This window comes from Onychostruthus taczanowskii, unplaced genomic scaffold, assembly GCF_017590055.1.
Source record: "Onychostruthus taczanowskii isolate IOZ18803 unplaced genomic scaffold, ASM1759005v1 scaffold65, whole genome shotgun sequence".
Classification (NCBI taxonomy): domain Eukaryota; kingdom Metazoa; phylum Chordata; class Aves; order Passeriformes; family Passeridae; genus Onychostruthus; species Onychostruthus taczanowskii.
In genome coordinates, this window is record NW_024504233.1 from 2,334,537 (window position 1) to 2,406,625 (window position 72,089).

General features: G+C 42.6%; 1 protein-coding gene across 1 annotated transcript; it reads right to left on the reverse strand.

Annotated features, from left to right (window-relative positions):
* Nucleotides 1-27,544: 27,544 nt before the first annotated feature.
* On the reverse strand, nucleotides 27,545-39,361 carry LHX9 (LIM homeobox 9). Its single transcript, XM_041420734.1, is given in 8 exon segments — nucleotides 27,545-28,374; nucleotides 29,526-29,728; nucleotides 34,823-35,178; nucleotides 35,936-36,138; nucleotides 37,832-37,950; nucleotides 38,046-38,079; nucleotides 38,081-38,115; nucleotides 39,133-39,361. Coding segments are annotated over 8 exon segments (1,437 nt in total). The 3' UTR covers nucleotides 27,545-28,116.
* Between the last annotated feature and the right edge of the window lie 32,728 nt (nucleotides 39,362-72,089).

Here is a 72,089-nt window from a genome sequence, read left to right on the forward strand (position 1 = left end):
GCTGTGGCCAACTGTGCCAGGGTCTGTACAGAACAGAAATGATCCTCGTTGTTCATTCAAAAAAGTTTTAAGAGAGGTGCACAGAGATGCTTGGGAGAAAAAATACAGATTTTGATACACAAGGTAGTATATGACATCACTATAAGAGCAGCCCCAAAACTGGCCTATTTATTGTAGACATTACAATGAAGGAGAAGTTTAATGAAGGATGGGGCCTAATACTGAAAAATTCTGTGTTGCGCCTGATAAAATTTATCAACAGTTGAGGGTTTCTACAATTCTGCAAAACTTTGTATCACTATGACCAAAAAAAAATCAAATAATTATTCTACCATACATTCTATAATTTGTACATTAGAGATTACATTGACTTTAGGTGTTGAAATGAAATGTGTTATTTTTGTACTAGAGCACTTGTCATTGCTTTCCTGAATTTAAATTTGAGTATAAAATATCTGTCATTAAATTTTTAAACATGCTTAGGTTATTAAATTTCAAAACAAAGCAAGAACTGAATTAACTGTTAAAAAAACCCCAAAGAACCCAAGCGTTAATTCAACCTGTCAGATCAGAATTGTCAAATGCATCACTCTAAGCAGCCTTTTTTTTTTTTTTTGCCATTTTCCTGTTTGTCTTTAATACCTTCTTTGAATAATGTTCAACTATATTTTTTGATTTATTTTATTTTCTAGGAGAGACAAACTCATCTTTTATCTTGAATTTATGGGTGCAAATCAAACAAATCTCATTGCTTAGGCATGGCATAGACAGAGAGGGGTTTTCAGCATCCCACTACTAAATTCAGCAAATGACAATGTGTTGCATGTCTCAAGCTGAAATCCTATCCATGTATTTGTTTCTTTATTTCCTGGTCCAATTCTACTGCTGTGTAGAGAGTAACCAAACTTCAATTTTTCTGAAGGTTGTATTAGAATAACCACTTTAATTTCCTGTGCAAATCAATGCTATTTTTAGTATCTGAGATCTTGAAGGTAAATGAGACTTGCACTGGAGATAAGATCTGTTTTCCAACAAATTTCTCAAGATTATCACATTTCTAAAGAAGCTCTTTTAATTTTTTGGGTGAAGATTAGGGGAGTTAATCACCCCCTGCTAGCAGGTAGTTAATTTTTATTTACAAAATCATTGGTTACACACAGAATGTGGTGGGATTTTATGTTGTTGAGTTGGATGAAGCTTTTTTCCAAATATACACATTTTGAGAACTGAAAGTACAAAAGTTTTATCTAGATTCTGCCTGTTGTCATGTTTGAGCAACTGTTCAGATGTGCCAGTCAGGCTTTTGGAGGAAAACTGGCCCCGTTCTCCCACAGTTGTCATGTATCTGTCACACTGACACCAGCTAGAAAAATCAAATTGGAGCCATTCTGTTCGGAGCTGTGAACAAACATCCTTTGCAGCAGTGTCATTTGCATCAGAACGGCTGCTATTGTTTGCAAATGTCAATATTCATTTGAAATGGAGCGAGAAAGGCAAAGCAGTCTTGTTGAAAGTTATCCAGTCATGAGTGCAGTGAGGAAAACACAGACTGAGGCACAAAGATCAGATGGGATTTAGATCCTTCAAGGGCTTCCATGTACCTTCCACCAAGACATTTTGGGTAGACAGAGCTCTCACCAACTGCCTTACACTCTCAAAACACTAGCTGGCTAAAAGGCATTAACAGACATCTACGATGAAGAATTAGAGTCCAGGAAAATTTCTATAGTCACTGATTTAATTTTTGAAGTGGCAAGTACAGCTAAAAGTCTTTCCAATGCTGGTCCTTTCAAAAACTCATCCTTCCAATCTGTGTTTAGAGAACAGACAATTCTGTAAGCTGTTCATTCTTCCAGCACTTAAGGAAGAGTTTTTTTCTCCTGATAAGGAAAAGGACATATTTTTAAAAAATTGAATAGATAACTTGACACACAGGAACAAGATAATAAGTAATTCTCTCAAACCAGAGAATACACTGAATCAGTTAAGAACTCTGCAGCAAAATTTGCTTCTTGGCAAACTGTTTAGGCATATTTCTATGACAGTGATTTGTCTGTATTCTTTCCACTGGCATTCCAAGATATGAGTGGTAGATTTCTAGCATTTTTTAGTGCCTGGTTGTAGTGTTTCTTTATCATCACAATATAGACACACAAAGAAGTGTGAAATACTTGCTTGCACTATTTCCCTTCAATTTCTTAAATTCAAACAGCTTTTCACTATAAGATATTCTAATAATATGTTCTCACACTTATTTTGTTATTGTCTCATGTATTGTAAACATTATTCTACCCATTCTGTTTGAAGTCCTCCCTTGCAGCAAAACGCCCAGGTTCCCTAACACGACTCTGAATAACAGAGATGTATGTTATTTATATGCAGTATCTGGTTGTATTTGACAAATAGGAATTGCTTTCATGATCTCATTTGAAACTGAGAACTACCTGAAGATTGAACAATGGCGGAACTTCAATGTTATGGAAGTAGGCAGCACGTGGTGTGAGGGAAAAATGAAGTTAGGTGGATTTAAGGATTTGAGTCATGCAAACAAAACAAGGATGAAAAACATTCAATAGCACATTGAGCAGACATAAACACGACAGAACTGAAAAGGATATTGGCACAATTGAATATTTTAATTATATGTTCTGGTTGTGTGAATAAATCAAAAAAGAGAAATCTCAATTAATTATGGAAAACACTGCAAGATTCTACTACATCACCTAAATCTGTAGATCACAAAGAAATGATGATAAAATAATTACTGCATAAGTGATGAAGTTTAATTTTGTTCACAGTTATTAAAAAGGAGGAAAAGAACAACATGATGAAAACACTAAGGGGTTTAGTCATCTTACACACGGAATAAAATCCGAATAACCATCAGATCGTGTCAGAAGAGCTAAAGCCGTGGTTTGCATGGAAGAAAATGGGTGTGAAGATGAAAGAGTGAGAAGATGGATCTGCATGTCATCTCCACAGCAGCAATTGTAAAAAGACAGATTCCCTGGTTTATGAAGAGAGCTTAGACAGCACAAAATCAAGGAGTCCAGAGAGGAAAAGATGTAAAGGAAAGACACCTGCCACTTTCAGGTGGTAATACCACCAGTCGTGGGATTTTGCTTGGATGAAGTAAAGACTTTGGCAAAGCTGTTTTCAATTATGGTTAAGGCATAAAGCATACTGGAGGAGGACTAGAATGAAATAAATGTGTTGTTCTTGTCTTTTCTAAAAAGAACAAACACTTCTGGGTATCTTTCTGCACAAAAACCTAATCATTCTCACTGTCTCTCAGGTTCCCTAATCCCAAAGCATTATATTGGAAGTTTGAAAATCCAATACTAATTTTTATTCAATCATATGATTTTGGAGTTCATTTATGATGAAAACCAAAGTTTGACTCTGAACTTGGCATTATTTCCAATGGGATCTGTGTATAGATGTGACAAAGTATACCCAAAGACTTTTACTGCAAATTTTAATTTCTAATACTATTCAAGTGCTCATTTGCAGGTCTAGACCTATAATGCTTAGTTAGCTTGAACAGCTGTGTTTTTATGGCTGGAGTAGGTTTGAATGAAAGTTTAAAAGCTTGTGTATACTTATTGTATATGTCCAATTAATCTTCACTCTGCAAAATTGAGGTTTTCCCTTCTTTTTTTGCTACATCGCAGTTCTTATGCTTGCTTTGGACTGCAATCCTGGCTCACACTTCAAGTTAACAAGGTTGTGGTACTGCCTAATAATCCCTAACATGTTTAAACAGATGTTTATAGCTGCTGGTGTACCTAAGCTCTTGTTTTAATTCGTGAGGTTGCCTGTTAAACCTGAGTATGACAGAAGGTTTCTGGTGATAAAGTGGGATTTTTGCTGTATTTGATGGATGATATATGAATGCCAACACCTGAAGCATCTCAAACTCTTCAAAATACATGACAAGTACAGAGATATGGGGTTTAAATCTCATAGAAACACAGCAGAATAATTTTATCTCAAAGTGGGAGAAAACATCTAAAAGGAACATAATCTGACCAAGATTGCCACTATGTAACAAGATAGTTTGTGATAAATTTTGAAGGAGGCATATTTAAAAATCCTGTTCTGGATTTATAAAATCCATACAAACTGACTTATTCCAAAGGGGCCAACAGAAGAGTTTTGTAACTCCTCGTTTAATTCATCAGATTGCTCTGCAGATGGCAGTAAAATTTATTTTCTATTTAAAGAGTGTCTCGCCTCATCATAATCAAGGAAATATACTTTCCAACTTAACCAAAAACTTGGCAAAGACAAAGTTCTCCACTGGCACCAAGTAATCCCATACAAAAAGCCTGTCTCCCATCTTACTTGTTTTGCTGCGCCAGAAATATTTTTAAAAGACCACAAAGTAGACCTTTCATATTCTGCTGTGAAATAGTCACACTCACTTTAAACACACACATGCTCTCAAGATCCCAGCAACTGGCTCAGCCTGGCCTGCACCACATGAAATAGGTGTTTCCCTTCCCCACAAAATGGTCTGTGGAAAGCCAGAGGATCTCCAGGCTGTCAGGACTGGGGCAGAGAAGCAGAGCTGGATAATTGCCTGCTCACACCTTGGGGTGTGAATGGGAAATGTTCTGAGAGGAAACCAAGGTCTTCCAGAGCAAATCCACACAATTTTCCCATACAGCTGTTGAGTCATTTTTCCATGAAGGAGAGCAAGAAAAGGGCTTTCTCAGGAGTCTGGAAAATCAGAGCTATCAGTATAGGTGTCAGAGAACCCAAGGCAAATGATGGGAAGATAACAGGGGAGGAAGACTACAGTTAGCTCCAAGATGAGCACAGAGCCACTAGGACAAAGCACCCCATTTCCAACAGCAAGTGACAGTGAACAGCAAACCTGAAACATTGCCATGGAGCACTGGGGCAGCAATAGGCTGCAGACAGGACAAAGTCTGCATAAATGGCATTATCAGAAAGGTAAGTTCTATATCTTACTGCACCTCCACACTAACGCTTGACTGCCTTTTCCTGGAAGTTCCTCTGGAGAAAATGGCCACAAGGATTATGCAGGAGATATATCAGGATTTATCAGGCTTGGAGAATTTGCTTCATAGCTGTGTTATCAGTGCCAAGTGGTTTGGAAAAGTGTACTTTTCCTTACTTGCACTTACAAGCTATTCCTGTGACAGTGAATCCAGGACATTCATCACTCAAATATTTGAGTAAAGCTGCAAGTCTACTCAGGACTTGTCATCACTTGGAGGGAGCTACCACCACTCTTATTTGTGCAGCTCTCACTTTGAAAAATATTTTCACAGTAAAAGTTAGTGACAACTTCATGTGCCTTCTTGAGATTGAAAATTAGGTAATAAGCTAAGAACCAAGATGTTGGAAGACTCTGAAGCATTTCTGGTGACTCTCCAAAAAAATACTTAACTCTGTTAATTCATCTGCTCAGCAGTTCAGCTACATATTTTCCTAATTAGGCGGTTCTTGGCTTTAAATGGATAAAAACTTCTTCATTAAATAATAGAAAGGATCTCAGAAGTAATTTTTCAAGTCATTATAAAAATGCAGCTATAGATAAGATAAATAATTATTCACCTCCAAAATTGTTTCAAAGGCATATTTACAACTGCAACATATACAGCAGGAAAATCTTCATAATATAGAGTTTTCTAGCTCCAAACCTGCTGCTTGGAGTGAAACTCAAGATAGAATCAAGGCAGATCTCTAGGGAGTTAATGATAGGAGTACATATTGAACTGCTGGGAGCATGAACATGCATAGCTCAGTGAAAGCAAATGACAATAGCCTATTGTATGCAGCTGAAATGGGTGTATACGTTTGTTTTTTCCTCAAAAAACTGAATTCACAAAAAACCCCAGCAACTAAATGCTTACAGCCCTTTATTTAAGTAGGTTTCATCTTGAACTTTAGCACTGAATGTATTTAGAGTTGAAGAATCTTGTCAGGTTTCATTACTGCAATATGGTAGCTTCTCCTATATTAATGGCAGGGAGATATTTACAAACAGAACATAAAAGTACATTTTAAATTACATTTACTAAGTTTTATCATGTAAGAGGAAGGAAGGAAGGAAGGAAGGAAGGAAGGAAGGAAGGAAGGAAGGAAGGAGAGGTTAACACCACAGACCATAAGCTACTTTGAAATTTAATTGCTAAATAATTTTATAATATTCAAAATGTTTACTTGACTTGAATGCCAAGTAATTATTTGCCAGTACCTGGCAGTTATTGGTACAGCTTCTCTTACTCAGTTCCTAAACAAAATGCAAAATGATAACCATTAAGACAAAACCAGGATTACGGATTAAACTACTCTTTTGTTAAAAGTCTGTATAATTTTAATTCTACTTGGTTTAAAACAACTTGAGAGATATAGATGCTTATGCCTGAGGCAGCAAAGAATCACAAACCTTGCGGTAAGGGTACTGCTGTAATACACCAGCCAGGCTTCAGTGGGACTGTTTATCATCAAATATACATGAAAGACCAGGACCCCTACTTGACTAGACATGACAATTTAACTTTGCCTGTTCCACTGCAGTGACATGATCATAAACATATTATCAAGTTCTGCAGTGTGATCAACAACAGATGTAAAATTAAGAGTTGACAAGTTTTAGCAGGTAGCTGAGCCTTATGTATTTTCTGCCTAATTTTAATTTCCAAAAATCTTCCAGGCAAGTAGTTTTTAAAGACTTCAGAAAGCACTCTTATTTTTCTCTTCTATTCTTGCAGTCAGTACCAGTGTTCTGAAAAGATAGGATTCAGTTGTGGTTTCTTTCAGGACAATTTGCCTTTCCTTTTTCGTTTGCCTTTTTTTTATTATTTTGTACAGAATATAAATCCAGGAAACAGATTACCTATATTTTTGTTCACAACCTGAATGACAACAAGCCTTGCTGTGGCAAGGAAAGCAAACAGGATGCTGGGTTGCATCAACAAGGGCATCACCATCAGAGATAAAGAAGGCATGATCCCACTCTACTTTGTGCTTGCCAGGCCACACCTGGGATGCTGTGTTCAGCTTTGCTCCCCACTATAAAGAAAGATGGGGATAGGCTGGGCAGCATCCAAAGAAGGGCAACAAAGATGATCCAAGGACTAAGAAGCCTCCCATAAGGAAAGGATGAGATGCCTGTGTTTATTCAGCCTTGAGGAAAGAAGGAGACATCTTGTGTGACCATGTTTCAGTATTTAAAGGACTACAAGACTTGACTACAAAAAGTTGAGATTCCCTTTTTACAAGGAGTCGCATGGAAAAGAGGAGGGATAATAGGTACAAGTTACTCCTGTGTCAATTCCAACTGGACACAAGAAGAATATTTGTCACAATAAGAGCAATCAGCCATTGGAATAATCTCCCCAGCGAAGTGGTGGACTCCCCAACAAAGATTTTGGCTGGGTCATCTTGTCTTGGCTTTTGCCAAAATTGTCTGGACCAGGTCCCTTCCAATTGGGTCTTCCATGGTTCTATGTTAATAAATTAACAATAAGCCATGGCAGGTAATTTACCTGTTATTTGAGAGTTAACTCCCTTGGCTTTGTAAAATGTAATGTACCAATGAATGTGTCCTTATTCCCTTTGGGTGCAATTATATTTCCAAAGTCATTTCCTGGAGTTGCTGGTATAGATTCTCTTGAGTGAAAAGTTTCTCTATCTTCCATAGATTACACTCATATTTTTCTGGAACTGTATACTGTGATTGGCAAGTGCTGACGTGAGGATTTACTTGTGCTATGTCAGGTTCAATGCCTAGTGCTCAACTTCATATGGCTTAACCATGAGAGCATTATATTGAAACATGAACATCGACGTTCTAAACCAAGCTTTAGTCCAAAGGCTAAGCAGCATTCATTCTAAAAGGCAAAAACTTAGAAACAGACCTTTCTGATCACTAATTCTTCTCTTGGGAGTTCACAGTTAAACCCATGCTAATAGGGTAGAAGCAATGGTGGTACAGCAATCACATCCATGAGATTTAGTGAAGGTCTTAAATCTACTCAATAGCGCTGTAAACTCTTTTTTTTCCAGTCTTAAAAAAAAAAAAAAAAAATTTAAAAAGCCAAATCAGAAGACAGTCATCTGCAGTATGGTGAAAATAAAGGAAAAGACCAAGGAGAAGGCTTACTGCCAAATGTTGAGAGCATTTCACCAAAAACATTATTAATACCTAAAACACAACAGAAAAGTGAAAGATGGACAACTATATGCCTGGATCATTTAAGTTAAATTGAATATTTACCTTAACAGATAACATAAGTATCTACTGTGGTTGTTTAGGATTTTGATGTAATTACATTGCCTCTCAGTTAGTTTGCTTGGGCTTTTTTAACTGGAATTCTTCATGTAAATATTTCCTGTCTTTGAAATTTCTACTTGCAACCTTGTATAAATTCCCCTGGTACATTTAAAGAAGTAAGTTTTAAACTTGAAAGTACCTTCTGTGCACTACAGTTAACTGAGTATTTGTTGAGTTGGGCCATAAATAGAGTTTAATGAATGTTTATGCCATTTAAATTTAAAATTTTCAGGAGTTTGAAAACAAACCTCAATTTTTTTTGTAAGGAAAAATAATTACTATTGTGTTATAAAATACAGGTAGTTAAGTACTAAAGCAGATCAAAAGGTTATGAAATCAACTGTTATAAAAAGGTAGTGATAACTACAGGCAACTAGGAGAGAATATTGGAATGAAAAGGTGATAATCCAGCTTAAAAAGCCTGGAACAAAAACTGAGAATTGCAATTAATGAATAAAACAGAACTGAGGGAAAGGGGGAAGGGATAGCCATAAAAATTCCATAAAATGAGTTTGTCATTTCCTCTAGTGAGTGATGGGGAATCAGACAAAAAATGTTAGGTTTGATCTGTTTTGCTATACTTTTTCTTCTGAAAAACAAAAACAGAAATCCTGCTGACAGATTCAGGGCACACTTTGCAGCACTTAAAAGTGGTGATTGCTCTACTAATATTCCTTCCCATTCTGTTCTATTCAGCTATGACTTCTATGACCTCTGTCTACACCTTCCAAGAAAGGATTCCAGGACACCTAACACAGAAAAGCAGTCCTAACCAAACCTTTTACATACAGTTATTAAATAGCAGAACCACTACAACTACCTCAAGATTACTTTTTCTTGTTTTTATATATTGTTAAGCTGTATCAGTTTGCTCCTTCTCACTTCTTTTTCCTAAATTAACCATTCCTATCTGTCACTGGTTTGTTATTTGCTTCACTCACTTCTAAAATCTGGCATGATACCTCAATCATTCACTTTGACATCAGTAGTCCACAGTGGAAAGCTGCCAGGAATACTCTTATTATTTTGAGGTATTTCACTTCTTATATCATAAATTAAATATTTTGGGCTTCTTCATTAATTTGGAAGATTCGATACAAGGGAAGTCTACCAACATCTTCATGATACTTTTCTTTCTCTAACCAGAGGCCTGAAAGTCCCTTCTCCCCCATGCCCCAAAATAGAAATCTTGTCTTCATTTCTATGGAACTATTTTGAAAAAATATATTTAATTTTTCCACCTTTATTTGCCAGATGTTGACTGCTTCAAAACTTTCAGTGTTACTTTAATGACAAATTTGTCTCAGTTCACATTTTCTCCAAAAGACAGAACTCAGATATGCCCATATTTGGTGTTACCAAATTGAATGAAACATAGATGAAAATAAAGTTACTATTTTATCCTTATTATATTTAGCTTTTCCCAGTTGTTAGTAGTTATGGAGAAGGTTATACTGATCCCAGACCTCACGATCTATCATGACTTTTTCTTTGTAATTCTCAAGCAAATGCAGCAAAAAGAAAGAGCACATGCTGTAGCTCATCTGCACATCAGGAGGTCCACAAGCTGAGTCAGGTTTGTGCAGAGATTATCTCTCAAGAAGCTTGCATGGAACTGGAAATTAAGGTGACAGAACACTGCTGTCCATGGCACGACAAACAGCATTAGTGAATGGCAACATTTCAACCACAGTGCCCTAACAAGGCATAATCTGTTTACAGCAGCAACTCAAAAACACTCAGAGAGCGTGGTTATACTTTATAAAACCCATTCAGCTCCAAATAATACAATAGGATACACAATATTTAATATTTCATTTCAATTAATTATGTTAGTATTTTCCTGCTGCATACCATTATGAACTTCAGTGACCTTAGTGCAGATACCTTAGAATTCCATATATTCTGTGACAATGGGCCTCATACACTAACATACATCATGTGTCAAAGCTAGTATGATTCATTCTTTTAGTCTTTAGTATTATAGAAATACTCTTCCTACCTATACTACAACACCTTACAACAAAATGAAGAATTTAGAGTTTTTCCCCCCACCCAAAGTGAGCAAAAAAATACAGAAGTAAAACTTGACAGTCTGCAATGGTTGCATTTTCAAGTCTGAGTTTATCTTGCTTAAGAGATGGTTCTCCAAAATGCTCCTTACATATACCCTACATACGTTTGAAGAAACTTACACTGTGGCTTAGCTGTGTGTTCAATATGAAGGAGGCACACGTTCATCATTAAGTGTATTTTTTCTAGAAATTTCAGTCAATAGCTTGATGTGGTTTTTTTAATTTAAAATAATACCTTCTCCACAAAAGCAGAGAAATGTGTCAGATTCATAGTATGAGGGTTTTCTCCAAGAAGTTTTCCTTCTGCTAAACTATCTTTTTTAAGTCTTTCTTCTGCCTCAGCTGGATGTGGCTGGGAAAAGGAAAAAAAAACGGAATAAGAACTAAAAAAAAATTAATTTGTTGGGCTTTAGTGTTGTACCAGAAAAAAACCCAAATACATAAAAATATATTTTAAAATTCCAGTTCATCATATATGAACATGATCCATATACAAACATGATCCATATACAAATTTGATCCATTCTCTTACCATCTATTTCCTCTGGCACTTCCATAAATCAAAGCCTGACTAAAAGTTTCAGATTAAGTTTATGTGACAGGCATGATCTTTGTGATGTTATAACAAGATCCAAAAACAAAGTAAAATCTAAGGTTTTGGCATTCCCCCCATTGTGCCTGTTTCGACTGATTGTGTTCTGCTGTCCCAGACACTATCTTTTGCTTACTGAGATTTCTCTCTCTCCTCTGATTCCTTAGACATTTCATAGCTGCTGGTTAGATGCTTTTACCATGTGACATATTCAACCTTTAAAACAAATAATTTACTGTGAAAGTTGAAAGCTCTTAGAATGATGAATTTGAATGTGTATCACAGAGTTCTTCAGGCCTAAAAACACTGTCAAACCCGAAAACAAAAAAGTATAATAAAATTACCCTTCTTTTCAAAGACTGAGAAGGTGGATGGTAGGTTTCTTCCTGGCTCTTTGCTTAGTCCTGTGCACTCTGTCCGTAGATGCAGTTTGCAAAACAGCAATTTCAGCTTCGAACTCACAGCCCCAATTGAAATTAGCAGCAGATGAGCACTATGCTGCTACCTGCCATTCCCACTCATCTTTCTGCGGGAAGGAATGTCACATCAGCTAAAGCAGGGCCAAAAGACAGGCAGAGAAGAGAAGGAGCTTAGACTGACAGGCAAGGTTCCCAAAATCCCAGACCACTGAAGTGGCACCAAAGCAACAAACACTGCTGTTGCAAGGGAGCCTGAGGAACTGCTTCGACACTAGAGAACACAGAACGAAAGAAAAAATGGTGCTTAAATGCCTCGTTGGACAGTTCCAATCACTGACTGCAAACTGGCATCAGGAACCTGGGCTGCTGAGTTTTGTTCCCCAGGAAAAGGGCCGGCCTTGGTGTGCAGGGGCCTGGGGCCCTGAGTGGCCGGCCACCTCCTGAAATCCCACACAGCGCAGGATGCCTCCCAGACACAACCTGCCACCACTGCCACCTTGGGCTCATTTGACAGTAACGAGTGCCTCCTACTAATTGACATCAGGAATCTGTGCTGCTGAGTTTTGTTTCCCAGGGAAAAGGGCCGGACATGCTATGCAGGGGCCTGTAGCCTCTTAATGAAGTTTGCACGGCACAGGATGCCTCCCAGACCCAACCTACCACCACCACAGTCTTGGGCTTTTTTGACAATCCCAGGTGCCTCCTGTAAACTGACATCAGGAACCTGGGCTGCTGAGTTTTGTTTCCCAGGGAAACGGGCCGGCCTTGCTGTTCAGGGCCTGTGGCCCTGAGTGGCTGGCCCCCTGCTGAATTTCTGGTAGCCAGTAAAGGTGCTGCTAGAAAACCTAAACCTTGTTTACCTGACTTACTAATGTGAAGGAAAGTACAAAAAATGCAGAAGCCCCTGTTTCCAACATACCTCTCCACAACTTAAAGGTGAGTTTTCAGAGTCAGGCCTGGGCTTGGGCAGCTCATGACTTCTACCATAGCCTGACAGGCTCTCCATGGCCTGCCCAAGATGTCCCTACTAGTTTTATCATTGTTCATCTATTATACACGTTTAACAGAACCAACCCTCCTCTAAAACCCTTTTCAGGTGTCATACAGATGTGGTTTTTCCATCCTCTGGCCTCTGGATTTGAGGGAAAGATAGCAGCAGTGCCTTAGAATCTGTGAGAAGGACCAGGCTTTTTACCTCAAGCTTTTTTATTAAAATCAAAAAGCAGCTCAACTGAAAGAACCTTACTGCTAACAGTATTTTGACACTGGTATAGAGTGTGGTTAAAAGCAATGAGTTTAGTAATTTAATTTGGTGTTGGGTCTGGCTCTAAGCCTCAGAAACTATTAGGTAGCTAAGATCCAGTGGTGTTTCTGTAGTGGAGGGAGATAAAAGCTGGACAGATCTCCAGTTTTCTCAACCATAAAAACTATGTTCTGTTGTCCAGAAAAAGATGGTTTGTGTTGAATTAATGAAAAGTGTTTGGATAGCTGCAAATCCTAGAGAAATCATCAAGCACAAAGATGCTGAAGACAATGTAAAATAAAGAACAGTGCTAAATATGCTAGTATTATAATAAAAAAATTACTGTGCTTTCAGCTCTTCATACTTTTCATTCAGAATAGCAAAACAATATCCTGCTTGTTCTGTGCATTTTTGTTTGTGTCTCCCAGGAAAGCTTTTGGATAGGCTCGGAGGTTAAAATTATTTGATAGAGCTCAAAATATCTTCTTCTGAAATGAAGAAAGCAACCATTGCCTCCAACTGTAAACCCTCTGTTACTCCTATGGTACTTAGGACACTAAAAGAAAAGAGCACATAGAAGGGGGCCAGGGATCTTTAATATTAGCATGAGAGCATTTCATAATTTGTTTCCTTTCAGTTAAAATCCTAAAAATAAATTTAAAAAAAAAAAAAAAAAAAAAAACAACTAGCAAAATCTGGGTATGCAGCTAAGCCTGGGCATGAAGAGCTTTCAGGCCAGAAAATGTAAAATCCTGCATGTAACTTCAAACTCAAATGTTAATTTCCCTAAAATTAAAATGATAAATACAAAAAGCTTTCAACAAAATTATAATCACACTGTAGCAGAAAACTGTAATTCCTAAACAAAGATTAATGCTGCCCTTTCCTAACTAGAGTAGAATCTCAAAATTTCACTCTAATTCTTGCCACAATGATTCACAGAAGCTGAACAAGTTACTAAAGTCTCTCAGGCAATAGTGTAGAACTGTTTATGATAGTTAAAGTTTTCTTCTCTTTTTCCTCTTCTTCTGCCACCACTTAGTGACACATCATTTTGTTTCTTTTCACCCTATACATGCCCTTTATTATTTTTACAAACTCAAAGTCTTTCTTCAGGAAAAAAGGAAAGATGAGTTTGGACCTTCAGATTGCAAAAGAGTAACAAGGCAGCAGGCATTGTCAAAACATATTTAATGACAGAATTCTTCACAGAGCTTTGCGAGATCAAAGAAGAAAAAAAATTACTTGATGTTACAGTTCCCTGTGGGACTTGATTTTTGTTTTAAATTGAGAAATATTGTTCCTGAAGAAACTGTATTGATTTGTTAAATCCCTGATTTGAGTAGCTTTTTAAAATTGAAATGTAAATGGCATCTTTTCTTTGTGACTTAAAGAAGTCTTCAGAAAAAAATCTTCTAAGAGACTCTGCAAGCATCAAAACATGACTTATTTGTAAAACATTTAGTCAAGAAACATTGGACATGTTAGTAGAAATTAGTGCTTTTTGCCAGGACTAGATGCAGAGCCATACTAAACTACACAAAACAATTTATCTGCATTTCTGAAAGGTATAGCAGGGCAACGGCATCAGGCTGTCTTGTAGTAAAAAGAAATAAATACTAGAAAATCCAAAAATCTACAAGAAAGCAAGTAAAATCTTCAGTATAGACAGTATAGATCAAATGCAGCTAGAACTTTTTTCACTAAAAGGAAGTCATTCTAAGCCAAAAATAGTTCTTTCTGAAGCAGAACAGTTTGATTTGGTACTGATATGAAGATCAGAATCTGGTTTTATAACTATGCCCAAGGTCCAAAAGTCTATTATTTAAATAGTGAGTTTTGTTCCATGTTGTTAATTATCACAAACTCTTCCCATACTTCTTCACAGCTCTGGATTTAAGTATGTGTGCTGTGCCCACGGTATGCTCCCTTCTCTCCTCAATACGAATAATCAAGGTCCTCTCTGCATTTTAACTTTCTGTATTTGTACCTTCTATAGGAAAGAGTAAGGCTTAAGTGTTTGGTTTGTAGTTGTCTCACCCTCTAGTGGCAAAGAGGCTTTAGTTCTCAGGGATGAAGAAATGGGAGATGGAGTTTTTTTTTCTTCTGGTCAACTCTGCTGTGTCTCCTATTTACAGCAGGCTGATAAAGAACTGAAATTGTTTTATTTGTTTATAAAGCCACAGATCATTGTCTACAATACGCGCCCATCACCTCTAATGGAGCAATGCAAAATATGCTGACCTACAGGCACTGAAATAATTAAAAAGGTGCTAATGAAGGGTGGTTGTATGCTGAGATGTATTCCTTCAGTTATGTGAAATGACTGCTATAAAAGCCTTCCTGTGCCACCACAATCAGTAGTAGTATAATGTTGTTGCCTGAAGACTAACAGAGATAGAACCTCCATTTTCTTCTAAATTCAAATTCCCTATTAAATTTGCATTTAAAAGCAGAAGACAGACACCAGATTATTTTTGTCCCCAGAAAGACTTTAAATTATAATGCACAGTTTTATAAAATAAGATGCTGACCAGGTATTAGATGGCAAATTAGATTTCCTATTCTGTGTTTGAGAAAAAGAAATGAAAAATAGAAAGAGATAAAAAGAGTATTGAGTAATGTTGACTTTTGCAGAAATTTATCTGCTACTTTACAAGATCAGATCCTCGGAAACAGAATTAATTCAAACCTATATCATTTAAGTTTTGCTATTGCTATTTGGTCTGTACAGCTGGACCAAAACAGAATAGAGAAAAAACTAATGAGGCATTGTCAGCACTTACTTATTGCCAGAGATAGCCCCTAAGCAAATGGAAAACTCTGGAGATACTAATCAGCTGTAAGGAAAACCTTTGGCCATATTTTAGAGGAGGGTGTATAAAGTACAAAACCACAGGGAGCAGCAGCTTAGCTGCCAGCACAGCACCACATTTGTTAAAACAATTTTACCATTTTTAAAAAGCTTTTTAAAGGCATAATTCTTACTTGTAAATATGCTGTTGCTGATAATCAGGTAAAGTTCTAACGTCACCTCCAGCTGTGATTGTTTAATTAACAAGTACAGATTATGGTGCATCATTCTAACTGCCTGCATTCTCCCCTGTGATATTTCTTACACTCTGGTCTCCTGCAGTTCAGCAAAACTTTGGCAATTTGATTTGTTTTTCACATGGCAATACAAGACAGGTATTTCTGAAAATTGGGGTACAGAAAGCTACAGTATTTTTGCTGCATCCTACTGGCATTAAAAATGAGAATGCCTCCTAATAGAGCACAGAAAAATATAGCCACATTTGTAGGACTGTGAAACATCCATAAGAGCACAAAATGCCCTTATGGTTGCTCCAAACACCAGCATCCTCAAGCCATCGCATAGAAACGTGAGCAACAATAGATTTGCTATATTCAAAAAGCGCAAATTGTAGAATTATGATGAAAATAACTCTAACAATCCAAGCACAAATCCCATACCAACACTACTATTTTAATATCAGCTGTGAAGTAGCATTTTTATAAGGATACCAGCCCACATTTGCATAGTCATTTTGTAGATACAGTGATCAACAGTGTCTTCAGAATGACTTGTAGAGAAAACAAACCTTCAGAGAGACTATCTGAGAGTCACAGAGTGCAATGTTCAGGCTCCAGAGTGAATCTGTCTTCTTTGGTTACAAATCCAAGTTTAACCTATCACCATGGAGCTGGCTGCAGTCATTGCAGGAAAAATCTGAAATTGTGCAGCCCCACTGTCTCACCATCTGAGATAGGGTGCAAATGCTGCCTTGGGTACAGCAAGATCGCTTAACCTACTGCCTTACATCTCAGTACTTTCTCCATTTGCTTATGTACTTTAAAATGTCTAATAAAAATATTTTACTTAATGTTTCCTCAAATACAGGTCTCAAAGCATGCATAATGGGAAACAGATGATGTGAACACATACAAGTAAGCTCATTTTGTATATATGAGAAGTAGCTTTCAGAAAAGAGATTGCATTCTTGTGAGCAGGATTGGTTTAATTACACCACTGACTTTGATCCTGTTCACAATTCCAGTGTGAATTCGGACAAAACTTAACTGAAATGGTACAATTACAGACAAAATTAAAATAATTAAAGGTGTTTCAAGACTCAGGGCTGCAGTAAAACATCTCTGAGCAAAGAAGATGCTAGTAGACGAGGTGCACAGGTCATACTTGTGTACCAGCATGCCACCCTTACTTACTGCAAAGTCCACATAATGCATATTCTGGTCATGTAAACAAGTCCCTTGGAAAACAACAGTGCAATATCAATTCACAAGGAACAAAACATATAATAGTGCAATAATAATGTTTTACATGTGTTACATTTGTCACAATATTAAGCATTTCTAAGGAATTTTGACTTGCTTTTTCCCATTACTCTACACTGGATTTTACTTTCACTAGTAATACTATATCAGTGATAATAAATGCACTGCAGCAGTAGCACAGCAATGCCCACATCCCCCAGCCACCACTCCTTGCTGTTGAGGGCATCAGACAAACACCAGGTTAATGCCTGCTGTGCTCCCTTTGACAGGCTGCTGAACTTGAGGGTAGCTACAAATGACATTGATGAATTCCAATCACGTGCTCCATGTGTGTGATGGGAAATTCCCACCTATGATCCTATTTCCCTTTCAAACAAGGTGCAGTACAAAATCAGGGTGCATGAATGAGCATCACAGAGGTTGCAGTTTGGAGCCCACAGGTTAGCTCTTCTTGAAAGTTGCTCAAGTGTAATAACTTCCACCTTAGCTGAAGACAGGCGTGGCCCAGGTATGTGCTAGGTCACAGTAAGATGACATTCACCACTGAAGAATTTACACACTAGACAACATTGTCTTCTAAGGTGCTCAGCCACAAACCTTTCAGTTCATCACATGCTGTTGCTTGCATTTAAATACACAACATATAGCACTTCCCTCTGTGGAACACACAGATACATTTACCCATCCAGCCTAGTTCCCCATTTCGAGATTTAATAATAGGGGATCAAAGTTCACCTTCAATTCAGGACAGACTTAAGTCTGCAGAGAACTCAAACCGCCCATCCTGAATTCCACCTGTACACAGCACAGTGCAGGCAGAACATTACAAAAGGACACTGTATGCACACATACCTTTTTGCCTTCTGCCACTGGTAACCAGCCAGTTATCCACACAGAGTTCCTCAGGAGGGAGAAGAGCAGCTTTCTGGAGCGTGCAAAGACACTTCTCTGACAGGACTGCCATTAGCACTCCAGGTGAAGCCCCAGCCTAGGACACAGTGCCTATCAGCCGGGGAGGGGACAGCAGCCCAGGCTGTGGCACATGGCAGCAGGAGCAGGGAGCAGCAATGTGGCACCAGCCTGTGCTCCAGCACTGCCTCTGCACCACTGTCCTGCTGAGGTGACTGCGTGGGACTGCATGCAGGGCACGGAACTGGGCGTTAAACAGCGTGCTGGGGAAGGCATTGCCAAATCCTGCCTCCCTTGCCTTCTCAGGCTTTGGGTTGCCTGAATCTTTTTACCTAAAGGGAAACCACTTTCACCTGTAAGCAAGGAAATGAGGATCAAAAAAAACCCTCAGAAATATAGGCTTGAGTCTGAAACAGCTTTTTTTTTTCAACAGCTTTCTAATAGCTGGTTCTTGCTTATCCTCCTCATGGTTCAAACACAAACTAAAAACCCTGGTGCTTTGTATTTATATACTGGCAGTAAACCCCAAAATCTGGGCAGGCTTTATTGCTATCTCTGCCTCTCATATAGCTACTTTAAAGTTGTGCTGAATATTAAGTATCATAATTTGGAAGCACAGAAGAAATAACATCTGTTGTAACCTGAAATACCAAAAGTAGGTCTTTTCATTCCATGCCAGTCAGGAAACTAATAACATATGTGCAGAATGCATTTCATATATGGCAGTGACATATTTGCAAAACATTCAAATTATAGTTTCATCCTTTGACCATTTGTATTCTTGACCATTTGTCCAACTGCTTCCATTCCTTCTAATGCTAATTCCTAAGCAAATGTAAGCAACTGACCACAAACAAGGCAAAATTCAGAAGGGGTAAGGATATTTCACTGGTATTCTAACATGGCTGAAAATCTTTTGACTCATTAAGATGGAAACAGAGTTGGTATAAATTATACACTAAACTGTGATTTCATATGTCTAGTTAAGTCCAGTACTGCCAATAATCCCATTTAAATACATTTCATGGTAACTCACAGAACAAGGAAATTGAAGACAAGCATAAATACTTTCACTACCAGGATCACAGCATATGGATGCAAGTTGGAATTAGAAAGAAGAGCTTAAATTAGTTTTCCTGTGAGGGCTCTGCTGCCCATTAGTGTTAAGGTGAGTTGCACGGGATGGTGCATGAAGCCAGGCTGGACAGCCCTAGGGGGGGAGGTGTCCCTGCCCACGGCTGGGGGAGAGGAAGGGCAGCAACTTTCAAGTCCCTTCCAATCCAGACTGCTCCGTGATTGCAAAAGCAGCCTCTGACCAAATCATGAGGTATTCCTTTCCTACCAAAAGCCATCTGGGCCTGAGCGCGCACGGGCGGGCTGGGATGGAGGCAGGCCGTTCAGAATTCCCCTGGAAGCCGGGCTGGAGGCAGGCGGAGCACAGCGGGGCTCAAGGCCGAGGAGCGCGGGGAGGGCTCCGGTGGGGCAGGGCAGGGTGTGCCCTCAGCCCAGCAGGGCTCCTGGCAGGCACTTCCCAAAGGACAAGCTTTAATAGAAGGGATCAAAGCTGCTTGAGGGGAGCAGCTGGGTGTGCTCAGCCCCCGGGCTGGTGCCCAGAGCAGAGCCTCATCCCCGGCACGGGCAGTGCTGAGGGAGCCGCCACAGCAATCCTGCGAGGGCTGCCTCCGCACGGGCAGGAGCGGGACAGAGGAAACACAGGTGTTCAAAAGCACTGAGGGGGAAACAAGGAGTAAAATAATTTGGAGGATTCCGAGGATTCAGCTTACTCGAAGTAAGAGATTTTTGTAATAAAGTGTTATTTAATTTAATGGCAAAATTCTTCAGAGAAGATTGAGAGAGAGGCTTTTGGAAATTAGTTATGATCCCAAAAAATCGGTATCCCTGTTACTTTTCTTAGGAATTAAAGAAATAAGGCCCACACATTTTACAACTCTTACTTCCATAAAATTGTTTCTTTACAGATGCTATTCACTACTTCATTTCTGAGTTTTTCTAAAGTTTTTCTAAAGACCAGAAAGTGCAATAGGCTATTATAAAACTGGGATTTTATTTCAGCAGATCCAAATTAAAAAATCAAGAAAAATTAATCCAAAAGTTCCAGATTTCACCAGAATTCAGCAGTCCATGTTGGAAATACGATTAATTTAGACAGTTTGAATAGGTTCAAGAACACAAATATGCTTTTAAGCTCACCAGTTTGAATTTGTTGGTATTATAATACAAGGGGATAGAAAGAGCTCAGAATCTGGATGTTATTTTAAAAAGGTCTGAGTACTACAGATTGTATAGTCTTTTAATGGCACTATTTTAGAAGTAAATTGTGGTTTGAACAGCTTCTCAATTTTGATCCATCCATTACAACAGAAATAGTTACAATTAGTTTTCGAGCCGCTGACTGCTATGTAGTTGCTGTCATGTTAGTGCTCTGTTACGGGTTAAAAAGACCAGAAATTTATTCATTCCAGTCTAACATTACTGTATGTGCAGAACAATTTTGGACAGATAAACTATTTCTAGTAGATCATAATGAACAAACTTCTTAATTTATCCCAGCCAGATTAAAAAAAAAAACCCATATCCATCTCAAGGGTTTGATTATTAAGAAATGTTTTGACAAAATGGGGTAGGTAATTAATTCAGCTAATGTAGTTTGTCTATGTAATTTCATCTACAAGAAACAAGGCATCTTCAAATTATAAAGAAGAAAGAAAGCAGTAATATGAGTCTGTAAAACTGATTGAGTCTCAAAGCCACAGCATTTTATAACAAAAGGGCCAGCAAGGACATAGAAGGCACACAGTCTCATTCATGTACTTTTCAGTGTCCATTTAACATCCTTTTCTGTAGCCCACTCTTTTTTGTGAAGTAAAAAATATTCTGCTGGAGGGCCAGAAAAGGAGTTGTCTCATACATGTCTAATACTTGTGGCTGCACCCCGAGCAGTAACAATGCAAGTTTCTTGGCACATTAAAATACTCACCTTCTAGGTGCCAGCTTGGTTGCTTTCTAAACTGCTCTCAGCTGTCCCTGCAGGGCTCCTTGCTCTGATGGGATAGGTATTTGTTTGGTAAAGGTAATTATCATCTAGGAGCTAAAAAGAAATCACGAGCCTGAATGTCTCTCTATCTAAGATATAGTAGTAATCAGTGCTTTCAGCTTTCCTGAGGTTGCATTTGATTTTACTGATTTTGTGACATTGGGCAACAATTTTTTATTGTGCTAGATAATAACTCCTGAAAAATTCTTGTTACAGGTTGTTCTCTATTGCATCTCAGTTCTGGGATCAAGGTGCATGTGGCAAAGCAAGCTATTTGAGCATTTAGTCCGTGGAATGTCCAAATTCCTCAAAGAAAATGGTGAAATAAGAATTCGTAGGGTGTTAAATAAAAAAAATACGACATTTCTCCCAGTGACTCCTTATACTTGCAACTTGATAGCCATTTCTTGGCTTGTTCTTTCCCTTATTATTTACTGGCTACAGGCAGCATTCTCACAGATGCAAACAGTTATATATCTCTTCTGCCCAAAAAATCCATTCTGAAGTATGCAATTGAGGTGCAAAAGGGAAGACTTTCATTATCTTGCAGTGAAATAATTAACAGTATTTTTATTCTCTGTTAAAGCCTAATTTGAAAAGAGACCAAACTAGAAAATAACATGTATATTTTGTCAAGCCAGAGCTGACCTTCAGTCTAGCCCTCTGTTCCTAGCAGAAGCAAATACCAGAAATTTCAAAGGATGCTTTTCACAATCCCATTTCCAAAAACAGAGGCAATCTTGAGCCAGAAAGGAGTACAGCTAAAAAAACCCCTATAATTTATAGTATTAATCATATTAGTTAAAATTAGAATTGCCTATATTTCATATCATTTGTTGTGATAAAATCAGTCTGCAGAGGGGAACACCTTACAGTAAGATGCAAGCCAGGAATTCAGTGATTACCATAGATTTGTTTTTCTAGATATTGCAAGAAAAGCTGGCAAAATAATATGTGCACTTAGATACATCAAGGACTACAGTCAGGGTTTTTTTGTCCAAAGCTATGAAAAGAAAAAAAAAAAAAAAAGACCATACAAACGTGCAAACTTCTAACATAAAACCTACTCCAGAAAAATGTTTTACGGTAAAGGAGCATCAGAACAAAAATTATGACAACTGCCTTTGCTAGAACGTGAAAGCACAGAGAGTTGCTTCCTGTAGGTTTGAATGACTTAAATAAATATGAAAGTACTGGTTATCTGAAGGCAAGACAAGGATATGTGTATAGGTATGTGTCAAGATAAGTCTGTGTCAAGTGAGAAGCGCAAAAGAATTGTTCAGCATTGCAGAATAACTGAATAAAGTCTCTGACACTGTAGTAGCTTCTGGAAATTCCAATAGTATAATTTGTGTCCTGCATTTGGCTGAAGGAGGAAGAAATATTTTGAAGTCAATTTAATGCATGTGCCAGGTGCTTGGATTAGCAGCTCTGAAGGATGAAGTCCAAAGCACAGAGCAGCATTGCTGTCCCATATATTCTGTCTCATTCTGAAGGTTATGCTTTCTTTAGAGACAAGAATGTAATTTAATCTCCATGTTCATTCAGCTCCTGGTTCAAAGCCCACGGAATCAGGGAAAGAATATTTCACCAATTGCAGGGCACTGCAGTGTCATCCTTCTGTCACTTGACCTGGTCCTGCGAGCCATTTCTCTGGTGAATAATTCTGAGGGAAATGTTCTAGGACTGAACAATTTGACTTCTTTTCCAAGACCAGGACAGCGAAGAAGTGCTGTGTCTAGACATGGATATGTATCCACTAGAAAGACCCCCAAGACATTTCTCACTCACAAAAATACTGAAAACCTACCTTTGTCTTGTGTTCTCTCAAGCCTTGTCTGAAATGTTTCCTTTTTTTCTTGCTCAGATGATGCTTCCTTTTCAACATGTTTGCTTTCTTAATGCAGGAGACAGTTCTGTATCTTTGAAAAAATTTGGATTGTCTAGTGCCATTTCTCGGGTCAGTCAGAGCACTGTGTGCAGGACTGTCTCCAGACAAAGTGTTGTTAAAAAAATCAAACCTTAATGTCTCTAATCAGACACAGAAGAATAAAATTGTTCTGGTTTTATTTTAGATTTTACCAGTATTTCACCAGGATTATTTACTTCATTTATTTTTCTAATTTAAATGAAGTGTAAAATGCAGCACATGAACAAAACTAGAAATATCTCTGTTAAGTATTAGATCAGGGAGAGAAGAAATCCAACTTATTGAAGAATGCAGTGATTTACAAAAGAAAAATTAAAATGCATATGTTTTTTTTCTTGGTCCTAAGCACCACCAAGTTCTTTACTGATTGGAATAATTAATGGTTGTAACATTTTCCTAAGGACAACAGGAGGAAACCACATTGTGGCTGTGACACAAATAGTTACTTTCCTACATTTACTTACTTTCTGCAGTAATAAATACACATAAGGCTCAGCTTAGGAATTTCACAATATACTTAAAGTTCTGATCAAGCTGATTTGAATTAAGTCCACCATGCTAACCTTTTTCAATAGAACTTTACAATATACTATAAAACTGTTGTTTAAACAATCCTTCCCATAATTACCACCAATAAATGATACCTTTTTATTGCCATTAGAACACTCTTAGTAACTGGTTTCCAGAGATTGCTGCAGTAACCTGTACATAACTTTGTGCTATGTTGTAAGTAGTTGTATGGTTTTCTTTTTAGAATTCTGAAACTGGAAAGGTTTAAGAAAACATGCAAAATGCTGAGGATACACGTAAGTGAAATATTTAATGTCCATCATTCATAAAAGTTACATTGTTTACATAGGGTTCATTAGTATATAATAAAAATGTCATCTTAATGAAAGATTTTCTGGCAAGTCTTTTATATGTTAATTTGTTTAACATATGCTTTGGCTATACAGCTAAATAGGAATATATTTTAAAAACTCTTTCTGCAAATAGTCGCTTAACAGTTACAAAACCTCATTACTAAGAATTGTTATTGTTACACTTGCTTGTTGGCTTGTAAATATCATCTGTGATTTGGACAGGGAATCTTAGGACCAACTTTATGTAGCAAACGTGCTCATTGCATAGTGACCATGTAAACAGCTCAGGGACCCACAAATTATATCCTTGTACTCTAAAGCCACTGTGTAAAGTACACACTGTACTGCTCATGTTTTCTTATATTGATGAAGAATTTGGGGATTGTTTTATTGTTGATGCTGATGGGAATCTCTTTTTAAAACAAGTCTGTTTTATACAAGAAGTTAAAAAATTAACACCAAAGGAAATAATTTTACACTGTGCAATAGTATTGCTACCTCATTCTTTTTGATTTTAGATATATATATATATATATATCATATTGGAACTGCACTGGACTGCTTCCTTTCAAAAGAAGAATTGAAATTAGTTGGAACAGTTAGCTATGTGTGTACATAAAGTTAACTATGTTTGCATCAAATAAAATGTTTATTAATGAAAGGTATTATACAAGAAACATCAAAGAGAAATTCGTCATACAGAAATGTACACTATATGTGACAGATGGAAAAGTGCATGCAGAGTTGTCTCATTTTAAAAAAATTAATTCTGAAACAATAGTACTAAAGTTACTGGGTTTTGATTCCTATGATCTCGGATGAGTGAAAAGTTCTCCTTGAATTTACAAAAATCCATTTAACAGATATGACTAGTACACATTAGCAAGCAAGTGGAATGAATGCACTCAGATTTTATTTTACAAGTATTTGTGCTTGACAAATGTGATTCTTTTTTTAAAAAAGAAAAGGTTTCTTCGAATATGGGCTGGGTAGATTGCTGCCAGGTTGCTCTGGTTTTATACATAGGTTCTCTAAATTTGTTTTTGATAGCACACAATTTGTTGAAGCCTTCAGTTCTGTTAATTAGACACCATAAAATAACGTATGTTTTGTCAACATTCAGGAAATTACATCAAGTCTTTTGTTTTTATTTTTTGGCTCAATAGATTTTTAAATGTATGATTATCATAACCTAATATTGTCTTTGTCTTCACTGCAGTGGATTTCCGATCAAACTTTTCCCCTTCTTTTAATACTTTAGGGAATTTTCAAACGTCGGGATGTTTGGCTGTAATGCCCCATGATTTGTTCTCCCTGAAAGAAATCATAGTGACAATTTATTAAACTACAGAGCAACCTGGCTTTTCGGGGTCTGCAATTCTATTTTGTGCTCAATATACCTAGCATTAAATCCTGATTCATTTCATCATACTATTTAGGTTATATTTGTCATGCAATTACTTTAGCTCCTACTTTTCTGGCTCTTTTAGAGGGCTAAGACAGGGTTTCAGTATCAAATCAGTGGGGCATTACTTTGCATGTTCAAAAAAGGAGGTTAAAAGGCTAAAATCTAAATTGCACCAGCAGTAGCATATACATTGAATATGAAGAAATTGAAAACCTAAGAAGGAACTGTACTTTAAAATATTTAAAAGGCCGTGTTTCTGTGTTTAATACCAACTGTTCATAGGTACCGTAAAAGCAAAGAGACGCACAGGTATATGTAGATCTTAAATTTTAAAAAAAAAACAAAACAAAAAAACCCCAAACCAAAAAAAAAAAAAAACCAAAAAAAAAAAAAAAAAAAAAAAAAAAAAAAAAAAAAAAAGAAAGAAAACTGATGGGAAATAAAACTCCTTAGATTCAAAATGGTTTATTCACACAAATTTAATAGGATATATCACAATTGTTTGGTCCATAAATATTTAGGGGAAATAGTTTCTATACAATGCATTTATCAATAAACAAAGAAACATGGACAATTTTGCTAGACCACTTACTGTACTATAAACACGAAGCTCAATATATAAGATTATTGGATTTTTCAACTATATCTGAAAGAGTGCACAACTGCTTTCTATGACATGTTTGTCCCCTCTAACAGGATACACCATAAAAAGAGTTTCAGAAATAAGAGGTAAAACAGTACAAAACTAGTGAGGTGTCAAAAGGGCTTAAAACAGTTAATTTAACAAACAACACATATATCCTGATTTTTCACAAACTTACTCCCAAGGTATATCATAAGGCACATAGTAGAACTGAGTTTTAATTAGTCTACTTAATAAAGTAGATCTCTAGTACCATATATTGTTCTGTCAAAGAACAAAATTTATAAGTATCAATATTTTTACCTGTAAAAGTGTATTAATAAAGATCTCAGCCTTACCAAGGTCTTTTGGTCTGGTTAGTGGTAAATGCCCATAAGGTAATAGAAATAGGAAAAGTCAAGATTCAATATCCGTAGAAGATGATAACCATACTTGCTAAATATATAATGGCAAACACACCTTTCTTCTATTACAGTGTTAACATCTCTTCCATCATCTTTTTTAAAAATAAGCTACTTTTCTGTGCTAATTTTCTAAAAACCCTGAGCAAAAATTACAATAATGCACTTTAATGTGGGCAGTGAACTGTCAATATGTAACCACACATTTATACAGCCAAAAAGGACACCTTTAAAATATATTAAATAGCCACTTCGACCACCAAAAAGAGATTTGATGGTGTCTAAAAAGTGGGGTATATGTGCAAAGTTATTCTTAACAATCTACTAAAAGCAAGACATAGATCTTGACTGGTTTTTGTTCGTTTTTGTTTCTGAGACTCTCCACAATCTAATTGGTGTTCAACTACAATAAAAGGATACAAATGAACATTCACCACTGCCCAGACCATTCAGACTTTTAGCTTAAATAAAACTAAAAAAAGAAAGATCACTATTGTAAACTAAGAAATGTATTCAGATCAGCATCCACAAGGCTTCTGAGTTTATCGGCTTTGAAGTTATTCACTGCCAATTCCTAGTTTTGTGTGATTTTTGCTAACATTTTTTCTTTTACACAAACTTTAAAAAGTTAAAGCATATGTTAGAGATATTAATGAACTAAAGATTTTAAGTTCCTGTGTTAAACAAAGTGACTGATACAATCTCAGGAAACATCTAAAGAAAATTCAAAATAATAGTGAATAAATTGTACTGATTTTTTTTTTTTTCCTTAAACATCTTAATAAATTATATTTTGCTTATTTCCATTTCCCTGGAAAAAAAAAAAAAGTAGGATTTATCAAAAGTTCATTTGAATAGTACACATGCATACACCTTCTTGAAAATTATTTTTGTGCTCCCTAAAATAACTGGGCAACCTCTTGTTTGCTTTGGAGGTACAGCATCGAAGCCATGTAGCCAACTGCAATTTTTATCTTTTTTAATTACAAAAATTCAGAGCTGCTTGACAGACAAAAATTAAAACCCCTCCCTAGGCAACATTTCAGATCAGTAGGAGTCTCCACTTGCATTGTTGCTCTGCTATTGTTACTTTAATGACGTTCTTATAGGAGTGAGCTCACTCTGGAGGGTTTTCTCCAGATCTTGCCTCCTTAATGTGGGGCACAATTTTGGAGACCAACGGCCTGGTCCTGCCATCCTCACCCACACGTGCTCTCATCACTGGGTCTCTCTCCAAGTCCTCCATCAGGCATGGCTTTCAGTGGTGGCCAAGGACGTCCCAGCTGGGTGCAGAACTGGCAGAGGAGCGTTTAGCTATCCCAGTGAGACTCCCCAGTGCTCAGGGAGAAGCAGGCTTGCGACTACTGCATTAGGAAAGAGCACTGGTACTTCCAGCCTGACTGTTTCCATGATTAGTTTAATTCATTTTGTATTTATTTTTCAGCATTTAAAAATAAATAGTACAAAATTTTTGGATGCATTATGAAAATAAAATTAAATTTGGGGTTCTTAAATGCTGTAAGTGAACATACAATCCTGAAGCAGCATTCTTTTGGCTATAATTAAAATGGTTTTTATCTGGTTATCAGGGAGAAAATAGAGTCTTCTTTTTTTGGCGGGGGGGGGAACAATCAATTTTTTTCAAGGTTCTGGAAATAAGTAACATACAATTTTAAGAGGCACTTATTAGAATGATTCATCACCTTCTCTTCAGTCGTTTGATAAATTTAAAGAATTTGAGTACAATTTACCAACAATAAATGTTCGTATATTATAGCAACATATTACTTCAAACTCATTTGCCAGGTGGCTGCAGATGCTACACATCAAGCTGTTTATTTTCCCAAATATTTTGTGGGTTTGTTTGTTTGTTTTTTTAAAAAGGCTTGAAAATAATAATAATTATAATAATAATTATAATAATAATAATAATGAAGAGTAAGAATTTAAAAAAAAAAAAATGAACTGTTAGAAAAGGTTCGTTAAGGTAGTTTGTGAGGGGCTCCCGGATTCGTGGCTGTCCAAGTTAGAGGTCACTGATGTCACTACAGTGATAGTGGGATTGGTCAGGTCTGTTAAAGTGGTCGCAGTGCCGGGTGGAGTGAGTGCGCCGCTGTCTGCTGAGGGCGGTGCCGGGAGCGAGGTGCCGTCAGCTTTATCGACACCCCCATTCTCCTGCCGCAAAAGGTTCCTTCTGAATTTGGCTCTTGCGTTTTGAAACCAAACCTGCAAACCAATCCCAATGGATTTCTTTACCGATGCTTGTTTTGCTTTGCTTATTTTTGTCTTTGTTCTTGCTTTTTAAATTCATTTTTGATGTTTGATTTTGTGTGGCACATCACCTAAGCCACTCTATAGCTTTTCTTGCTACTGGTGGTCCTGACTCTCTGTGTACAGGCCCAGTGCTGCAGGTGCTTAGAGCCCTCAGAGAGCAGCCTCCAAAAAAATCTGCTCGCTCACTTACCCAAAGAAAGCAACTCTTGATGGCCACGTAGGGTTTCTTGGGTTGGTAGCTTTGAGGTCAAGACACACAAAAATTGAGGCAAAGGATGAGTGAGCAGATTTTTGCCAAGGCTGAAAGCTTGCCTTGATTATTTGAAAAGGCTGAAGAGGAAGGAGGGGTAATTACACCGTCCCTGTCTTACAGATTGTTGATATGGGTCATCTAGTCTTTCTGTTCTGTAAGGTTCACTGGCAGTGTTTGAGGTGACATGTAACACGGACAGGAACTGCCGCTAATAGATTCTCCTTCTGCCTCACTCACTGCCCTTCTTTGGCACTCTGCATGTAATACACACCTCGTTTTAACTTCACTGAGCTATCACTGACCATATAGGGATTTTTAACATCATTTGCTAGGCTGTCCTTCACAGGGACTTTTGACTATGCAGGCCCTTAAGGAAAACAGTTGTCTAACAAGCATTGGGAGGGCGAGCCAGCTGGTCCTGGAGGATCATATTGGTCAGAGCTTACTTCAAACACATCAGGGGTCTGCTTACTGAGGGGCCACATTTACTCCTTCGGGGAGCCCAAAGGCTTCACCCATAAAATCAGTAGATTTGCCACCTCTATCCTTAGTGCAGTCACCACAGAGAGACCACTGACCCCAGGAGATCTACTGGGTGGGTGGACTGAAGATATTCTCTTCATGGTGAGGATGCAGCTAATCATAAACCACAGTTTGGTGTTTGGCTGCCTCGGGGCAATAAGGCACACACATTTGGCACTTCTGCCACATGATACCATACCCCTCTGCACACCCACTAGGGACACACCCAGCAAAAGTATTTCTACGTATATCGCTATAGTTACACATAAGGGAAAGGCTATTGACTAGCAGGGGGAAATTCTGTCAAGCCTGTGATGTGGCTTCTTACCTGCAGAACTCTCTTGGTCAGGCCTGTTTTCTGGGCAAGCTGCTTGAGGTCCTTGGCATCTGGGTTGTGGTTGATAGCAAAGTAGGACTTCATGGTACGAAGCTGGTGGTGTTTGAAGGAGGTACGCATGCGCTTTGTTTTCTGGGATGGGGGATAAGGCTGCTGGTCTCTGTCCAGGTGATCTGCCTCATTCTCATTACAACCTGTTGAATAAACAAAGTGGAGCAAGGAATTAGTGGCCATGCATCATGTAGGATAAATGAGTCAAGGCAAAAATCTGGAGGGAGGGAGGGAGGGAGGGAGGTGCCTTTTTGTCAAGCATAGGTACAGATGTGGTAATTGATGAGACCAAAAGAGATCCAGAATACTGTCATTTCCTATCCTTATCCTATGTCTCCCAGGCCTGTACCTACTAAGGGCAGACTTTGAAACTTCTCTCTCCTTTGGCACTTATTTCAAACAAGTCTTTTCCCTGTGGTGATGGTTTTGCTTTGGGTGCTCAAAGAGTCATTCAAAATCTCATTCAGATTTTGAAATCTTACTCATTGAAACATTCTTAGCTTGAGAGAAGAGTGAAGGTCAGACCAGCATTTTGAATGTTCCTGAGATTTTCCCCCCAAATCACAAGCACCTATAAAAAGAGATGTACAGCAGGGAAGTTTGTTATGACAGTTCATCAAGAAAGCTGAGTTTTTTGCTGATAAAATGAATGCTTTTGGTCTCTGCCTAGAAGTTTATATGAACTGCCTGAAGCCCTTCATCTGTAAAACATATCCAGGAAGCAGTTGCATCAAGACTTGATCCAGACCCCCAATCCCAATCAGCAGTTGGTCATAGTACTAGTTTAGGACATTTCTCCAAGCAAGCAGCTAGGGGCTCAAAACTTGAAGGGTTTCTCTTCTTCCCCTGATTCAGTATTTTCAAAGTGTCTATGAAGGATAAGTTTGTTTCAGATTACGTGTTTGTGGGTGTGAATTGTACACAAGGGCTGCAGCTGTTTGGGGATGGTGGCATCATTACTTCATTCTTGAGAAAGAAATTACAGTATTAGCAAAAAGAAAAGTAAGAAATGCATCTGTGATTTTCCTTTCAGCTTAAACAAAAGGGTTAGCAATTTCTAGGATCCCATTTTATAAAGATAGTTCAGTCACACAGGAGAAAATTAATGGTGTCATCATAGCAGGGAATATTAATTAAAGAAGAGCTAATTAAAAATGTTTCAGAATGTCTGTCAATTAGACAGTTTCATTAGTTGCTCCTTTTGATTTTCAAACTGCTTTCCAATAGTTACTGGATTATTTACAAGGCCTAGCTGGTCCCCATTTCTAATTGAGAGAGAGAGAGAGAGAAGAGAAAGAGGGAAGGCACACAATACAGAGACTGATGTCAGCAGTGCTGAAAACAGGCAAAGCAACTTGAAACCACAAGAAAATAAAAAGCTTCTTGAAGGTGTTTTCTCTTTTGAATTATAAGACAAGTCAACATGAACAGATGCTGGTAAGACAGCACTTTGACAGAAAATCAGGTGAATATTTAATTATAGCTAGCTTTGCTCCTAGTCTTGGTAAGAAGTATATCTGTACTTTCAAACAAAGTAAGCTGACACTTCTGAAAAGACCAGGAGTTGAAAGTTGCCTTAAAAACTATTTCAGACCAGATTTGGATTGTATTTACTACTTGTTTTCACAAGCAATCACACTGCCTTCAGTCAAACTGCGTGGGCTGTAACTCATGAGCTGACATAAATCAGAGTACCAGAATTCAGTCCTCAGGTTTTACTTCAGAGTTGCAAACTGCTTGTTTGTGTTGTTTTCTTTGGGCCACTCAGGTTTGTAGCAGCAACACAAACTTCTTCAGCCTCCTCTGTCCTGCTTACTGCCTTTGTTTCTGTACTCCACTCTTTTTTAATTCTTTTTCTTTTTGTCAGTGGTCTACTTTATTTTGGTTTTTATTTTCAAGAGAAAATTAGAAGAGGGCTCCAAGTATCTTCAGACAATCCTGGTTTATACAAAGATTTCAGCTCACTCTGTTGTGAGTGTTGCGTGGTTTGGCGACATCATAGAGCAGAGTCTTACACTATCTCCTGGAGAACTAAGGGAAAGCACAAAGTCAGGCAAGACACTGCTCGTTTCTTTGCAGCAGGATTGGAGGGTTGTTTAATTTTTGCTTTCAAAAGAGCTAGAACAGTTGGCTTCTTATTGCCAAGAATTCTTCAAGTGAACTCTTCATGGTTTTTCACACATACACACACACACACATAATGAAATAAAGTAAATAGCTCTTTAAGGAACAGATGTGTAAAATATTTTCCTAAGGAAATCTTCTTCACCATCTTATTTCTATATCCTCTAAGCTCTAAGTCAACACAGTTTCCCTTAAAATATATATTAATTATATGATATAAGATTTAATATAGAGAAAGCTTTGAATGTTTTAAGCACTTTTGAATAGTTTCTTCCATTTCTCACATTAATTCCAGACAGCTTGCAAGTATGAGTGATTTCTACCTCATAACATTTTGAGTTATTTATTGTTGTTTCCACTTTACAACCGAGGGGCTGTGAAAAAGAAATTAAACTAGCAAACAAAATACAGAATAGAAAAGCTGTTGTAGATTCTACAGCAGAGTCTGATTTTCCATTCTGGACCAGGGCTCAGCTCCCCTGTAACATAATGTGCACACAAATCTAAGCCAGGGCCTGCAGGGTGGCTGTGAATACGCACATGCTCACGCTCAGCTGGGTGAAACTCATGGCTCCATCGGAGTTTCGTTTTTAAGGCTCGGGGTCGTTCTCCATAATGGCTTGGCACATGGTACGGACACCGCGGCTGGGATTGTTTGGGAAGGTACTCGGCGTACTGGGGAGGTCTCAGCCGCGGTGCCCCAGCCCCGGAGTGCCGCGGGTGAGGTCCGGCTCGGCTGTCCCCATCCCCGCGGGGCGACAGGGCGGCGCAGCGCGACACGGCCCGGACACCGCCCGCCCGCCGGGGCTGCGGGGCCCGCTGCTCCCTCGGAAGGCGGCAGCCGTGCATCCGACATTTAATTTCTGCCGACTGCTTGCCCTTTGTAAATGATTACGTGCAAGAGCAGTTACTGAGTCACAGGGCAGAGAACGAAAAATGTGTGTAGGGAAGTGGCTGCCAATTAGTTAGAGAATTTTTTTTTTTTCTCTCAAGAAGTGGTTTCATCTACTGCAACTCGTTTCGTGGCTGTTCCAGATTCGTTTTCCTCCCCCTGGATTTGGGGCACAGTGGGTCAATGGGCTGGAGCCGTTTGCACCGGATGCACGATTTGGCTGCAAACTTTCTCGAGACCGTGTGTCAACCCTGGACATAGCCAGATAATGCTTATAAAAAAGAAGAAAATCACGGCCCTAACAGAAGAGAATTCTCAGCCATCTAGCCTGAGTGCAAAGCATCAGAGCGTTTGTTGATTTGTTTTGGTTTGTTCTTTTTTCTCTCCGTCGCCCGGAGGATTCTGTGAGTTCTCAATGCAGTGAGCTGTATTTTCATAATGGGTGGCGCTTTTTAATCTGATTTGGAGTCAGTGGTACATCTTCTATGGCCCGTTGTTGTAAAGAAGGGAAGTTTTAAGACCAGCACACAAAGATTATGTCAGCGTTCGCAAATAATGTCTCTCTTGAGTCCTGATCTGAAGTTTAAGGGGAGCTTTATCATATCCATAACTCTTCATCTTACCATAACTTCTGATTCTAATTTTAACGCTAAATTGTCCCTAGGATTATTTCCCTTTAGGAATCTGGGGAATCGGGTGATGCTGTGTGGACCAGGGATAGAGACCAGAGCGGAGAGTGGGCACACGGGAAATCCACCATTGGAAGCTGGGGCTGAATGAATCCTGGCTGCGCTACAGGTTCCCTTTTCTTTAGCAGCTTTCAGGATTGATTGGAAGCCGCTCCGTAGCCAGGGATTCCAATGTCATCTTCAATTAACAAGGAACAATTAGCGCAGTGATTACCCTGGCTCCGAGGTCTACGCATCAGAGGAGATGAAATCGCCTCGCACAGCTCCCTGGTTCCCAGCTAAAGCCCGTTTCACGAGCGGCCCCAGAGGAGGTGCCGGGGGAGGGGTGGGGAGGGCAGGGGGGCGGTGGAAGATTCCTTATGGATCTCAGTGGCAGCGGGTTGAACTTGGTGCAGGAGAGAGAGCTCCGGGCCCAGAGCGGTGCTCTGTTACCGACCCGCGATTGTCGGAGGGGGAGGCCCTGACCCCTCTCCCGGCCCCCGTGGGGCCAGCGGTCCGCAGCCCGGGCCCGGAGCCCCGGCTCCCTGCCCCAGCCGGGACGGCTCCACGCTTCACGGGGAAGCACACCTTGCATCACTCCTGCTTCCCACGGCTTTCTTTCCTCTGTTACCGTCCGTGGGAAGCTTAAGTTTCCCTGAAACGATTTTGGAGTCGGGAGTTTGGCAGTTCGTATTTACCCTTCCTGCTTTCGTCCTTCATCTAATGAAACTCTGCCTCAACTGCTTGGTCATACCTGAAACTCCTCTGCCTCTGGCCACTAGCACTGTTTATACATGGTTTGGGTACTCAAGTGACTGGAGTTATAGAGGATATTCAATACAGGGCAGCACTTGTTCCTTTCCTACTGTTGAGAGAACAGAAATCATTCTCCTTAATTACATTTGTTAGGGTTTAGTTACAGGAAACAACATTTATTCGTTGACCTCTTGTACAGTCTGATCATTTATGTGTCAGTAAAACAGAATTATTCAGCCTGAAGAATTAACCACTATAAATTCAATATATAAATTGAGTTATATGCATACTATATTGGTATTGTAGGAACCATATACTATAACTTTTATTCTATTTTTTCTGATTCATTTGGTTACTCCTAATTTGAGGTTTAAGTGGTGAAATTTTTTTTAGCTAATCAAATGTAAATAATGATAACTGTATATCTGAGATTCTAGTGGAGAAAGCTATGTCGTTTTGAGGTTGGGTTGGGGTTTGGTTTTTTTTTGTTTTGTTTTGTTTTTGTTTTTTTTGGGGGGGGTTTCTTTTTTTTTTTTTTTTTTTTTTTTTCCTTGTCTTTACCCTGGGAAGTGGCTAAGTTTGGGTGTTTGATATTAATAGGCAAAGACAGCCTTTGAGGAGGGCTGCTGTTAGCTTTCCTGCAAATGCTCCAGCCCTCAGAGGGCTGTTTGTTTGATTTTCCAATGGTTAAGCAAGATTTGGCCTGGCTGAGTTATTCACGCACTGCCTGGCTGAGGGGAAGCCCGAGAACGCTCTGTTTGGGGGAGCGGGAGGCAGACTCGGCGTGTGTTTCCCACCTGAGTTGTAGCTGACGATGTCCACTCCCAAGGCAGGGCTCTTTCGTTTCCTGGGCCTCCCCTTCTGGACCGTGCCAGTGCCGTTGAAGTAAGGCAGGGCCAGCCCTCCGCTCTTGGCAGCCAGCTCGGTGTAGCTCAGCTGAGGGGGGTATTCTCCTTGCAAAAGGGACTCGAAGTGGGCCCTGCAGTAAACCAGGTTGTCCTTCATGCCAAAGTGATCGCCCGTGGTCAGAGTCTTGTTGCAGGTGGTGCAGGTGAAGCAGCTCAAGTGATAAACCGATTCCCTGGCTCTCATGACCATTTCAGAGGCTGAGATCCCAAGGTGGCAGCGGGCACATCTCTGCACGGAGAACCTTCTGAAGGAAACAGAAAAGTGGGCATCAACTAGAACGGCAAAGGCAGAGCTTGCCCCGGTACCTCCCGCCTTCCCTCCCGGCCACGTGAGGGAGCCTGTCCCCGACAGGTCGCGCCCCCCCGGCCCCAGCACGGCCCGTGACACCGGCTGTGGCCCCTGGCCCGCCTGGTGTCGGGACAGCCTCAGGGAACCGGCCCTGAGGTCCCAGGGGGAGCGGCTCGCCCTCCCCCCGAGCTGACCCGTTCTCCCAGACTTTGGCGAAGGCCCTGCCGCTGCCCGTGGGCGCGGGGCCGGGCGGGCCGGAGCTGGGGGAATGGGCCCCCGCTCTCCTGGTGTTCCTGTCAAGACGAGAAGAGCCGCGGGACGCTGGCCAGCGGGACAGCTGTGACACACGGACAAGCGGGGCCCGCTCCCCGGGCCCGGCCGCTGGGCTGGGCGGGGCGGCGGGCTCCGGCCCTCGGGAAAACCGGCAAGCTGCGGCCAGAGGGGAATTTCGGTCGGGTCTTTACGGAGGGAAACCGCCGAACAGCGGGAGAGCCTTCGCCTGTTTGTGCACCGCCACACATGCTCAGTCAGCGCGTCCCCTGACGGCCCGTTCAGTTTGGAAACGTGCGAGACTTTTCTGAGGGGTCTAAGGATTAAGGAATCGCTGACTGCGAAAAGCTACCTTTGAAAGCCCGTGTGGAGAAAAGAGCGTTTCTGTTCACAGTGCCTTTTGAGGGGATGTGTTTTGAACCCATGAGGACTGATTGCTGTACCTGTAGTAATCCTCCTTGCAGTAAATACTGCCGTCCTTGGCAAAGCAGGTGAGTTCTGACTCCAAAGCCAGTTTACATTCACAGCACTTAAGACACCTGAGGTGCCATTGTTTGTCAACAGCCAGCAGGTAATATCTGTCTGAGATCTTCCCTCCACAACCAGCACACAAAGCAGGCTTCTCGGGGCTCATGGGGGGCATGTTCTGCAAAACAACCACACCACAAGGGATGAGACAGGGAGAGAAAGACAGGCAGGCAGGCCGGGCTGGGAGCGGGTCCTGCGCAGGGCCCGGGGCTCGTTCAAAGGCACGGCTCTCTGGGACGAAACTCCTGGCTCCCGGCGGGAAGTTTAAGGGGGAACCGGGACCATCCCCGCTAGTAAAGTGTTTACCGTGATTCACAGTAAACCTCTCCTAACGATCTGGTGTCATTTCAATACGTGAAAGCAATGGATTAGGCCGCAGTAGGAAAAGCAGAGCTCATTGTTTTCTGAGGTTCTGAATTTAAAGTCTGAGGCTTCCCCGGTTTTTTGTTTGTTTGTTTGTTTAAGCGTTGTAATCTTAAAGCACTTCACAGGAACAGCATTTTAAAGTAGAAAAATACCGGTTTGCTCTTCCTAAAGTTTATGGCAGAGGGTTCAGGCTTGCACTCATTCTATGGCAAATTTTCACTCGTATTTAAACGAGCGGCAACGGCATCTCTAAAGATAGGCCTTTTAAAACAGGAGTAAGAGAAAGGAGACAGGTGGATGGTGTAAAGAGCAGTATGAACGCTCACCAGCCCAGCCAGGGACTTGGGCAGAAAGGTGGCACGGGCTGATTTCAGCTCAAACCAGTGTCTTTTTCTCAGTAAACTTCTGCGAGTTCCCATTGATCTGCTCCCCACGAGGAGTGCCGCTCGGGACAAAGGGAAACGGACGGACGGCGGAGACAAAAGCTCGGCCGTGAAACTTGGAGCAGCTTTTGCTGATAAAGTAACAGGGGGGGAAATCCCAGACATCTTGTTCTAAAGTCTCAACTGTTTTAAAGTGGCAACTCTGCATTCATTTTTCAATCTGAAGTTGTGTTCCTCGCCCCCTTTCCTTTTTAGCGATGGAAAGGTGACTTAAATTTACATTGTAAATCCTCATGTAACAAAGCATGAGTTTATTTAAGAGAGGGGGTAAAGGACCCTGCGTTCCAAAACCTTAAAGCAGTTTTCCAGGCCGTTACTTTGTGCGCAGAGCCTTGTGCGCGATCGGCGGAAGCCCTACAAGTTGGAGAAAGGGAGATCTCGCTTTGCACAAAGCCCAGCGTGACACTCGATTTCTCCGCCATCCCTTAGTACATATCCGAAGACTTTGGTCCTTTTGACTAAGAGGAGATGTTACTTTCTAAGCAAAGTAGTCGGCCGGCAAAACACTCAGAAAGCGGTGCCTCTGTATCAATCACACACTTCAGACCAAAGACAGTTACGAAAAGTAAGTAGTCGCGGTTTGAGGTTTAATTTAGGAGGTGCCAGAAGCGCAGAATGAAAATAAAGCACACCTCGGGAGCTCCAGCTGCAGCCCTGCTCACAGGGGCAGAGCGGCCGCAGGCAGACGCGGGGGCAAAAGGCTGCTCCGCCGCAAGGGCTGAAACCCCGTCCCTGCTACGATTTAGAACAGTTTCCCCGCTAATCCAGAGAGCACACGCAGCGACACAGATTAGACAAATGTATAACCGAGCCTGGCCAGCACAGCACCCAGCGTTACGAGTGGGTTTACAGGGAGCGTCGGAAGGGGTTCCACAAGCAAGGGGTGACAGGGAAGGGACAGAGGGAAGCAGCGTCTTTCTCTTCCCCAAAGTCAGGGTCTGTCCCGACGCGGGTCCATGTTTGCAGGGATTCCCTTGCAAAGAGCGCCAGCTCCATTCTTACCGTATCTCGGCCGTTCATCTGTCCCCCTTTGGCCAGGCGGGACTCGGTCTTGGATCGCCTCTCCATCTCCTCCATGATTCCTTGGATGTGGCCTCCGGAGATCCCGTGGAAAAGCATGGCTGGGGGACGGAAAGGACAAGTATTTTCTTCTGCTCTGCACCCTACTATTTCCATATACAGACCCCAGAGTCTTTAGATCATCCAAAATGTTTACACCGAGGCGCACAGCGCAGGGAGGGAGGTTGCAAATAGGAGCTTCTCTTTGCGCAAGCACTGAGGGCTTCCTGAAGATGTGCAGAAAACAAACAAGGGGGAGAAAATGTAATAATAATTAGTTTAAAAAATAAAATAATAAAAGCTAGCTAAAGGATCTGCTACTGGTCTGGAGAGCTGGGGGCTTCTGACTGGAGAGACTTGGACCTGGGGCAGTAGAATCAGTCGGGAAAGGATATAGTTTTGAATACAAAGAAAGCGAAAAGAAGTGCTATTTTCAGCAGTCCCTGGTTGCTTTAAAGTTCCCAGTGCCTGTAGGTTGGATTTGGGACTGCTGCTTTCCGGAGCTCTGTCCAATTTGTTAAGAGACTAAAGCCAGCCCATTTTTGATAATTTAGTAGGAGGAGTTCTCTCCCTTGAGCTGCCACTGATTTTTATTCAGACAACAAAGACCTGTCATACTCCTCTCAACCCCTAGTGATGGGCAAGCAGTGACAAACATTACGGTCGGGGCTGTGGGTGGGGTGGGATTTATTACCTCCCCCAAACACGGAGTCCCGGGAGTTGGCGGCGACGGCGCCTGGCGAGGGGCAGGGTGGCCCGCTCTCCCCCCGGGGCCCCGCTCCCCCCGGGCCGCGCCGCGGGAACCTCCGTTCGGCGGCCGCTCGGGCTGGCCCCGCCGCGCCTGGCTCCGCCGCGGGAACGGGAGAAGGGAGAGGAGCGCCGGTGCCGGGCGGCCGAGGCGGGCCGGAGCGGGCGGAGCGGCCGGAGCGCTCTCGCCCCGGAGGTGCTGAGCTGGGGGAGCCGCGGAGGCAGGGGCGGCCCGGGCAGTTCGAGCGCTTCCCGGGGCGCTGCCGCCCTGCTGCCCGCGGTGCCCCCGCCCGTACCCGCAGCAGGATGCGGCCCCTCCGCGGGCTCTCCGCGGGGCCAGTCCCGGCCGGCCGGGGACGCCCTAGCGCGACCCTCGCCTGCTGCCCGGCCGCGGACTGCGAGCGATCATTGTGTGCAGGGGACCGGGCGATGCATTCCTTCCAGGCTAATCTCTCTGTCTGCTCTCCCTCCCCTCCGTTCCCCGTTTTCCTACTTACTTTTCACACCACTCTTCCTTGCCTTTCCCTGAAACAGCTGCTGGCTGTTTCCTGACACCTCGATCCCTACTGAAGGATCTTCCTGGCGGCAGTCCTGCGCTCCCTGCTCCCTGGGGAACACTCCACACCAAACCCTAGCGCGACTAGTGAAAGAAGTACCCCAGCCCCCACTTCCTTTCCAAAGCATCCCAGAGACATCCTCAGGGGCTCCTCGAGTCACCTCTTCCATGTAACCCAAGATACAGGCAGCAAGTTTCCTCCCCTCTCTTTCCCCTTAAGTAGCTAAAATTAATGTTATTTGCAGATTGAATGTTGTTACATTCCTCCGAGTGCCAGAATACAGCTCATAAAACACAATTTCACACAAAGATGAAGTCAATCAAGTGAAATAAGCCGGGATTTTTTTTCTCTGTTGGCACACTAGACCCTGGACAGCAGGGCTGCTATTTACTGTAAGTAATGTAATTAGCCCTTTTGGATGGGAATCAATGTGTTGTATGTATGTGTGTGTTTTAATAAGAGAGTAATAGCTATAAAACCAAGGAGTCTCAAAAAGAGCTGAGGGAATCTCCCTTAAAAAGGGCAGATCCCTCCAGAAGCCGTAGTCTTCTGCAGAACACTCCCGGACTGGAAGAAAAAAAAATATCCGTATGTGGGGAAGGAGGAGGAAAAGATAGGCTTTCCTTGGAGAAAACAAGTCAATTAGCACAATAAGACATCAGGAAAAATAAACAAGGTGATTCGATCCGGAATACGGGAGCTATTCGCTCGGGATCCCCAATCCTCTTCCACCTCCTCCTTCCCGTCGCGGCTCCGCGACGCCCCGGCTGCTCGGGGGACGGGCGGAGGTGCTTCCCTCTCTCCCGCAGCCCCGCCGGGGAACGGGAGCGCGGCCGGCACCCCCGCGGGGCTGCCTGGCCCGGGCCAGCCCTGTTGCGGGGCCGGCGGCTTTGTCGAGCGGTCCGGGAGGAGGGAAGGGAAGCGAAGGGAAGGGAGGGGCGGCGGCGCTGCGGGCGGGGGCGAACCCCTGTGCGGGAGGGTTCGCCCCGCTCGCCCCGCGCCCGGCAGGTAAATTGAGCGTGCGCCCGCCTGGCTCGGAGAATCGCAGCGGTGGCTGCGACAGGGGTAAAAAAAATCTCCCTTAGAGACGAGTTGGTTTCTAATCGTTGCAATATAGTCTTTGCACTCTACAAGCACGTTCAGGGCTTGTTCTCGGTGTTTTCCCCTTCGAAGGAAATTTTTCTGTATTCTCTTCCAGTTATGTTGTCGGGGTAACTCACCCTGCCCCTGTTTCACGTTGCATGTGCTCTCCTGGAAATGGTCTGCATTACCCGTGGCGTTCGGGTTGCCAAAGACACGCCGGCGTGTGCCAGGCAGGACCCTCGCTGACCCCCGCCCGCCCGGGCCGGCCCCGCAGAGCCCTCTCGGAAGCGCCACCGCCGTCCCGCTGTGACCGTGTCCCTGCCGGGCTGAGGACCCTCAAACTCATCGTGCCCGCCGGGAGCGGGGAGGCGTCTGGGGCAAGCCCCCGGCTGCCGCTGGGCCCAGTTCCATCGGAAGCTAAAGTGGGGATCCTGTGCCCCCCGAGCAGGCTGTGCCCCCGCCTCGGGTGCCTCGGGTGCGGGCACTGCTGCCCTCTCCCCCACTTATCTCGCGTTTCTGTCTCGGGTTCACCGAAACGCTCTGCAGGTGCGGCGTCAAAGCATCCAAGGCAGAGACACGGAAAATATTGCTTGCTAAATTCCCGTCTCTACCTTAGCTCGACGGCGCCGTTAGGAGTAATTGGGCAGACTCATAACAAAACTCAGAAATGACTGAGCCTCCTCCGGTTAGACACACTTAATTAATTAGAGGGTCCTTTCTGCTCCATCAGGTACGGTTAAGGATACGCTACTAGCTGCTGCTGCTCCAGTAAAGGAGGCCAGGGGTTTCCAAGGCGTTTTCTGATTAACATCCTAATGCTGGCAGACCACTTCTTACCTAAAGGGACACTAAAAGTTTGTTGCTAGCATCAAACGTGACTTCTCCGTTTCCAAAAGGCCTGTAGGAGATCAAGGTAAATCTACTTCAATGTTCCTGAGATCTCATTCCTCGCTGTGAACTGGAGCTCCGCTGCTCTAAGGCAGGCTGGTAGCGAGAGGTTGCCATTATAGCAAGAGGGATTCCGTACAGTTTTGCTGGTTTGCTTGGGGGGTGAGGGAGAGAAAAGCTCACAAAGAACACGACAGGGAACCTAAAATCCAAATCTACGAGCCTGCCCCTCATGAATCCATCGGCATTAGCACTTTGCCTGTGAACGACAGTTTTCCATCGCAGGGCGCCTTTATGTCCTTTTGCCGTAGCATTTGAGAATGAATATCTGATGTGCAATATTCGGAATATTTTAGTAACGTGACAGGCGCTCTCGGTCTTTTCCTTTCTGTAAGGCTCTACCCGAACTCCCCGAGCTAATGGGGGGCTGATGGGGAGGATGAGGGATACATCGCTGTGGAGATTTCCACAGGTACAGCGTTTGCCTGCGCACGCAGGGCTGGAGAGCTCCCGCGGACATCCCGCTGGCCGGCTGCAGCCCCTGCCCGCAGCTCCGCGGGCGCTGCCTGGAGCCCCTTCCACCTTCGCAATTAGCGTGTGTGCCCTGGGAAGATTTCAGCGTGCGCTCCCTGGATCCGCTCTGCCACCGAGCCCGCGTTCTCCCTGGCCACGGGCTGCGGGCTAAAGCCTATCGCAGCGTGAACGATCTTGTGCTCAGTTCGGAGGATTTAGGACGAGGTCTATATGCAAATTAATAATTGACCAACAATAATTAGGGGAAAGGGGAGGGTGTTCAGGCGGGGGGTGGGGGTGGGGAGGAGGAGGAGGTGTTCTTTGAGGAGAAGTGGTTTGGATTTCGCCTGCCGCATTTGAGGCCGTGGCGTGTCCGGCTGCAGGCGCAGGGCGCTGCCCGGGCCAGCCGCCTCCCGCCCCGCAGGGCACCAGAGCTTCACACCCTCTCCGTCAGCACCTGAACTTTTCAAGACACTTCCAGTTTAATCATTTCCAGAAATTTAAAGCGCGTCGTAATAACAGCAACAGGATTACGATCCTGTTGCCTGCAAGTCGGGTGGTTAAAGCCAGGTCTATTTTTAAATCCTAACGCTATTTTCTGCTCTACGAGCTTGTGGTGGAGTGCAGTGCTATTAATGATCAGTCTCATCTGTTTATAAAGTCCGCGGGCACTGCAACCAATCTAGACACGAAGAAGGGAAATCTGAATAGAATTACATCTCTTGGTGGTGGCACTAAATGTAGCTAATACAGTTTTCAGTATTCAAATAGGTTGCGGTTTATTTTATCTCAATTTTTAAAATTATCTTTTATTTTAAAAGACATTATTTAAAATTCCACTTCGGAGTCAGATACAACGTATTTTACCATCACCATCTTTCTTCTCCCTTGAGTCCTCACGAGTGTTCCGTAAAGCAACTTTCGGATCGCTGTGCTAGGGACATGTTAAAGCCGGTGCATGGCAGCCAGACTCGGGCACCAGCCTCTCCTCCCCTGCCAGGCTGCGCGGGGCTGGCGGTGCGAGGGACACAAGCGCAGGGTGTTTTAAGCGTTACCGGCATCGGATTAAAACTCCCCAAATCTCCAATGTGCTTGCAGCTCCCGGTAATCTGAAAACATGTCAATTAAGACACGTATTCATCTGCTTAGGGAGATGATATTTAAATAAGAAACAACTAGGTGCTTTGCACAGTAATCCCAAACACATATCTTCCATAGCCAAGCGCTGTGACTGACCACAAACAAGTGATCACACAGCCAGAAGAAAGCAGGAGAGGCAGATTATTGTCTAACATGAAACTGTTCACCGCCCAGGACCTCAGCACTGTCAGCTCCATAGTTGTCTGGTACTAGCTGTAATCGTATTTGCACTCCGCTTGTAATTAAGCCATTGGAAATTATCATATTTTGCTGCTTTTGAAAAGGAATCACTTACAGACTGGATTACAGACAGGTGAAAGGAGTCATTCCATTTAAACAGAAAAAATTAAAAGAAGCACAAAAGAAGGTGCATTTTTTTTAAATTGAGCTGAAAGGCTCAGGCTTCCCAAGCTGAGCTATTTTTCTAGATTAAAGCATAGATGCATGAAATGTTATCTGCGAATACACCTGGGGAAAGTACCGTTCTGTGTTGTTAAAAAAAATCCCAACCAAACAAGCAACACCATGACCAAAAAAAAAAAAAAAACACCACCCTGCAAATTACATCCGTGAGGTCCAAATAGCTGCATTGCTAGCAAAGACTCATGCAGGAGCTTACCTTGAGACCTTAGAAGCTTCTTCCAAAATTGTACCCTCCTTAATGAGTGATGAGGGATGGGTTTTGAATGGAGAAGAGACGCAATGATCTAGCCAGTAGATGGAGGTTGTTCCTTGCTCCTAGCAGAGGATCCCTATGTTAATTAAAATAAACAAGCTGCTTGGTGGAAAGATTTTTTTTTCCTCCCTTCTCTCCCTCTCTCTTCCCGCCCTCTGCATAGCCTCTGATACAGAACTGACGTGAATTTCTAACCTCTGACCTTTTGCCAATATGCACTGATACCTGCCTTTTATTTACTGTTTGTTTCGAAATATTTCCGAAAACAAAACAAATAAATAAAGAAGAAGCCTGAATGAAAGCAAAAAAAAAATAAATCCCACCTCTCGATTTTGGCTGGTTTGCTGGATTTTCTTGATTAGCTGTCTCAGCTCCTCAGTAATCAGGTGAGGTGTTAATGGGGAGCTGGTTGTAAATAAAACTAATAAAGCAAAGAACATATTAGGAAATTAAAAAAAGGCGAGGACTGAGAGGCTGTTAAAAATATTGTAGCGAGCTGAGCGTTTCCCCATCACGTCGTTTTTTTCGTTCTGTGCTTATTCACAGCTGAGCAGCAAACCCCGGGTTGTTGCCATCTCTCCACATTTTTTTTTTTCAAATCGCATTGAACCAACCATGGACTGCATCAACCCTTCCCACTTTCATAAAAAGCCTCTCAAATGGAGTCGCTAAACAGCAAACTTCAGCCTGATCTGATGTGATATGATATACGGATTCATGGAGCAACCTCGCTTTGCCAAACCCGATGAAACTGTGAGTTGTCATGCAATACTACGCAGTCAAACCTGGGATAATTGTAAAAGTGAACCCAATTTAACCCATTAGAATAAAATCAGATGCCAAGATGAATCGGAATCATTGCTTCTTAGGTGACAGTACTGATGACAATTGATCCACCGGCTCAAAACAATAGAAGAATATAGGGTCGGGAGTCATTTCTCGTACTTCCTCCCAGGGGGAAGCGGGGAGCCGACGGGGAGGCAGGAGCCGGCTGCCGGCCGGGCTGCGGCGGAGCTGCGGCCGCGCCTCCCGCCGGCCCCGGCGGAGCGGCTCTCGCAGGAGGGAGCTCACTGCGAGGACCCTGTAGCCGGGGAGGCTGTTTTTGCAGCAGCCACACGAGATGACTTCTCGCTTTGGCTTTGTTTGCCCGTTCCACTTAACTCCTGCGACAGTTTCTGTCCTTCTCCCCTGAGCCATGTGACCCGTAGGTCTACGTGGCCAGCTTGGTAATCTATCTGAAAGAAAAAAAAAAAAAAAAAGAAAAAAAAAGGCAAGGGATGCTAATGATCTTCCTTGGAGTTTGTCATCGGAGCCCCGGCGGCGAGCGGAGGAAGCAGGGCGGACTCGGCTTCCCGCCGGGGTGCGCACCGGCGGGTGGGGGTCTGCCCGTGCGCTCTGGGCAGAGCGGGTCCCGGTGTGCTCCGGCTCTGCTGTTCTCTGGGGAACAGCGCGGCGGCACCGGGAGCATCTCTCCCCGCCCCGGCTCCGTCCCGGCCGGCGGGGGGAGGCCCCGCGCCCGCCCTCCCGCGGGCAGGGCTGGGGAGCGTGAGCAGCCCGGGGCGCCGCGGCGGGTCGTGCCCGCGGTCCTCGTGAACGCGGGCGGGCAGCAAAGGGCACATCCCACGCAACAGCAGCGGCTCACCTGGAGAAACCGGCCAGGGACGTGGGTCAGGGGTGTGTGCGTGTGTTTGTGTGGGTACTTCTGGTGGAGAGCCTAAAAGCCTAGTATGTCTCTGCAGGAGGAGTGGATTTAGGGCAGGGACCAAGAGCTTTCATCACGCAGGGCTTGCTGTGCCAGCTCCGGGGCCATTGCAAACCCGTCTTGCTCCCGTGGTTCGGATGGCGAGACCTTCTAGAATAAGATTTCGTTAAATCCACGACCAGGAAGTTTAAAGGCATCCCGAGCAAAGCGGGAGCAGCTCCGAGGCAGGGGTAGCTGAATCCGTCTGTTTGTGCGTGCCGGGAAGCGGCTGAGCGTGCAGGGAGAGAGCGGCCTTCATGGGACTTGCTGTCTTCTTAACCTCCCTGAGAGAGCAGCCGCCATCTGCGCCGAGGTACAACAATAAGAATTATTAGTATCATAATCACCACGGTTGTTATCACTGCGACTTTGAGGGAGAAGCCCAGCCCGGCTCCGGCTCCGGCCCGCTGGACGCCCCAGCCGCGGACTCTGCCCCGTTCCCCCTCTTACTCCCTAAAACGCCTGAATTTTTTTCCCCCGTCCTAATTACCAGCGCTCTGATGGGAGCAGGAGGCAGAGGAATATGCAAGGCTCATAATAAGCCACCTGCTGCGTCGTGCCTAACTAATGTTATGCTTTATTTCATTACTGCTGCCGCGGCAGCAGCACCGGCCCGTGCGTTACAAATTCCCCACCCAGCACGGACAGCCGGGACGGGACCCGGGCACGCTGCGGGGGCCGGTGCCCGGTCAGCGACGGGGACCGATGCTGCGCACGGAATGCGGACCCACGGGCGGTGCCTCGGCGCGGGCCCGCGTCCCTCCCGCTGCTGCGGGGCGCGCAGCCCGCTCGGTCCGTTCAGAGCTGTCTCTCCCCGCAGTGACCCCCCGCTCCACCTATTTGCATGCCCACGCGAAGCTATATAAACAGCGGTAATAGCCTCATACATTACATCAGTATTTGTTAGCACAACCATTCCGAGTCATTTCAGATATTTGGACTCTGTACGTTCAGTGTAGCTTCAACCTATTGACTTGCCAGACGAGATGTTCATGTGGACCCAGTTGCTAAAACCATGAAAACAGACTTTAGCTCTAAACTGTGCTACTCTCCCATCTGACGGATGTTAACACACAAATGAAATCCATTTGGATGTTTTTTGTTACCAGAAGGCTGCGCTGACGTTCAAATGATCTAAATCTTAGCATCTGGAAGCCTGTACAAGCTTTTTTTTTTTTTTTTTTTTTTGGAATAGGTTTCAAGACATTTAGTTCAACCCAAGCTGAGGAAGGATCAAAATGGGACACCAGGAAACTGACAATAGCTTCTCATCTAAATGAAACTGTTTCATCTGAAAGCACCAAAAAGAAAAAAAGAAAAAAAAAACACCCTAAGTCTTTCCATTTACTACAGTCCCTCCGGGTAAACCCAAACCCTCCCTGCCAAGGTCCATCATGGAGCTGCTGCGAGGCACCGGGATGTCCCGAAGGCCACCACGGCCTGCGAGTCCCCCCGCTGGCAGAGCGCTCCCCGGGGACAGCAGACCAGCTTTATCTCAGGAATACTTTTTGGGATGGGGATTCATTTAGTGTTTTCTAGGCGCAGCAATTCATCGACACTATGATAGAACACGTTGTGTGAGTGCCATTCAGCCTTAATGAAGATCTGTGGGAGAAGTCGTGCGAGACAATAAATACAGCGGTCCGGATGTCGGTGACTTTAGCAGGAAATAAAGGAGGGTTCCGTGTTAATGAAACAAAGATGTGGGAGCTGCTGGCAAGGGCCTCGAATGTACAGGAGTGCTCAGTACCTCCTGGGTGCTCATGAATATCTGTGTGTGCTTTACACTTCGTATTATGTTTGCAAACCGAATTCTTTTGTCTTTCTACGGCTTTTACAAGCTTGGATGCTAAACAGACCGATGTTCAATCAGTTACAAAGAATTCAAATTATTCAGGAACCTAAGCTATTCTGTGGAGCCTTTCTTTCTCCCATCCCCCACCTCAGTGCCGGGGATTTAATCCGGTAGCGAGTGTGTCAGGGAGCCGCTTCGGCCCTGCCCCAAGGCGGCGGGATCATCTCCCGGGGCCGGAGGGCCCGGAGACCCCCGGCGGAACCGCGCAGCCCGGCCCTGCCCGGAGGCGGCTCCCCGCCTCCCCTCGGGAGGGCTCCGGGGCCGGGCCCCGCTCTGGTGCCTAGGCATGGCCGAGCTCGCTGTGCAGAGGCGTCGGAGCATCCTCCGGAGCAGTCGAAGGGGATGGGCTTATCCCAAAGGGCGGATTTTCCCGGTACGCGGCGGGAGCGCTCCGCCACCCCGGGCATCCGCCTGTGCCGGTGAGGAGCGACAGCCGGTCCCGGCCGTGCTCACAGCACACACACAGCACACAGAGCACAGGAACACACCACAGAGCACACAGAACACACAGCACAGGGCACACAGAACCCACAGCGCACACAGAGCACACACAGAGCACAGAAACACAGCACAGAGTGCACAGAGTGCACAGAACACACAGCACAGGGCACACAGAACACACAGAGCACACAGAGCACACAGAGCACACAGAGCACAGAAACACACCACGGAGCACACAGAACGCACAGAGCACACAGAGCACACACACAGAGCACAGAAACACAGCACAGAGCACACAGAACACAGAACACACAGCACAGGGCACACAGAACACACAGAGCACACAGAACACACAGAGCACACAGAGCACACAGAGCACACAGAGCACAGAAACACACCACGGAGCACACAGAACACAGAACACACAGAGCACACAGAGCGCACACACACAGAGAGCACAGCAACGCACACACAGCATGCAGAACACACACCACAGCACACAGCAACACACACAGAGCACGCACAGCACAGAAACACACACCACAGCACACAGAGCACTCACAGAGCACACTGCAGTACACAGCAAACACCACACTCCACAGCACACAGCAACACAGAGCACAACACACAGCAAACACCGCACTCCACAGCACACAGCAACACAGCACACAACACCCAGCACACAACACCCAGCATAACACACAATGCTGTCTGTCTGTGCCGCCCTCACCACTCGACAGTCCAAACTCCTGGGTATCAACGATTTTTGGCCATCAAATTGCTTACAAAAGTAATGTTAAATACACCTGTGGGATTTACAGCTCGCATATGCTCCCTTTCTTAGTTTCTTTTAAAGGGAAAATAATTGTATGATGGGGTTGTAGCCCGTTACTTGTAGCACAAATGAAAGTGAAAGGGATTCACTGTTGTGCTGTTGAAAATACACATTTGCATATGGTTCAGTTTGTGGTTTATGACAATTAAAGAACATTCACTGGGAGCCAGGATCAGGTACAACAAATGCCAGTATTCCAGCATTAGAAGCCACAAAGAGATGATGGGCTTCAGTTTCGCAGCCACTCTCACAGAATGAAAAAAGCCAATAGTAATTTATTAAAAAAAAAAAAAAAAAATTGAAATGCTTCTTTTTGGACTCATTTTCACATTAGCTTGCTCATATGGACACTGCAGAAGAAATAAAACAAGGCCTTATTGCATTACTTGGTAATCAGTATGGAAAAGCCCAACACTGTTTATGGTTAACAAGAATTGTTAATGATATATAAATCATTTGATCTATCGTGCCCTCCAGTCTTAAAGGATAATAATGGCAACCCCAAGCAAATGGTCCTAATTAGTGTCCAAGAAACCACTTCCTAAATGTATCCTTCCAACTCATTCCAGTTTGACTGTCCAGAACAATCTTTTGTTCTTAAATCCCTTTATTTTGTGTGTAACTGCAAAAATGCTCTGCATACTGGCACTCCAAAAATAGTTCATTTCAGAGTACAGACCAGCACTGGGGGCAGGAGCAAGGACGACATGATCCCAGTCTCTTGCTGTTGCCTGTAAATCGGTCCCAATCATTTGAAATTATATTTTCCTGAGGCCTTGCCTCCTGACAAGTCTCCATAGAGAAGTACCAAAGGGGAATTAATCAAAAAAATTGAGTCACTGCCGCCACTCGGTCTGCAACACAAACTTTGAAAAGCCAAACCCAAAACCAGATCCAGGACCAAACCGTGCATATTCGAGCTGCCTGTCACATACCTTCACCCACTCTTTCCACCGTTTCCAACTGTGATCTGTAGGTTGAATGCACCGTGGTATACTCATAGATACCACACCTCATGTGGTACCCAGGTGAAGGTTCAGGCACACCCTGGAGGAGGAACAGAGCTTGGCCCTGGGTTATTGTGGCCTTGGTCTTGTCTCCACTGGTAGCAGCACAACTCTCACTGTTTGCTCCCTCAGGAGACCTCTTTCTTGGATGTACAAAATATAAAGTGCCATTTCTCATTAGCTGGAGTACCAGATCCTGTTGCTTCATGAATATAATCTGCTCTTCCACTGAGTCCAGCATCTTCTGCCACTTTTCTGTCCCATAGCTACTCTATCACAAAACATCATTCCTAATGTTTGAAACACAGTGCTGAAAAGCTGAACTACATTGGACACATAATGCATCTTGGTCCCTTGCATCTTGTTCTTGGTTTTTTGTGGTGGTGTGGGTTTTGGTTTGGTTGGGGTTTTGGGGTTTTTTTGGCCTTTTTTTTTTCTCTCTCTCTTTTTTTTTTTTTTTAATGAAAGCTGAAGGAAACAGCCTTTCTGGCACGGGTTCTCTTCCCAAGTGTGATGGACTTGCCAAGGGAAATAGAACTTCTATAAAACGACAGTCAATTACATAGTTGCTGTGTAGTGCTCTTTATGCTATTTCCAGGAGATAACGCTAATGGGAAATGCTGCAATATTTTAACCAAGAAAATCTGTCAACGATCTTCCCTGGACTTAAAACGTCCTTGACTCATTTAAAGTCACGGTAAAATACATAAGATGGGTTGCCAACTCTTACTACCCCAGCATAAATAATTTTACTAAGTCGCGGAGACAACACACACGCTGATGCCGAGAGGTTTCTTACTCACGTGTCTGCACGCAGAGCCGCAGCAGTGGCCCCTCTGCAAGCGGGCAACTTCGGAGAGCACCACAGCCCCAGCAACTGCATCCACCGCGCTCTGCTGGCCAGCCTGAAAGCAAAAGCAACCCACCTCGGCTCTCTGGAGCCTTCAGCTCTTTCAGGTTTCATATTGCAAGCGAGTTTGATTTTGTCCTCTTGTAACTGCTTAAACGAAACACGCTTGTTTGGTGATTCGTGATTAAATGCGTTTATAAAGAAACTATATAGTCTGGTATTCACAAAGACTTGGCAAACCGGTGGATGGGGACAGGTTACAGAAGCGATTGCGGCAGCTCTAAGGTAACGTTTGAGTGCAGCCACAGCCTCGCCGTCCCCCCCGTCCCCCGAGGACACCTCGCAGTGCCCCGGTGAGCCCGAGCCGTCGGTGCGGCGGGACCGGGACGGCCCGTGGGCCCGGGGGGCAGCGGGGCGGCCACAGCGGCGCTCGTTTCGCCGGGAACCACAGGACATTCCCACCCCTTTAACTTGGGACCTTGTCCCCTCGCTAACACTATTATCTCTTCTCTTTCCAAATTTCAGCTCCTCGAATTTTACTTGTAAAAGATTTCAGGCAGAAATACTTTCATACCAGAAAGTATTTGGCGTCTTTTACTGCTTTTCAGAGCTCCTTGATCAAAAGCAATGTTTATCCCTCCAACCTCCGCGCTCTAAGGTGCCCTGAGGTGGCCAGCCCGGGGCCACCGAGCCACTGCTGTGCGCAGGGGAGCAGCGAAGGCGCCGGGGAGCGGGAGATGCCACCGGGGAGCGGGACCGGATTCACTTAGCACATCTGCAAGCTGCTGCCGGGCGATTATCAGGTCATTTCTTCCGTAATGCAAACCATGCGCTCCCGTATCACATCAAACCGCTAATTGCGAATGATGCGTTTCGTGTCGGAGGTGAGCGGCTGCCCCCGGCCGGGGCTCGGGGAAGCGCCCCGGGCAGAGTTTGCGGCTCGGCCCCTTCTTCCAGCCGCGCCGGCGGCTCCCGCGGAGGCCTGGAAGTGCCGGTGTGGATATCTCCGCCTGGGCATAGGCGGGCCGGTGTGGATATCTCCGTCTGGGCACAGGTGGGCCGGTGGCAGCCCGTGTCTGTCCCGCCGGCGCCATCCCCAGCCGCGCCTCCCGTCCGCCCCATTGCTGCTCCCGAGGGAAGCGGCGCCCGGCAGTGAGTGACGGAGCCCCAGCCCAGGCCCGTCTGTGGCTCCCCTGTGAGGGGCCGGTGGCTGTGCTTAGGCGTGTCGGGTACATTTTAGGGATGGGGGTGTCTAAAGTAGCTGTGCATTCCCAGGGATCCAAATGCCATATATCTCGAGCCACTGCTAGCAAGGACTCCCTAGTCTGCCTGAAATCAGTGTCAGTGCAAACATAATTTGTGCCTTGGTATATTTCAGTATCACTTTAAACTGCACAGTTACAGTTTCTCTTTTCCCATACCTGCCTCCTTAATCTATTTCTTCAGTGAGTCCAGTGTCAGTTTTCAGCACAATCTCAGACCGCACGTAGTGTTTCTCAGGAGATACACTCTCACCGTCCAGATCTCCTTCTCACGTTTTTTGTCTCAGTCCCGTTCCCGACCACAATGCCTGTGATGAAGCATTTCCTTGTCCCAGCTTTCTCAGTCTCAACACCACGAGTTTCACCACAACCAAGCATCTCCAAAAGCCCAAAGCAGGAATGGAGGGGATCAGGCACCTCGGTGGGATTGAAGCCTTGCTGCTGGACTCTTTGTCACCAAACTTTTGTTCAGCCTTTTCTAGTTACCTACATGGATTTTGACCTTTCTGTGAAATTGTGGACTCAAGGTGACCCATCTCCCTTTCTGGTTCCTCTCCTGTTGCCCATTCCGATGTAGTGATTACCTCCTCCCTCCTTTATGTTTCTTTGCCTTCCCAGACTTGATGGTTCTCAGGGAACACAGCTGCTCCTCAGATGTCCCTTTATTCCTCCTCCATGCTGAGTGTCAGTTTGTTGCCTCGGTTGAAGTCTACCCTCTCTTCTCTCCCACTAAAGTTCAACCCTTTCTGGTTCTGTGTGTAAATCAGACACTTTTCTCTCCCACAAGCTCTAAGGCCAGCAGGAAGTGCAGACAGCACCAGAGAAAAGCTTCTTTCACTGATTCCAGACCCAGACAGCCTAGGAAGACCCAAGAAAAGTCCAGAAGAAAATTTGCATTTAAAATCGTGCTTTACCCTGAATCTGAGCATTTCCACTGGAATAATCAGAGAATGTAGCTGCATGTATCCAGCAGGTACAGCAGGACACATGGGTACTTGCAGGGCATGGCTTGTTACGGTTTATGACTTGGCTAAATTAGGATACATTTGCACATACTTGGCCAAAGTCGCATTGCCAACACACAGAGCTCCTAGCACAGTATCTCCCTGGCAAGTGTACTGCTGCTCCAGAGGAGGGGACACAAGTGCTGTTTAAAGTTTTTAGAACTACTAATGTGAACATAACAAACCACTTCTTTTTTCATTGTCTTTTATAAACTTATATGTGTATGTATATGTAAAGGCTATATCTTTCTTGCTAAATTTTTGCAAAACATTTACCCTAAAGCAAAGAGTCTGGAAAAGAGGAGTTTAATTTATTAAATTATACCAGTTCTAAGGAGTTGAAAACAATGCAGCTTTACAGATACTGAGATACTGACTACACATAAAAATTTATGAAAAGTATATTATTCAGCAGCAGTGAATACATCTAAATAATTCTCTTTATGATTGAGTGGCTGCATCAAATTGGTTTCTAGCATTTATTTTTATTTATAAATTCATGTACTGTTCTGTGTGGTGCCTTGCAGGATCCAAAAATGTGTACAACATTGTGCCCAGCCTGGAAGCTTATTTTTTTCCTAGCACTGTCTTTATTTGCTTGATGTTTGCACCAACAGTCTAGTTCACAATTTATATAAATTGTGAACATTCCATCTGATGTCACATTCCATGAATTTGTGTCCTTAAAAGTAGGTTCTAGGAAACTAATCAGCAAAATCAACATTTAACTCAGTGGTGTAATCTTAATTCACCTGACATTAACACCTTAATTTATAAAAAACTGTGCAGGTTGCCCTTAAGCACCCAGTGACCCCACTGATGTAAATCCTGCAGCAGAAGATGTGACCCAACTCTCCAAAGCTGCAGCCCCTGGGAGTCCCCTGGAACTCCTGTACCTGACTTCAGCACACACATCTAGTTCTCAACAGCCACAGAGCTCTCAACTCACTGAAAATCTATACCTTGTGCAATATATTATTGGGATTTATTTGGAAAAATGGTATTCAGGAGAAGTATGGCAGCCGAGTTTGGATGATGAAGAGAAGACTGAGAAGGCATCTAGGTAGAGGGGTTGTTGATGGAGTGCTGAAAGACAACTGCTTGTTTTGTCCTTACAGACTGAGTTGGTGGATTATGCTGTTTAGCAGTTCTGACCATAACAACAAATAATGATTTCAGAAAATGTGTACGTACTAAAATGTCACAAGCTGAAGATACATTGGTTTTCCAGCTGAGTAGCCTATTTTATAGGGGTGTGAGTTATATATTTCAGTCAACGGAATGCAGTAAAACTAAACTCACTTTTGCAGATGTTGGTCCCAGTTCCATCATCTTGGTAGGATTTAAATTCAGTAGCAGTTTGATGAATTCTCATTTTCCAATGAAAAAATATTCTAAAAATGAGGAGCCAGTTTTCTTCATTTGTTCCAAACCATCAAGCCTCTACTTTATTAAATAGTTCAGAACACTCATCAGGTAAGGCCTATAGTCCTTATTTGTCCACAAGTGTCTGGAGGTGTGAGCAAATTGCTTGTTTTCAGAGAATAACTGCTAACCATGTTCTGCATATACAGAGCAGGCTCTGACTGACTGGGGCTGACTTCAGGTGTTGCAGACAGGAGGCCCCAAAGGTGCGAAGGCAGAATGTTCTGTCACAGGCTTCAGCTGCAACTTTGTAGAATTCTCATGGAGGACAGGGCTTTGATAACAAGGAATTTAAATCAGTTTCAGTGGTGAAATTCAGAAAAGAGTGTTGTGATAAGAATCTGAACTCTCAGTGCAATAGTACTGCTGGAGCCTATTCTCACATGGCCATATATTCCATTAGGTTTGTGTTGCTGCAAATGCTGAGATAGTGTTTAGGGCACAGGAAAGGGGCCCATACAAAAGGTCATATAGCCTCTGTATGTCTGAAGAATATGGGAGAGTAACCTTTCTGTTGCAGCCTACTGAGTCCTCTAAGATGAGAATTTTTAAGAAAATTTTATGGAATTAAGTCTTTAAAAAGCTGAGCTTCCTTAGATATGCAGCAGAACGCGCCACCTTTGCAGCACATTTGGGGAGCAATGGGAATGAGTGTGGCCTGTCAAGAAGAGCATCCTCTGCAGAGTCTCTGGTAGGGCACGTTCATGGGAACACATCTTGCTTTGCCTCTTGGTACCTCCATACACAGCCCCGAGAGATGGCATGTGTGAGAGCAGTGAGCAGCCCCAGAACTGGTTTGGTCAATCCTTTGAACGGAAGCTTGGGATGCTGCGACTTCTCCGTGCCCGTGGCAGGGGTTACTCAGGCACAAGGTGTGCAGTGTTTTGCTGTGACTAGTGCATGTTTATGGGCTTTCCATACATGTGATTTCTGAGCCAAAGCACTACACATTTTTACCTACTTTTCTCACAGTCCAGTTGCTTTCCCCTTGTTTGGCAGCTTGTCCAAGGCAGCAGTCCCTAAATATGGACATGTTGACATGTTGCACATCATTCAGTCCTCTTCTCTGGATGTTAGGAGAGTTTCAGCCCTGAGCAATGGGAGCTCTTCCTACAGCTTTGCAATTTACTTGCTAGAGTCTGTTCCTTTCTAGTGGCTGGCTCTAATTTCCTTCTGTATTTTTTCCTGTGTTCTGTGGAACGTAAATCAGTATTTTTTCAAATCACAATTACAGACAGAAAGCCATCTGTGACAGACATTTGGAGAACATGCAATGTATCTTACTGAGCATCTTTTAATAGACTCTGCATTTTTGTATGGACTAACCTTTCTTTGAAGAGAATTAGAAGTTTTTTGTGAAAAGTTTTCTAGTGAACCTTCTCACATTCTCAGCTGTCTACGCTAGATAATATAGTCAGTTGTGAGCTTAGCAGTGTCAGGTATTTTTAAACCCAGAAAGGAAAACAGCCTTTCAATTCAATTTCTATGTGTTGATATATTAAAAAGCACATTATAACACTAAATGGAGCATATACTACTGCATGGTGTGGTGCCATTGTGACACCTGAGCACAGTAACAACAAAGTAATTAATGAGCATGCAGATAATATACAATTTAGCTTTATTTAAGATTATCTCTGTTACTATCTGACTCTGGTTTCTTTCTTGGTGTTTCCCCTCATCACAACTGCATTCTTTGCCAGAGAAAAACCAGGCAGCTACCCAGTTATAAGAACATGATGCCTGCGGACATTGCCTACTCTATCATGATGTAAAGCAATCTTAGCAAAAATGAGAATTAAGTCTTGAATATCATCTCAGGTTCTCTGACTATACCAATATAGATCCTCTACACAGCTCCTCATGAAATATAACAATGTCCAGTGCCTACAGAGCACTTTGAGGTCAAGGAAACTGGGGAAGGGGAGCAGTCTGAAATGCTCAGGGGTGTGAGGGATTGTTTTAGCATTGAATTCTCCTTAGCAGTAACAACCACTGTGATTTTTACAGTGAGCTAGGAAGGAAAGGAAAGAGCATAGTAGGGAGACTGTCGTTACATACATGATTACTCACTGCTGTGCCTTTTCCTTTGACTTATCTTTTCTTGTGTTTTGTAAACTTACCTCCTTTCTCATTTATATTAATGTACATTTATGGTACTTAACTGTTAATAGGAAACTATAATTTTAAGATCAAAGAGTAGCTGGTGAGTCAGAAGCACTTGTTCAACAGTTGGTGATTGCAGTAATTTGCTGTTATGTATTGCACGTGCAATCACCAACATACAAAATTATAGTATCAATATTAGCTAATTGAAATGCTGGATATGGTAGCATTTAATGGGAAAGGGTTGATTTGCTTTAGCCTCTGTTTCCCTCTATGATTCATTGCTTTTTCTCTAGCACATATGGAGGGAGTTCATTGCAAGAACTAGCACTGGCATTTCAATTGGCAATTTTGTTTGTGCAAGGCATATAGGAATGTAAAGTGTTCCACTTGAGAAGAGAGCCTCTTTCCTCTGCAAGTTGGATGAAGATTATGTTCTCTCACAGGAAAAAATAATATTCTAAAACTGTTATTTAAGGATTGTAAATGAGGACACAAATATTTGTGGGTGCTTGTAGAAGACTTAGAGTAGTTTTATCTCCAATGAAGAAAAGATACAGCACTTCAGAGGTTTTTCTGTCTTTCTTAGAACTAAGGAGTTGAGCTAATTATTCAAACTAATTAAAAGTAAAAAAGCCAAAAATAGCATAATTCAGTCTACTTCAAACTAGCATTGAATTTTTGTTTTCTTTATCTGTGACCTGAGGTAGTAATCAGCATAAACCAGCATACACTGTCAGAGAAAAACCAACCCACTTGTTTTTGCGATATGAGGGGAGGATTCTGTCAGGCCTGATTTCTGCTGAGCTGGAAAGACCATTTAGAGGTGCAGACAGTAGACACATAATTAATGTGATCTAGAACCTGTTGGTTGAAGCCCCTCTGCTGCTGCCTCTAGAGATTGCCTACATGCTTGTCCATGGTTCCTTCCCATCCCTGAAGCCAGGAGGTGGGACTATCCTAACACACCTTCAGACTGAAGGCTTTATTACCTGTCTTTTACTGTGACCTAAGGACAGCCATAAATAAATTTTTATCAAGGAGTGATAGTCCCGGTGGAAGCTCCAGTAAAAAAAGAGATTTCTACCATGTTGTTTTTATCCCATACCAATGGTACAAACCACCTCACATATGGCAGAAACCTCCAATTATTTGAATGAAAGCACTTACCGAGCAAGATAATGAAGGCTTTCCTACAGGACAGAATGCAGGTGTATTAGCTAATTTCAGTGTTAGGCAGAGCTGGCTAAAGTGCTCTGGGGCATTATTCTGTGTATACATGTATGGGACATACATGCATCTTCTCCCTGAACCTAAAGAAGGTGATCTAAAGTATGTTTGGCAGCTAAAAGGAGTAGGACTGAGGACATACACGCATCTTCTCCCTGAACCTAAAGGTGATCTAAAGTATGTTTGGCAGCTAAAAGGAGTAGGACTGATTGCCTGGTTCCCAAGGGCACCACTAAGCCTTCATGCCCTGAACAGCCCCACCTCCCATACCCTGCCCCTGGGGCCCAGGGCTCTATTTAAGCTCAGCCCAGGGCTCCCTCTGTGTCTTAGCTGTGTGTACCTCTGGTGTTATCCTAAAGGAACCATGTCTACTGAGGCTGTTTGTGCTTACTAGGCTTCTTTTTAATTGTATTTGGAAGAGTAGAATATGTGCATTGGTGTGTTTCTTCCAGGAGAGAAGGTTTTGGGAGTAAAGTATTGTAAAATGATTTCATTTTCATAAATAACCAGTTGAACTGAGATGCCTTCTCCTGCAACAGGCCTAATGGCAGCCTACCACTGCCCCATGCACGTTTTTTGCCTTTAAGCAAAACAAACTGGTGAATCCAGGTAAAAATACCAAGCATGAGGACTTTGATCTCAGCAAAAAAACAAAACTTTTTCTCAGCTGCTGCCTTCAATTGTAGGTTTTGATGAAATAAGTTTTCTTCAATACTATAGGTAATCTTCTGCATTGAACATGGGGCTACTCTCAACAGTTGCAGGGAATTAGCTCTCTTTTAATTGGGTTTAACTTCCTTGCAAGCCTTTCCCTTGCTGTAGCTGTGATGCCCTTATTCAAGCTGTTTATCTCTGCTGACACTGGAAAAGAAGAAAAATATCTTGAATGATGTTTGAACCAGGCTGATTGTTATGTATGAGGTGCTGCTGACTGTGGCTGGCACGGATCTGAGCTGAGGTCTGAGGGAGCTGTGCCTCACACCTAGGAGGTATGGAACACTGCTCCTGTCAGCAGTGGGACACAGCTTCTGGTCCCCATTTAGGGCTGCTTTTACTTTTGAGTAATTATTCCCCTAATATTTCTGTGCTTTAAAATAATGAGTAATTAAGAATGGTTGCCTTGAGATAATTATCAGGTATTTGCTGATGACATGGTGATGATGAAATTATCGACAGTCATGTTGTTTTTACATAACTCATTTTAGTGGGGATGTCACTTTTGAAGACTTAGGAGCTAGAAAAATGAGCACAGAGCTTTTTCTGTAGCTCTCTTCACCCAGCCCCATGCCAAACACCAGACAAAGGCTGTATGTGCACTGCAGGCTGTTTGAGTGCTTGTTTATGACTTAGCAGAGCACTATAAACAATCATCTCCATGTCATCTAAATTGATCAGTATTAGCACTAACTTTTATTGCTTGTATCTGGGAATTGTCTAATAAAGCAAAGTACTGCTCTTGTTTTTTTTTTTTTTTTTAGTTTAGTCAAACTATAAGGAGAAATTTGAAGGGTTTTTTTTAACTCTTCAGACACCTAGAGTCACTCTTGGTGATGAAGAGCTTTGTTTGTGGTCTACAGAATCCTTTTATTCTTTCTGTGGCAGATCTCTTAGTGCTTTCTCAGTTGCTATTGTACATGTGAGTCTACGACCTGGCATATGCCTCTTCCCTGAGTTCTACCCATATGTGGCAAGAGCTTTACAGAGCAGCTAAATAAACAGCTAAAGCTTAGACAGTCAGGTGACCTATGTCTATAACCTATTCTGGATCCTTGTTTCTAGAGAGCTCTGCTCCCTTTTCTCGTTGCACACAGGATGATAAGCCACCTGCCTGATTGGATCAGTGTAATTCACTTAGCTCTTGCTCAGAGGGATCAATATTTGCCAGTGGAGTATGGATTTCGTGTGCTTGCTGCCAGCTTGATACTGAAGAGTTTTTTGCTGGAGGTAATGCTCCAGGGTAGTGTGCATCACGAGCTCTCTTGCTGTGTATATGAAGAAACCCAAACCAACTAGTTTTGTACAGAAATTGTGTTGTACAACAGCAAAATAGGAAGGAAATCTGTAACTGCAAAATTAATATTTTTGTTTTCCTGAGAAGCACAAGTCCTACCTTCCACATTGCTTGTCTCTGTTGGTTTAAGAGAGCTCAGGCTCTAAGGTAAAGGTTGATTTGTTTTTAAGAAGCACTACTGCATTTGTAATTAATCCATCCTTTGTTTTTTTCTTTTATTATTAGAGAACAGGAAAAAAAAACAATTAAATAAAAATAAGTTACATTATTGCTGATGCTGCAGAAAAAAACCTAAACAAACAAGAACCCAAACTCATCAGGGTTAGGAAGATAACAGCTCTCTATTTGTTTTCTTAGCCAACAAAAAGCATCTACTAACCAGTGTGACTTCTGTAAAATTCCCCTTATAGGGCCCAGTTTCAACTCCTCCAAGACCTCACTCTCATTGCCTTTAATGGGGTGAGTGTGAGGAAGGACAAGGCCAGGCTCAGCAGTGTGCCAAGGCACTGAGGATTTAAAAGGATTCATGGAACGTCCCTTCTGTTTCTGGGCTCTGCTTCTTCAGCTGTGTGACAGTGCCACCTTTGTATAACAGCTGCTGAAAAATCAGGTTTTGAAGATCCCCTTGACTCTTCATATCCAGTTTACTGTGTAGTAGCTAAAAGTTGTGTTGCTCATAGCATGAGCAATGTTACTTATTTCTCTTTCTCCATAGAGAATGAACTTTAAAAATGTCCCATGAGCATTTAAAAAGCAATAGCCCAAATTAATTCATGTTTGATTATAGTCCAATAGATAGCATGCCAATGCTGAGTTTGTAGTAACTCTGACTCTGCACATTGCTTAAATATGCAAGACTTGGACTCACAGAAATTTTGGATTATGCAACTGTTTGTGTCCCTTTTGTAAGTGCTAAGCAACCGACTCGTAAGTGGGAAGTCTGGTGCTCTCTGGTTTATGTGTTGCTAACTAAAGATATTTGATTTTGAAAAAAGTTCTCCTTTCCACCATGCAATGTGTTACTGTATTACACTGCTCAGAATGATGGGGAAAACAATTCCCAGCAGAGAAAACATCTGATGTGCTTGCAGTGCAGGAGACTGAGTACCTGAGCTGACTGACCCTGTGTCCCATGGGGGCTCTAGCCCTCCCCACAGCTGGTAAGGCAGAGATGAGACACACTTCAAAATCTTAAGAGATTTTGGCAGTGAACAAAGTAAAGGCTTAATGGAACACTTCTAAAATCAGCTCCCTTAAGTCTTGAAATATGTGAGCATTTTGAGAGCTGGAAACTCTTGGTTCACTTGCTCTTGTCTAAAAAGCACAGGTCATCCTGTGGAGCGTGGAGTTCAGCCTTGGCTGGTGGGATGGGGCCTGTGTGGCAGAGCAAGGAGCATCAGACTTCCCCAGAGAGGGAAGAGAGAGGTGGCAGCAGGGTGTCACCAGCCTGCTGGGAACGGGGGAGGGCAGGGGCTTGGCAGGCTCTGGTGTTACAAGATGGGAAGATAAGATAATTTTAAGATACATAATATTTTCTCTGTCACAAAAGCACACCCTTCATTTCAGATCTAATATTCATACTGGGCTGGTTGAAGACTTGGTGCAATTACTTCAGTATCATGATCTCCCATAGTAGTGTATTCACAAAGGGAGAGACCAAGGACTGCACACCCCAGTTTTGGGGCAGGCTTGCCAATAATTCTCTTATACATCTGAAACTATTACTATTACCCGTGGCAGATTGATACTTACCCAAAAAAGAGATATTTGTATGTGCTTTTGAACTGCAGCTGTCTCTGCCATGAAATATGACTGTTTAAACACCAAAAGCACAATGGAATAATTAAAATAGAACTTTATCTCAGATCAACTTGGACTGCATGAGGAGTTGCAATGAAAAAAAATCCCAGCTGACTGCTTTTCAGAGGTGCTGGACTCATGCTTTACAGATGGGGAAAAAGGTGGTTGTATTAAAATGTGTGAACAAGGACAGGAGATGCTTGGGTTTGGTTTGCTTGTTTGTTGTGTATGCCAGTGATTCAGCTGGGAGGGGCCAACCTTCCTAAGCAATCTTCTCTTTCCAGGCAAAGGGAAATTGTCAGGTAGATGGAGGCACTTAGATCAACACAGACAAAGTTCTCCTTCACAAAAGTTTGGGATGGAGTCAGTCATCAAACTTTTGGACTGGATTTTAAATTCATACCAGAAAGATATATTAAAAATATGACAAGCTTTGAGAACCTAAAGGATCAAAACAAGTAAATGAGCTTATAAAAAGTTAAAAGAAGCAGGGATCCTTCTACATGAAAGGTAATGATTTCCAACTCCCTAAACTTTCTTGAAAACTCAGCTGTGGGCTTTGCTCTTGCTCAGTTCCAGAAAACAAACTTAGCTGAGGTTAGAGTTTCTTTAGGACTGGGATTTAGAATACTTCTGTGTAGATTAACACTGGCAATTACACATGGTAAACTGAACCATAAAGAAGGTGTTATTGCTCTCTGATGAAATAATTTCAAAATCCATTCTTGGTTTTAAAGTTTTTAGAGTTGGCAGCAAAACTGCTTCATGGAATGGAAACATAATTTCAGTCTTTGAACTACATTTTTTCTGAGTTAGAAGTACAAATACAGTTTTTCTAGCAGAATGACACCTGGCAAAGCAAAAGGTCTGATCTTCCTGGCCATCTCTAGACTTAGTCTATAAGGACTGTATTAACTAAGATGATTTTGAGCACGACCTTGCAGTCATCTGTTTTAAAGTGTTGTTTTAAAGCATCAGGGTAACTGGTTAGATTTAATATACATATTGTTCCCCTTGAATACCACATGCAGAATTGCTCCCTGTTTAGGCACCTACACTGTAGGTGCCCATACCTGACCTGCCAGCTACTCTCTTTGTAGTCAAATGACTTTATTCTTCTGAAGTACAAATAATCTCTCTGAAACATCTCTCCTCCAGTCAAGTTATTTATACTTTTGAGGTGCTTCTTTCTCCCCTGTGGATGATAGACTTATTCTCTCCTACTTTAGGTGTGCGTTTTCTGAGTTCTGGACTTCAGGGAGATGTGATTCCACCCATCTTGTCCTTCCTATTGTGTGCCAAGTATGCTGACAGCCTGCTAATTTCAGTGTGCTGGATGTTTCAAAATGTTTTGCTGCTGTAATTAAAACTTGAAAATGAATGCATTTGGTTCCCTGTGTTACTGGGGAACTGTTTTGACAGCAATGCTTCAGCTGGACATTGAACCTTGGGATGAACATGTAAATGGCCTCAAGATAAGCAAGATATCTTTAGCCAGTGACATTTTCTGCCTATAAGGTTCCCTGGTTATTATGGGTTCATTGGCCTAACTTCTTTATTAGGGTTTTTTTTTAATGCATTGGAAGTGTCATAGGCAAAAAGCAGGGGCACATGAGCCAGATGGAAGAGCTCAGGAATGCCATGCCATCCATAATGTGTGGGACTAGGAGCAAATTGTGGGGGAAGCACAATAATGAACATTCAAGGCTTACATCGTGATGCAAGAAGGAAAAAAATAGGGTAGGAAGGGAAGACTCATAATGGAAAAAGCAATATACTAACCTGCCAAAGTTAGCTTAAAAGGAGTGATTTTACAATGGCAAATATAACTGCCACAGCAAAGCAGATTTCCCACTCTGTGTGGGAGGTTTCCATGCCGTGGTGAGACACTCTGAGCTGCATGGAATTACAGTCTGGATGCTGTGTGTGGAGGGATTCCTCTAGCTTGTGTTGGTGGGACTGAGATGATCTGGAGGAGAGATATACTGATGTAAATGTACACTGATTTCTGAGAGTCATAAAGCAGCTTGTGAGTGCATGACTAGGACTTCAGCATGCCTTGACAATAATGAGAGAGACAAACCATGATTCAGCTCTAATTTATGCCAGTTTCACATTAGTAAGTCAGCTGACAGCAGTGGAATTAGCCCTGAATTTTTGTGATATAAAATCACAACTAAGAATAGTTTATGATCTTGGAATTTGAGCTTCCACACTTCATCAATTTGTATCACAAAGACTACATTATTCAGGCACGAGTTGTTTCATATTTAATATCATATTACATATGTCCCTTGATGAACAAAGGACTGTAATGTAATTGGGTTCAACCATCAGGTTAAACCCTCAAGAGAACAGAGTTCAAGCTGTTAATAAATTACTGCAGAATCCTGACATAAAATTGAAGGTTGGGAATTCCATCTGTTGTTTTAATAGAGAGAGAACGATTACTTAAATATTTTAGAAAGGCTTGGCTGAGTTATAACCAGAGAGATGAGGTAGGATAGTATTTACAAGTCTGAGCTACTGACTCACTGTGATAGCATTTTAAGACAAACAACAAGAAGCTACTAAAAAGCACTGTTTTTCTTTTATCAGCCTTTCAAGCTTCCCTAAAAATTCTCCATCCTGGAATAAGACATAACATTAAAAAATTATGAAGCTGACATGGCCTTAGCTTCATTTCTGGGGCCATTACTGCTGTAAAATTGCAAGGTCTAACCTTGATTTAAATGCCTTGAGTCTGAAACATCTTGGTCTGAAGCAGTTTTATTGCATGGTGATGGAATGTAGGAAATGACTGCCTGCTTTGAAGCTGAGTGGTAGGAGCTGGGTAGAGAAGGGAGAAATAATTGGTTGAGCAAGCAGAAAAAAATGTGGTATAAGACAAAGAAAAATGCTGTTAATGAGAGAACATGTAATTTGGGCATTTTTCTTATTCTCAGAAGGAACTAATGATGAAATCTCTGCTCATTTCAGCTTTGAAAGAGTATAGAACTGCTTAGATATGCAATACAGAAACCAGAGATGCTGCACATGGAGGTGTAGATTGGCTGAGGGCTTGGAGGCAGCTGCTGATCCTTTCCCCAGCCTTTTCTTTGCAGAGGCTTCACTGGAGCATTCAGAGCACCCTGCAGGGTGGTGGGGAATGCCGGCCCCCTTTGCTCCCGTTGAGCTCCTCCTTTTGGTGCCAGCAGCAGCTGCTCAGCAGCGTGGCCTGGGGACCGAAGGAACCGTGGCTGTGGGGGTCACAGCACCTTTGGGAGGGTCACAGAACATTTGGGAGGGTCACAGAACCTTTGTGAGGCTCACAACACCTTTTTGAGGGTCATAGCACCTTTGTGGCCATCAGCAGAGTGCCGCTGCTGGGCTGAGACTCGGGCAGGCAGCAGCGGGCACTGCACAGCCAGCCTCGGAATGCCAGCTCCATTAGACTTATAGCCCCATTCCTGGGAGGAGGGTGTCAGGATTTCTTTCAATTAAAACCAAACTCGTGTTTCTGTGTCAGAATGTGTAACATTTTTGCATAACAGAAGGCTTCTTTATTGAAGTGTATTCAAAGAATTAACATTGTGAGGTTTAAAGAGACATTATATTGAATTTTTTTAAAAGCATCACATTTTTGTAACTAGGTCATCTATCCATTAATTCATATCCCTTATTGCTCAGAGATATTAATATAGATATTTTTCATAGCATTAATCTCCTGCAATATGAATCTCCTTATTTCTGAAATGAAACCCATTAAGCATTTGCTGGTTCATAAAAGAATACAATAATCTGATAGCCTGATTAGATGTTATTTAATTTGATAATGGAGTACCAGTGGCTAGGGGGAAACTGTTAAATAAACATGGATGCATTGCTCTATTAAATGACAATTAAATTATCCTCTTGATCTATCCTTAAACGGTTCTCCCACTTCCTTAGCATTTTTAGGAACAGATTAATGAAATCTGTGGAGTAACTTGCATATGCAAATTATAAATGTGACTTTTCGTAGTCACAGCAGACATAGGTGGCAACACTACTGCCTTTGAGTTTTTGCCAAAATGTGGAGGTATCCTATTGCACTGGTAAGTTAATGCCCACATCTTCAGCTCCTCATGTCCAGAGGGAATGAATAAGAACAGCAAAGATATCCAGGACAGAGGCAGCACTGGGAAGGACTGCTCCATGTGCAAACTGCCCCAGCCTTGGCTGGTCAGGCTGGGAGCACAGGGCCTTCCTCCCTCCTGTGCATGTGGAGGTGCTGATACGCCCTGACACCACCTCTGCATCCCAGGAGGCTGAAAACATTCAACAAAACGATGAAAAACCTGCTGTTAGTCCTGCCTGTGCACTGGTTTAGGAAGAGGAAGGCTGGGAAGGAGGTGGGAAATGGAGCAGGGGGAGCTGGCACAGATGTCACACAGGATCTCAAGAAGGATTGCAGCTTGCTTCATGGTGCTGGAGAAGTGATCCTAAAACAGGAGCTCTGAGAGGTGTCAGGGCAATTTTTGGCTATTGCAGTAACTTGCAGTCCTTGCAGAGAGAAGTTGCTGCTGTGGAAGAGTGAGCTGGGATTGGTGTTTGTCACCATGGGTGGTGCCAATCCAGGGATAAAGGTGTGGGGAGTCGTTTCCCACAGCCCCAGGGTTTCTCCAGAAAACAGAGCCTCTGTGTCCATGTGCAGTGTGTGAGCCTGCAGTGCCCAGAGCTGCAGTGTGTGCATCCTGTGATACCTCTGCAGCAAATTGGATTTGCTTCACTGGAGTTGCTCCAATTTATGCCTGAACAGAATTAGGCCTTCTACATGGTTTGGATTCAAATTATTGCTTGTCACAGCCACCAAAGTCATCTGATGTTAATTCACTGGAGTACTGTGGATTGTCTGTGCTCTCATCTTGTCTCTTGCTGTCAAAGAAACATCCCCAGCTGAAATGTATCCAGGGCTCATGCACAGCAGCTCGTCTTTTTCCTGTAACTCGGAGGAAAGGAGAAATCTTTTGTAGTACACAGTGACCAGAAACTAGCTTGTAAGTCAGGTATAAACTATAAGAATGTTAAAAGAGTTCTGTGCCAAAGAAATAGCTTACAAATATTCCTTGTGGGGATTATGCATGAAACTAGTTAGCAGGAATTACTGGGTTTTAGGCAGCTGGAAAACATTGGTGTATATATTAAATGTTTTCTATTGATTAAGTGCAGCCTCTCTGTAAATATCTTTTCTTACCTTGCTTGCTGCTATGTTGCTACTTTTTGCACTCTGCTATGGAGCTGCTTTTGCTCTTTAGCTTGTTTGTTTTTCTATTTTATTAAACCTTTTTTTTATTATTATTTAAATTTTTTTCCCTCCAATCTCTTGTGGGTGACTAAGAAGTCTTGGAAAATGACAGAATATGATTTGTTTTACAAATCTAGAAGCTCTCTGTAAAAGCAAGATGGGACCTGGAACAGGGTCTTAGTTTGAGGATTACAGATATCATGTATAACCTGTGAAAACATGCGTGGATCTCATTCAGTATGAGAAAAATGTGAGATAATGATTTATTATGGCATACTTTAAATATTTTTCTCTAAAAAGTGAAGAATAACTTAACTGGGAAGGTAGTTTCAATGCTTTTTAAAATTTCAGTTGGTAAATATACAATAGTTATATACTTATTTACAGTTTTGAGCTTATGCTTTGAAAAATTTTAAAATTCAAGCATATTTTTTAAAGTAAGTCTTTTCAAACCTTGCTTCTGTTTGCATTATCATTCACATGCCCCGGCATGATTTAAGGCACAGTGACTTGAATGCCATAGGAATAAAATAATTTTAAATGGCAATAGACATGTCAAAAATGTCTATTTTATTTCACAGTGAAATAATTAGTCTGATTTGCACAGGTATTAAAAATGTATTTATTAGAACATATTGCTAGCTAATGGAGAAAAAGTTAGTTTTTTTATTACCTTAGTACAAATATGCTATTTGAATAAAAATATTTTAGTGTATTTTTCTCAGACAAGAGAATGGCTATTTTGGATGGCTTTCTTGTGCTCTTTTTGCCCTTTATTTCAGCAAAAGGATCTTGTGACTTGAGCAGGTAACTCAAATATATTACAGATCTAACCTAGACTACTGATGAATCACATGGCCTTTCGCAAGAAATAGAAAAAAAAATAAAAAAGAAAACTTGTCTCTGAAAATTGTCTTTGTGCCAGAAGTTGGAACTTTGTGAAGGATGATCAGTTTTTTGTAGAGAGCACTCAGGTTCTTCTGCATAGCATTCTGTAAAGATACCTCATGCTTAACAAAATTCAAGGTGTGAGAACTTGGAAGCGATGCTCCAAAAAACTACTTTGAACTTTGTCATTACATGAGATGTGGAGAAAATGCCAGCAGGATCATCCATGGGACAAACCTCTTTTATCTACTGACTTTCAAACTTCTTTTAAGGATGTTGTCTTGGAGATCCTGTATGTTTAAAGAAGGTACAAATGAATAGGATCCTGTATTTTGGGAGTTAATGCTTATTTACAGCTTGTCTTAGTCCTCATCCCATTGACTCTGTGAGCCATTCTGTCACTGATCTTTGAGATTTCCCAGAGCAGTTAGTTCTGCAGAATTAACTGGCTCTGGTTTGCTTTAGACTGAGGTAATGGTGCTGTTCTTGGAGGTATTGGGTTTCTTTAATCCCCACTGAAGTTCACACAGAAGCATTTCCACTGTTGGGAGAGGTGAATCGAGCAGCAGAGCTCCATTTTTTTGCACCTCTCTGTTTACTTTCTCCAGTAAACACTGAACTTTAAAGGACTGTAGTAACTACTTGAAATAATTGAATGTTTCAGGATTTGAACTATTTTGGCTGGTGGAATTCAGGAGTTGTGGCTGGAGTTGAACTAGACACTCAGCCCAAGTATGATCAAAGCTAAGGTACCTTCTGCTGTTCCAAAAAAACCAAATCAACAACTTGGCTTAGGTTCTCTTCTCTCAATGCAAGAAGTGTTTTCAAAAGCACTCACACCTCTGTTTCTGGGCCTTCTAGAAGTGCTGAGCAATTACCTGTATGTGTAGGCAAGCAAGGGCCTTGAGAAACCAAATGCCTCATGTCTAACTGTATTTACATTGTCCATCTCTCCATGAAAATAGCATGGTATTCTCAAATATCTAAAAGCTTGACAAAATCTGTTCATCAGGCCTGGAGCCAATGGGTTCTTAAGGTGTTTTTTTGTTTGTTTGTTTGTTTTTTGTTTTGTTGGGGTTTTTTTTGTTTTTTTTTGGTTTTTTTTTAAGCATCTAAACTAACATGAAGTTGTCAGGTGGAGGAAGGTTGTCTCTCAGGAGATGAGAGAGGACAGGGAGCTGTGCCTTCACTCTGAATGTTAAAGACTGTGGTGGTTCTGGGCAGCAGAAGTCAGTACAGTTCAGACAGCAGTATTCATTTCAAAGGTGATGTTCCCATACCATCTGGGATTAATACATGCTACAGAATGATTCATAAAACTGCACGGAAATGATGTATGTTTATCCAATACCTTTGGCACTCAGCACTATCCATAAAAGTGTAAATGTTCTGTTCCCTTTGAAATAGGGACTTGACAGTGTATAGGGTTCCCTGCTTCTTGTTAGCATCTCATCTAAGCTAGGAGTGGACAGGGAACATTTTAATTTCTCCTCTGTCTCAGGGGAAGGGCAGATCAGTCTACTCCTGCATTATCCTGCCTACCAGCGGTCCTAGCTATAAAGTTATAAATGGTAATTTTTCTGCTAAAACTGCTCTTGAATGAGTTGAATATCAGCTATGCAGAAGAGTTTGGTATTCACTATAGAAAAATGTAAAACAACAGCACTAGAATTCTCCCTGGACTGTATTTAAGCCCTTTAAAACTACCACAAATGTTACTGAAACAATCAACCCCAAAACAACCCCCAACATTTTAAGGCAAAACAAGCCCTGGGCAAAACTAAGTAGAGCCTCAGCATTCATTATACATTACAGGATGCTTATTCCTATAGCTGCAGGTGATCTAGGTACTCCATAGCAACAACCTTGAAGTATTTAAAAAAAAAAAATTGTATCATTAAAAAGTAATAGTTGCTGGGACTCTTCAAACACAATTTTAATACCTGACAGACTTAGAATTTTGGAAACTGAACTTTATTTTTATAGTCAGTTCATGATAAAGATTTTTAGCAGAAAACTTTTACTCTAAAAAACCCATAAAATAATACTCCCCAAGTGAAGGAGTGGGGTTTCTTACAATGCTTTTTCATGCAAGCTCAATCCCAGAAGGAACAGATACACTGTACCCAGGCAGCTTTGAGCAATAGAGCTGGGGAGAAATGGCTGCACGGCCTGTTGGTGCACTCAGACCATGATTAGAAAATTGAATGAGAACCTCAAATTTGAATTAAGAATTTATGAGGAAAGTCCTATTAAAATGAGCAACTCAGCCACAGAGTATTTCTGAAAAATCTCATTTTACAAGTCAAATAAAAAATCCCACTTTACAGAACCACTACTGTTTACCATGCAGGTTAAAAGGCATTGACTGCCCTTTGTCAATAGCCTCAGCAAACAGAAGTGGGAGATTAGTCTAACACTTGCATTCAAGACCCAGGGATCCAAAGTCACACGCAGCCTGACATGACAGTTTTCTGGCACCTGGTGACAATCCAGGAACTGCCCTCGGGGTAGCTCTGTGATCCTGAGCTGTTTGGTCAGTCATCTGGGATGCAGGAAACCCACTGTGACATTTCTGCAGTGGAACAAAAAGAAATGGGGGAACTTCAAAACCTCTCATGAAATAGTTATTTTCTGCCTTGCTATGGCATCTCCTAAACTTGTCCTTCTTCATTTGGGAAGTATGGATTGCTCTGCTGCTGGGGATTGAACTGAACCTGGCATGGGTCCATGGTATCCACTCTGGTAGCTGGGACTAGGGTTCTTCCTTGTGCATTAGTCCAGACTCAGGAGGCTAAAGTGGACACTCAGCACAAGTAATTGTCTGTGTGCAGAACAGCAGAGCTGTGGTCAGCTTGTAGCATTAGTACATGTTTAGTTTTAGTGTAGGTGAAGGGATGCCAAATCAAGTGAACATATTTCGGGGCCAGAAATAGGATCCTGTAAGATGGCTTCATGTAACACTCATGTTAGTGAGAGGAAGAAGAGTTTTTCTCCCCAAAAGTTAGATGTTAGGGAAGCAACTGCTGGAACTGCATTGCTTCTGAAAGCACTGGGAGTGCAAAACCTCAGTGGTGGTGGCTCTGCTCATGAGGGCTGCCTCTGGCTCAGGTGAGTAGGAAAAACTCATCTGGAGCTGGTTTCTGTGATGGAGGAAATGGGGCCACCTTCCTTTCAGACTTAACTCCTGCTCTGTTCACTTCAATACATTTCTTTTTCTGGCATTAGTGTGCTGGGCAGGGATGTGAGCGCAGATTTTAAGTGTATTGAGTATGTACAGAACAGAACAGCTGCAGAGAGCAATGCCACAGCCCAGGCCACCAAGCAGCGACCCAGAGCATCTGCTCAGTGCCTTCCCTGAGCACCAGTGCTGTGCTGTAGCAGCTCTCTGGTACTGGGAACAAATGGCCCTTTCCATTGACCGAGGGGCTGATGCTTCCAGAAAGCCATGTGTGGCCTGGGGGAGAATGCAGTGACCTGGTACAGGTCTGAAAGGGAATGTTTGTGCCAGTATCCCACCCCTCTCCTTAGTGTGTTCCTGCTTGCTTGCAAGCAGATGCTCTCCCTGTGCTTGCATATCCTGCTTGGGAAACTAATTCAGTGTCTGTGCGGAGGAGGCAAAGGTCTGAGACGCTGAAATGAGAATGAAGGCTGCAGCACCTCCTCAAAGTAAGTGTGCCAAATGGACTCTTAATCCTTAAATAACCGGTCTAGTGGAACACAAAATAAGGTGCTCCTTAAACAGAAGTTCAACTGTTGCATCAGAAAATTGTAATTTACATGCTTTCTAAAGAAATCTCCATCTGCTGGGCCATTTCTCTTGAGCTGCACTTCTCAGTAGCTGAGTTACGGTCTCTTCTAGCTCCTCTGGAAAACTCTCCCTCACCTCAGAGCTGGAGCTGCTGGAGTGGCCACTGGCCAGAGGTGATCCTGCTCTTCCTCTTCTGCCAGCTCTGGAAATTGCCTCACCATCTGTGGGGCTTGTTCAGAGCACTGAATTGGCAGAAAACTACCTCCTCTTTAAAAAGGGAGCTTTTTAAAAGTTCTTCCAGATGAGCATGTTCATTTGCTACTAGGAAAGGTATAATTTCCCTGTCCCTCAGCTCTGTGTTGTCTGACCAGGGTGTGGGTGCCAGCACAAGCTGGATGGGCAATGGAGAATACACAAGGACTCATCAAAAATCACCCTTTTTCCAGACCAAGATGGGACTCCTTACTGAAGCAGCCCATAAGGATGGTGGACTGTAATATATGTATTGGTGTAATGAAAATCCTAGAGAATGAAAGATGAAATCATTAAAATCAGCGGAAAAATGTACTGAATGCCATTAAGGTCTTTTGCCATAAAAAGTAGGGGTGTCCATTAACCCATCAGGCTGTTCATACCTTCAACCCTTATGACTAAAGAGCAATTTGCTGGTGCAGGTTTTTATTTTGTTTTCTGGTAACTTAGAAAAATACCAAGCACCATATACTAGGTCAATGCTTCCCCCCACCTTCCCCTTTGAACTTAAGAGAAAGCAAATGTTGCAATCTGTTTTCCTTGGCCCATAACAAAAGGAGGTGCTCTCTCAGCCAGACACACTTTAAAAGTGAAAGATCAAGACTTAAAGAGAAATATTAAAATCATGTAGTTATCACATAATGCAGAAGTCTTCATCTCTGAATTAAAAATTATAAACCTTGATGTTCTTGCAAACCACCACTTCTTTTCCCAAAGCCAGAAGAGAGCTTGTCCCTTGTTTTCCTGTTAGACCATGGGATAAGACATGCTTACCCAAGTGAAGTTTAGGTTTGCCTATGCTGCATCTTGAGGCCATGTAGAAAATGTGGTCTTTCTGTTTTTTTGTTTAAAAATCTGAAGCTGCGCTCTTCC